This window comes from Rutilus rutilus (genome assembly GCF_951802725.1).
Source record: "Rutilus rutilus genome assembly, chromosome: 23".
NCBI classification, from domain to species: Eukaryota; Metazoa; Chordata; class Actinopteri; order Cypriniformes; family Leuciscidae; genus Rutilus; species Rutilus rutilus.
The window spans coordinates 29,021,077-29,093,165 of record NC_140233.1 but is presented as its reverse complement, the minus strand read 5'-3'; the positions used below and the strand labels follow the sequence as shown (position 1 = coordinate 29,093,165).

The following is a 72,089-nucleotide window of genomic DNA, read 5'->3' as shown; positions in this document are numbered from 1 at the left end:
TGGCCTTTGCCATTAAGATCAAATTTTAAATAAATAAATTGTAAATCTTTTTCTGGGTTGTGCCGTTTTATTTTTTTTCCACAATCAATTCCTACCTTATAGCTGAAAATTAACACAAAAGAAAAACATGAATAATCCTGTCCTAATCCTGTTTCTGACCAGTTCAAGGTACGTGCTGCAATAATAATGCCTTCTGTTGATGGTATGTCAAATTTGTATGTCTCAAAATGTCCATTTCTATCCACAAAACTTGCCAGAAGTCATGGTTTAAGGGGTTATTTAAAAAAAAAAATATCTTCCGGGGGTGCATGCCCCCGCCCCCTGGACCCCCCCCGCAAGCGGCTTTGTAACAACCTCCAGCACGTAACAGCACCGCTGCTGGAAAAATTTATAGGGGAGACACTGATGTCATTAGAGATCGAAAGGAAAATGGAGAGAAAAGCATCTCATTCCATCAATAAGTTAAACATTTAATAATAGCTAGAATATTGTTCTCCTAGTACCATCACATTGTGCATAACACAACATTTAAACATATTAATAAAAACATAAAATTAAAAGTAACATTTGAGCTTCTTAATATGATTTGTGTTTTACTATTTGATTATTGTTGTCTATTGGTATTTATTAGCTGGTCATTTGGGCTTGTTGAGTTTCCATCATGAAATCCACCATCATCGACTGAGGGAGGTCCAACCTTTGAAATTATTAATAATTTTCATCAAATAGAAATGTTCACCCCAAGTTATATCCACTTAATGCTGATTGTCGCAAATTCACATCACACCGCTTCCATTCAGACTGCAGCCGAGATAGCGTATGTTTTCCCCCAATGCCAGTTTGTGCATATTTGATACGTACCTAGGAACCTGTTGTCAATAATTTGCATCATATCTATTCTACATGTTATAGACACATTAATAATCTACACTTAATTTAGCATCAGATTGAAAGCAAAAACAAATATATATTTTTAATTATACCATGGGCTGTTTAAATACTCGATTCTGATTGGCTGGAAGGTGTGCAGTAAAACCGTTTAAAGGGACACTTCACCCATTTGCATTAAGCTTTGTATTGTTAGAAACCCAGTCATATATTATAATAAATGTGGATTTTTCATCCATTTTTCCCTGAGATGGGAGAAATAAGGATTTAAGTGTTTTACTTCCTGCTTATTATGACGTAAAAATCATCATTTTGCGTCATAATAAGCAGGAAGTCACATTTCATTGAAAAGTGTAGAGACTACAGACACTCGTTCCTCATCTTTCCCAGGGGGCGGGAACCGCTCACGCTACAGGCCAATTACAGATCGGTGGGTGGGACTTGACTTTCTTAAACTAAAAGCAATATCCTCCATCTTGTTTGGAAGCTAAGCTAACAGGCGCTGTGGAGACAGATGTAAAGTTATGACAATAGCGGAGGAGAGCACTCAATATGATATAGAGGAAGAGGATTTCGGAAGTCTGATGCTTGAATCAGGTGTTTGTGGCTACCTTTACAAGCCGCATTATAGCGAAGAGCAGCCGAGGCAGAAGACCTGCCTGCCGTGGACGAGGAGCCCGGACTGGCTCGGGTTAGGGCGGACTGGTGGCGCCGGTGATCTCACTATGCAACTACGAACCGCTACGAACACAGAGATAGAGTCCGACTGTGGCAAAGAATTTCAACAATGACAACTTCTCCTGGATGAAATCTCTGAATCAGACGAGGACACGGACGTTTGTGTTGTGAATCAGACGAGGACACGGACGTTTGTGTTGTGAATCAGACGAGGACACGGACGTTTGTGTTGTGAACTATCCTAGTTTCGCACCGCATCTGACTGAACATCCAGGTAACGTTACAATGCAATAATTCACCACTTCGAAAGAAATACAAATGAAGAGTAATTCACTAATGAGTTCGCCAACTAACTAGACATTTTGTGTGAATTTAATTTCAAGCTCTGGTGGTAGCTAGCCTTGTAGACGGAAGAGTTATTTCTCTTAGGCAGATATGCGCTTTCTGGATTAGTGGGAGTGGCTTGCGCAGCTGTGCAATGTGGTGCATTGTGGGAGTTGGTGTCTTTCATACAAATGCGTCCTGAAGTTACTTTCTTTCTTTCCTCGGCCAAGAAGGCACCAAATTCAAAATTAATTTTACATTTCGACTACATATATGACCCACTTTCAATAAAGATCAATGTTCCCATGGGTGAAGTGTCCCTTTAATGCACAGGTAGTTCCAGTCAGTTTGATTACAGTTCGAAATTAATCCGCTACATTGGTAACCATAGTAACACAGATACACTTGCAAGCAGAGTGAGAGACGCATATGAAAACGTTTAGGTAGGCTAAATGGATGATTTTTTGAATATCGTTTAATTTGTATCAGTGTTGCCTGTCATTCATAAATAATTGTAATAAATCCATTAAAGAATCATTAAGTTAGCTATATGCTTAAGCAACGAGGGGACTGTAGCTGCTAGACTTTAAAGAAGAGACGCACACAGGTAACTCGCGCACGCATCTCTCTCTCTCTCTCTCTCTCTGTTCCTTCTCCTTCAGTTCTCTGTCTCTCTCTTTTAATAATGAATTTAAATAAATGTGAATTCATTCAAATAAAAGCAATCCGATGGCTCTACTTTATTTAAAGCGGACGGAGTGCAAGAACTGACGAGCCTTAACTTAAGAAATAACCGTCATTTTTACACGTCTGTTAAAAAATTACACTGTAAACATCAGTTACAGCTTTAACTTATTTTTAATTTGGCAAATAACCAAGGTATAAGCGGTATAATCCACGGCTAGCCATGCATTAAAGAATTTTAAATTCCGCTTCGCGTCGGGTGGTTCTTCGCCTCTACGTCGTGCATTAAAATCCTTTAATGCATGGCTAGCCGTGGATTATCCCTTACATATAACTGTAAATACATTTAGATGTCAATGTTTCTCAGATTAACCATCAGAGAAACATTTCTCTTAAGTCTTTGGAGTAAGAAATTAAGCTACTCTTAAAAGGCTAGGCTAATTTATGTTATAGAAATAATGTTCTTGTAACATTAAAATTCTAAAGATAAATATTTTAAATGGGGGGAGTGTGGGGGGATGGACACTCCGCGCAACATATATTTTTGTGCCGAATACTAGGGGGGTTCGGCGAACACCGGATGACTTTTATGGGAACTATTGATAGACATATATTTCACTGTTTACATCATAATATATTACAATACAGCCTATGAGGTCAAAAGAAAACTAATTTATAATGAAAAAAGTCGTCTAAATCTACACAAGACTAAACCAGATATGGCTGAAATATATAGGCTATCATGATCATTTTGCCAACAATGATGTAGACTTCTTCAGTTTATAACATGTTTTGTTTATAACTTAAACCAACATAAAATAAAAATGTTGACTACATTATTTAGTATAGGCCTACTTGATGATAATATGTAGCCTGCCCCCTAACAGTCCTCTGGGCATATGTGATACGCCTACTGATATTGGTGCTGATTGAAGAGGTTGCAACTTGAAGGTTGTTGATATTTCAGTTCCAGAGAGAATCACATTACATCGCTCCCTCTCCTCCCAAAGTAACCCTGTAGGCTCTACACCTCTCCTCTTAAAATAAATGGTAGGTCCTAACTGTTATAGGCTACTGTGCCAGGATTGTGTAGGCTAGGCTATATCACTAGTTTTACAAGCGCACACACTAAATGGAGAGCTAGGATTAAAATCATAGAAATAAAATAAATAGAAACAGCATTGAACTGTTTGGCTTGGTCATTGGTACACAAGAAAATGGCGACTGTTGTTATTTGTAATGGTGACATCAAGCGTTAGCTGAATGCAGAAGTAGGTCGCTAGCTCTTTGCAATACGGACTACCGGCACATCCGGGAACTTAACTGTAAATTTCGTCACCGCCCCTTTTTTGGGGAAAATAAGTAGACTTCAATACATAATAGCGGCATAAAACAATGTCTGTACACAACCGGCAGGCGTGAATAACTTAAAGGTCACATATTTTCGAAATCGTAATGTCCTGTCTTTTATCATCATGACGAAGGTCTAGGCGCTATGTACTTACCGTCTAAGTGTCAACACTGTGGATCGTCAGACAAACACACACTGCCTGCATTTAGATCAGATGTAGAAGATGTGGCTGAAAACGAGCCATTTTGACTTCCTGCATTTTGTGACGCCACAAACGGCTGAGCTCCTCCTTCAGTCACTGCACACACACTACAGCTTGTTCCCTGTGGCTGCGCTGCTCATGCCTCTTTCCAATCGGCAAATCAGAAGAAAGGTTCCTGAACATTAATTAGACCAAAAGCGACCTGTTTTTAGCAGAGCTGCTGAGAGAGGAGCTGCAAAACGATATTTACCTGGTGTTTCTTTACTTACAACTGCAAATACCCCTAGCATTTGATAGATCTAACTACCCCTCAAAACATTACAAATTATCTTAATTTACACAAAATTCAATGTTTTTATCCACTTCAACACACATTTATTGCCCATGTAAGCTTCTGCTTATCAGTTTACATGGTTTAACTTCTAGGGAAGTAGATCCCTGTCCATTACAGTGGAGATTTTAGCTTTATTTTACTACAACAGTATAACTTAGAAGACAGGAACGCTGACTCTGTGTGTGTTCAGTCGTCATGTCCTCATTTTGCTTTAGGCTGTGAAAGACTGAACTGTGTTTCAGACGATGTCCTGATATTGTATGTTTCAACATTTAGAGTGTGTGTGTTTAACAATGTCCTCATATTGTGGGTAACAGATATTGTACAGTTTTAGATATTTCCATAGAGTCTTGAATGAAAAGCCCAGGTCCTCACATTAGCTATTTTTACTACAATTCGTGTTCCTTAAATGCAAAGTTGACGAAGCCCTTGACTTCAGCAATGAGTCTCAGCCCAAAGGTGATTATGATAGAATGGGGGTGGGATTTCTTTGAACTGAAATAGGTCGGATCATTAGTTTGTTATAGTATATATGTTTCAATATGATCATCATGTTTTAGGCGTAATATATGATCCTGTCAATCAAACTGAACAGACTGCATTCAGTCACTTCTGCTGTCTGGACGTGATGCTTTCCATTTGAGACACAGAAACTTTTACATTCTTGATTTGTTATCATGTTTTTATATGATTTATGATGCCATTTTATTATATAAGTTAATATATAAAAATAATGATCCGTTTGTCTGCGCTGCTTCACTAAAGCAGAAGTGAAAGTGTTCCAGTCCAGATCATGTAACCAATCAGAGAGTGAGACTGAAACCCCATTTGCATTGTCAGGGTGGAGTGATTGTGATCTAGAGGTCTGCACTCCCGCGGGAGTCCCGCGGGACCCGCGGGTTGCAACGCAAAACAGTGCGGCGCGGGACAAATTTTGAAAGGTCATTGCGGGCGCGGGCGGGATGATGGAGGTGCACTTGCGGGTGCGGGCGGGAGGGATGATACGCTGCACTCCCGCAAATTAAATATGAGTGTAAAGTAAAATATATAAATGATTAAAGTAGCGTACATAATTTGTAGTTTTGAGGGAGATTCTGTTTGGCAGCAATAAAAACGTTTTAAGCAGCCTAAACTTGTGGATGTTGTCCTTTGGAGTACGGGCGGGACCTAATCTCACGCACACTTGTTTAGAGACAATTCCTTCCCGCTGCTCCGTGTTCGAACTCGAAAGCTCAAAATAGACAGCAATAACATTCTAACATTATCTAATATATAATTATATATATTAGATAGATAATAATATTAGCCTACCTAATCGAATATTTTTTATTTTTATTTTTTTTTTTGGTTACTGTTAGCCTACTAGTGAATATTATGCTGTTCGTAGGCCTAATATGGGACTGTTTCGTGTTTTGGTGATCACATTTTAAATGTTTAAATGGCCTGTAGTCTAGGATAAAAATGATCCGTTTAACAAATGTTCCTATGTGTGTAGGCCATGCCTAAGGCTGTTTTTATGTTACATGATAATTAAGCCTATTGAAATTTGGGCCGATTAATGTTTATCTTTGTTGGCGTTAGTTACTGTAAGGAATTATGTGCGCACGCATTTTTTTTCCAAGACCTTTCGTGAGACAGAATGTGAACATCCATCCTGCTGCCTGCCGTCTTGCGGGCATTTGCGGGCGGGAGCGGGACATAATATCACAGATGCGGGCGGGAGCGGGACTAAAAATGACAAATCTTTGCGGGAGCGGGCGGGAGCGGGACTGAACACTGCGGGAGCGGGCGGGAGCGGGACTGAACATTGTGTCCCGCGCAGGTCTCTATTGTGATCCTCTCAGAATAGAGCAGCTCTGTCTCCAGAGACCATGTTCAAACCCCAAGAGCTTTATTTGACATTTACTGCTACATCAACCTTCTGAAAAGCACCTGCATCTTCATCTGTTAGTTGAATGATGTTGTCAGACACAACGTGAACTTGTTGAGAAGCTTTATTGAATGTTGCAGCAAACACAGCAGATTGAAAGATCACACACACACACACACACACACACTCAGTTTCAGTATTGAGTTGTAAATCACTACAGCTGCAGCACTAGACTCATGTGAATCCTGCCTGACACAGGACACTCAGATACGGCTCATCTTCAGGAGAGAAACATCAGCACTCAGAGCTCTTGTGGAACGAGACCTCATGAGGAGCTCCATCATGTGTTACTCTGCAGACGTACAGCTCTCCCGCTTCCCAGCGTGCTTTGCTGAGGGTCAGGACGCTACTGCGGCTGTAGCGGCCGTCCTGCTGGCTCTCTGCGCTGGTCAGAACCCCCTCGGTGACCTCTGACCCGTCCAGTGTCCAGCTCACCAGCGCCCCCTGTGGAGAGTAAGAGCTGAGCAGGCAGAGCAGTGCGGCTGAGTCTCCAGAGATCTGCAGAGAAGAGGGCGGCAGCAGAGACACTGAGGGCTTCACTGTGGGACCAGCTGCAGGAGACAAACACAACACATTCACACACACACACACACACACACACACACACACACACACACACACACACACACACACACACACACACACACACACACACACACACACAACACACTTTGTTTAAAGCTTTCATACATATTGCATTATAAAAGTAGTTTAATGCATTAATTATGCACTGCTATATACATTAAAATGCATGTATGATCTCATCAATAAGTGTAACAGCAGTTATAACACATATTATCTATTATCAGGCCGATCTGACTGCTTTAATTCCAGCAATTATTCACTCTGAACATTAATATCTTACATTTTGAGATATTCTCCTGAACTGAAAATGTAACTCAATTTCAAACAGAGTTAAAACACAATTGAATCACACAGAATGAACAAAACACTGAATTATAAGCACAACATGAGCAAAAGAGATTCAGTATCATTGACTGAACTACAGAAAGCAGCAACATTTACATTCTGATGTCAAATCTCTTTTTCCATGTATGATTTCTACAATAAAAGATGAACTAAATATGAACTCAGTGTAGAAATAAATGAAGGAAAAACAAACCTGTAATAAACTGAATAAATATATAATATATTTTTTTGTTGTTGAAAGGAATAATGCTATTCTTATAATAATATCATAGTTTTAGATTCAATAATTATACAAAAATATCAGTAACACTTTATTTAAAGCCTTTATACATATTGCATTATAAAACGTATTTTTAATGCATTAATTATATATTGTTTTACACATTATGATGCAAGTATAATCTCTTCAATAATTGTAACCAAAGTTTTAACACATTATAATATTATCTATTCATTGTTACACCTCCAAAAAATTATAATACACTAAAACTCATGACAAACAACCAATTCTAGATGTAACAAGGAATTTGCAAATATTATAAAACATTTTTACTTTGGTTACAGTTATTTATGAAAACATATATGACATTATAACATACGCTATTGATACCTTTATAATGCATTATATATAAAGGCTTCAAGTAAAGTATCACCACAATATCTAATAATCATTATTATTAATAAATATTGTTCTTTTTTCAACTGTAAAACACTTTCTGAAATCTAAATTGTATTTTTATTTAATATGTAATTAAATAGACTTACATTTGATCACCAGTTTAGTTCCTCCACCGAATGTGTACCACAGTGATACAATCTAATGAAACGCTCGTACAAAAACCTCTATTCCACTCGAGTGAACACACACTCCAGCAGAGAGAGAGAAACAACACTTCAACACACTGATATTAGAAGATCCTCAGCTCTTCTCAACACTCACTCATTCAGATTTGACTAAATGCTTTCTGATATAACACTGTTTAAAGAAATATATTTGATGAGCTGTGACCTCTGAGGTGACCTTTGACCTCTTTGATCATGGATGATGTTGTGGAGTTTCTCATAATGATGCTTCTGTTCTTCATATGCAGATCAATCATCATGATTCACAGAAAAACCTGCAGCTTCAAATAAATGAATCAATAATTCTGAACATTTCAGATGCACATTGTTTAATATATAATGACCTGATTATGAGTCCTGATGAACTTCATGCATGTGGAAAATGTGGGAAAAATAGACATCATGAAAATATTTCCCAGAGAGCAACATGTCAACATTGATTCCAAAGACCATAATGGACTTTTCTTATTATGACTCTAAATATAGTAAAACTGATTTATTTAGTTCTTGATTTCTCATTGTTAACATGCTTGTAAAGGTGTAGCACAGAACTGAACTCAGAGAAACTGCTGCGTATGACATATGTTTAAAATGATCTACATTAATGATTCTCCAGACAAAACCTAGTGTCTTATCAGCCTGACAAACATAAATACTTCACAACTAATAAATATGTGCAATTAATCACTAAATGGTTCAATAACATTATTCTGAAAGTAAAATCTTCTATGTAGAGTTTATGAGTTTGTTCTCAGCACAAGCTGTTGTAAATCCTGCCCACTTCTTTGCATTGTCAGCACATGCTTCAGTGCTCTGAGAGTGTTTATAGTGCTGTGAGTTTAACACTTCATGACTGAGAGCAGAACACAATCTTCATCATCACACAAGACTAAACTACAGCAATGAACACAATCAACATCTTCATCTGGACCATTGCACTGTTTATTCAAGGTAAGATGTAAAAACTGAGTCTGGTTTTGGTGTTTTTGTAAAAGTATATGATGATAATAGTTTTAAACACTAATAGTTTTTCTTTTCTCTTCTTCAGAATCCAGAGGAGTGACTCTGACTCAACCTGAAGCTAAAACTGTCCAACAGAGTCAAACAGCAACAATAGAGTGTAATATAGATGTAGGAATATACAGCAATGGTTTAGCCTGGCATCAGCAGAAACCTGGAGAAGCTCCTAAACTCCTGATTTATGGCATAAACATCCTCCAGTCAGGAACTCCATCTAGATTCAGTGGCAGTGGAACAGCAAGTACTGGACGAGATTTTACTCTGACCATCAGTGGAGTCCAGACTGAAGATACAGGAGATTATTACTGTCAGAGTTATCACAGCAGTGGTCCAGTGTTCACACAGTGATAAAGAGTCGTACAAAAACCTCTGTCAGTCAGACGTCACAGTGACTGCACTGATACAGCTGAGAGAAACTGCAGCTGCTGATGGAGGATCACAAACTACACAATATCAAACCTTTCACAGACTTTAGTTATTTATTATGATGCAAGTAAACATGTAACATATAATCTTATATCCATTACTAAAATGGACCAACATTTTTTAGAAAATGTGAGTGGTGTTTGTCCCTGTAAAATTTTCCACTTCAATGTAATCTAACTGTAGGAAAGTCAATCACTTGAATTGCATTTATGAGATGTTAAGTAATTATTATGAGAAAATGTCTCATTATTATGACTTAAAGAATCATATTTTTTTACTCAACCATGGCGGAAACGTGCTTCAATACTTCACAGTAGATACAACTGTATATTCATGTCACTTTAACATAGCGATCACTCGAATATACAGCTACAAATGATCTCACTAAAAACCTGTCAGTCATGAATGATCACGTCTGATTGCTGATCTCTGATTGGCTAAAAGTGTGTTCTCGTCGGCGATGTCATCACCAACATCAGTCGACTCTGCGGTGGGCCGGTGTGTTTACACACCATGATGACTGATTTTATGGACTACATGCACATTTGAGTTTTGTTTATTAACCAGTTAATCTATAAAATGTAGGTGTTTGAAAACCGCCAAACCAATTTTTACCAGAACAATCAAACTCAAAACTGCCCAAATCTGGCAGCACTGGCTTCATGTCGTTACTGTTTCCAAATGTCACTGGTTCGTCACTAGGGGGCGATGATCTCTGTGAACCCATGAACCACTGTCTATTTCATTTGACCTGATCTCAGATCAGTTTTTTAAATATTAGATGCTTATTGGCACATTTTTATAATAAAAAAGGAGTTGTAGTTAAAAGTGTCTAATTGGTCTGATTACCAAGCTCTCCATAAAACAAACAAAACAAGCCCTACAATTGAATAAACTAACACATATTATAAAGACATTTCATATTTACTGGTATTAGATGATTTGGGAATTACATTGAATAAAAACTGATAAAATAAAAATTTGAACTTTCAATAAAAACTGTTTTCATGCTGAGTTTCCGCTGTTCTGACCAGCGTGTGAGAGCCTCGAAACAGTGAATCATTTTGCAAAGCAATTTGTTCAATGGTTCCTAAAAGCTTTGTTTTAGAAACAGGAAAGTTATCAATGACGCACACAGAGTTCAGTTTGGCTGTAAAGCTGCTCTAAAAAGAAAAGTGTCATTGTTCAGCTGAATTCAGTTCAGTGTTGATTCAGTTCTGTTCAATAACTGTATAAAGTATATCAATTATAAAAATAGTTAATTTTCATTATTAAGCAGCTCTGCAGAAAACCGTGATGTCATCGTCCAGCTCAGTTCAGTTCTCATATAATGGTGTCAATGCAGGAGATCATGAATATTAAGAAGAAGTGTCCTCAACTAAGCAAGCCAGAGGCGACAGTGGCAAGAACCCAAACTCCACCAGAGACAGAATGAAGAAAGAAAAACAGGCTCCGTCTGGGTCAGTTCTCCTCTGGCCAAACAACGAACATGGTGTGTGTTAGGACTCCAGGCCGCTTCACAAGTCAGACTGTGGACTGATATCATTCAGAGTATTTTATTCAGCTCCTGCTTGAAGATTGGAAAAGATTAAATGAAGGTAAAAGAGTAGCAAAACTCGAGAGCATGTAGATGTGAATTTGAGAACTTGTACAATAAATATTTGTTCTTGAAAACCTGTTGAATGTTGAGATTTGCATTCGCAGGCAATAGTCACAAACCTGTATTCTGAATTTGAAGCTGCAGAAAAAGTCACAAATGTTAAAATACTTTCCCCACAGCATTCAAGCAGGCTCGGGTTACTCCACTGCTTAAAAAACCAACGCTAAACACATCCTTTGTAGAGAATTACAGACCTATCTCTCTCCTACCATTCATTGCGAAGCAAGTAACATCCTTTTTGTCTCTAAACAACCAGCTGGATGTCAACCAATCTGGCTTCAAGAAAGGGCATTCAACTGAGACTGCATTACTGTCGGTCACAGAAGCCCTACGGATCGCAAAGGCTGCTTCCAAATCTTCACTCCTCATTCTCCTGGATCTGTCTGCTGCCTTCGACACTGTGAACCATCAGATCCTTATGTCCAGCCTCTCAACACTGGGCATCACAGGAACTTCACTCCATTGGTTTGAGTCCTATCTCACAGGTAGGTCCTTCAAGGTTGCATGGAGAGGCGAGGTATCCAGAGCACATATCTACACCACATCACTGGGTCACATCATACAGGCACACGGCTTCTCCTACCACTGCTATGCTGATGGGAGAAAAGATGGCGTCAGGTGGAGGCTGCAGGTTGGCAGGTCCTGCGAGCTCACCTTCCTTAATACATTCTGAGGAATCGCCATTTAACAACAGTGGACCTGATGCTGAATTACAGTTGCCTTATCTAAGAAAAAGTGGGCAACTAAATATAAATCAGTATGTGGTGATCGCCTTGCATGTGCTTGCTGCGGTGTTACTTTCAACATGGAGTGACTGGCAAGCTCTTTGCTGCCGGTCAGATTACAACGCAACGCGCCACGTACCACCACCTTTCAACACATGGAGTAAACACGCCATTTACGCGTCTGTTTTAAAACAAGGACACGCAGTTGTGCCTTTAACGATCAGCTCCCGTTTTGATAAGCGCTGCCGAGGATCAGCTGTTTTAACCTGGCTGTGCACTTTACTCTTACTGTGCGGGGATATACATCTAAACCCCGGACCTGGCAGCGGGGAAGAACTAACGGGAGCAAATGGCGTTTCACCCATGTGTGGATCTGCAGTCACGAACGCAGTGAGTTACTTCTACAAGCACACAAAAATAAACGGACAAAATCGCTGGTCATCAACACTGTGCACGGCGGAGGATAGATCTGGAATCTCACAGGTTTCTACTGCGATAAAGTTACATGCGCTTTCCCCAGACGGTACTGAGACATTGCGTAAAAAGAACTTGTCGGGTGCTTTGACACAGACACCACGCATAGATACATTTTGTACGGATACTGGGGTAAACAAACAAAAAGGCGCTATGGAGAAAGTTGGAGCGGCATGTGATTCGGTGCATTCGCCTCATCTATCTATGCCGTGTCTCTCAAACGCTGTCACCAAACAACAGAGATACAGATTCTTTCAGACTGTCAATCATGCCAAAGTACTCTGGGACCGAAAGGTTAAACCTAAAGGTGTATTTGGGGGACACCTAAATATAAGAAGCGCTGTATCGAAATCTGAACAACTTGAACAGTTGCTAATACATTCCAACCTTGACTTTTTGTGTCTTTCAGAGACTTGGCTAAAACCCACCACTTCAAATAGTACTGTTTATATTCCAGGCTACAACATCTATAGGCGTGACCGTGGTCATGGCAAAGGGGGCGGAGTAATGATTTATGTCAAGGACACTTTTCAATGTGTACAAATGGAATCAGTGAGAGATGTTTTGGAATGTGTAGGGATAAAAATTAGGCTGTCTCCGGAAATGTCATTTGCTGTTCTTGCTTTGTATAGGCCTCCGACATCAACTAATGTATTTTTTGATCACCTAACTGACATTCTTAAAAAATGTGATGCGAAAGAAATACTTCTTATGGGGGATTTTAATATAAATTGGATCGATAAAAATGGTAGAAAAAAACTAAAGGAGATTACTCAAAAATTTAATTTAACACAAATGATTGAAAAAGCAACTCGAATTACTAAGACATCTCAAACGCTTATTGATTTAGTTTTTACTAACAAAGCTGACCGTATCTGTAAAGTTTATAATTTAATAACAGGTCTTTCTGATCATAATTTAACATTGGTTGCAAGGAAACTGTCAAAAGCGCGCTACCGAAATTTAAATAAGGTTGATATTAATGAATCTGTACTCTATATCCCCAGGAAAGATATTGAGAAGCTTGATAATGAAATAAGAAAGGTAAATTGGTTTGAATTGGTAAATGATAAAGAGAGTAATACAGCTTCTAGTGAGTTTATAAAGATGTTTCAACAGCTTGTTTTTAAATATTCTAAAGGAAAAAAGGTAAAGCCTAAAGGCAAAATCCCTCTACCTTGGTTAAATGATAATCTATGGAAATTGATGAGAACTCGAGATTCAGCATTAAAAAAGTCCCATAAAACGGGACTCACAACTGATCGCCTGATCTATAAGGGACTTCGAAATAAAGTCATTCAACAGCTAAGACAAGCAAAAGCAATGTTTTTTCTGAATATAATTAAACAAGCAAAGGGCAATTCTAAACAACTTTGGCAAACTATAGACAAATTAACTGGAAAGACGCAAACTAAGAGTGGAATAATAGAGCTGAAAATAAATGACGAAAACCATAAGGATGGTCTAACAGTTTCAAACTATTTTAATAACTATTTTATTGATTCAGTGAATGAAATTATCCAACACGCCTCTGGATTGCTTCATCCTTGTTTATCACCTCAGCCCTCCATTTATGATTATGAGGTTCTGTCTTTTAAACACATTGATTATTCTAAAACAGATAAAATAATACAATCATTATCTAACTCAAAAGCTAAAGATTTCTGGGGACTTGATAGCTCTCTCATTAAAAAACATAGGGAGATTTTAATACCAGCTATTACATATATTGTGAATAAATCTATTGATGAGAGTATCTTCCCCAGTGTCTTTAAAACAGCGGTTATAACCCCAATTTATAAATCTGGAAGCAAAAATGAAGCAACTACAGGCCTATTAGTATATTGCCTGTAGCATCTAAAATTCTTGAGAAAGCTATCGTAGAGCAGTTAACTGATCACTTAGATTGTAATAATTTGTTGCACTCCATGCAGTTCGGTTTTAGACGTAACCATTCCACCGATGCAGCCTGCTGTTATCTGATAGAAAACATAAAGGCCAACTTGGACAGAGGGGGCACGGTGGGTGCCGTGTTTCTGGACTTGCGAAAAGCCTTCGACACGGTAAACCACCGTGTCCTCCTGTCTAAGCTTTCTAAGTATAATCTGTCCATGGAGATACTGCATTGGATACAATCATATCTTTCAAATCGGATGCAATGTGTGAGGGTAAAAAATGTATTGTCCTCTCTGATGCCCTGCACAACTGGGGTCCCGCAAGGATCAATTCTGGGACCCTTGTTGTTCAGTATTTATATCAATGATCTCCCGGCTGTGTGCAAGGGTGTAGACATCATCATGTACGCAGATGATGCCGTCATCTACGTACATGGGAGGGATATTGAGCAAGTAGCCACTAAATTGTCCTCAGCCATGGACAAAATAAGTAATTGGCTTAAATCTTCTTGCTTAACACTAAATATTGAAAAAACTGTTGGAATGTATTTCGCTAAGTCCAATAAAGTTAAAGATATGCCTAACATCTATGTTAATGGACAAAAAATTAACATCGTGACAGAGATAAAATATCTAGGTGTCCATTTGGACCAAACTCTAAGTTTTAAAAAACATATTAAAAGAATGTACAATTCTATTAAATATAATATCTCCATCTTTAGACACATTAGGAATAGTTTGACAACTGAAGCATCTTTCATGTATTTTAATGCTATGATCTCTCCACACATCACCTACTGTTTGTCCTGTTGGTCTCAGGCCAACGAGACCACACTCAAACCGCTCAGATCGGTCTATAATCAGGCCTTAAAGGTGCTTGACAGAAAAGCCCCTCGTTATCATCACTGTAATATCCTCAACAAATATAAAATATTAAGTTTTGATTCTCTAATTCGATATACAAATTTAAGAACTATTTTCAAAATTGTTAATAATATTGCTCCACCCTCAATGAAAAAAGTCATAAAACTTTACTCTGAACAAACGAACCGAACATCCCGCTCCACTGCTCACAGAAATTGTGCTATCCCGAAAAGATTCTCCGCCTTTGCACAGACAGCCTTCTCATATAAAACCATTAAACAATGGAATCAACTCCCAGATAGTTTGAAATTATCTGTGGATCTAAATAATTTCTCTCGAAACTTAAAAAATTACATCATCGATAACCAGCTGTGTCAGCATCAGCTCATTTAAAGTCTACAAATGTAATATTGAAGTAAATGTTTTTGACTATGTTGTATATATTTTAGGATGTTATGGTTTTTTGATTCGTTTTTTTTATTTTTAATTTAATGTTTTAATATTGTGCACCTGCCCGGGGACTACAGATGGAAAGCTTTTGCTAATTCTGGTACAAAACATCTTTTCGAAAGATTAATGTATTTTGTACATTGTCCCTGACAAATAAACTAATAAAATAAATAAATAAATAAATGACACACAGCTCTTCCTCTCATTTCAACCAGATGATCCCACGGTAGCTGCACGGATCTCAAGCTGTCTGGCAGACATCTCCACATGGATGAAGGAACATCACCTGCACCTCAACCTGGCAAAGACTGAGCTTCTCGTCCTCCCTGCCAATCCGTCTCTACAGCACGACTTCACCATCCAGCTAGAGTCATCATCAATCACCCCATCAAGGTCGGTCAGAAATCTTGGAGTAACGTTTGATGACCAGCTGACCTTCACAGATCACATTTCAAAGACAGCTCGATCATGCAGGTTTGCACTGCACAACATCAGGAAGATCATCTTTCCTAACTGAGCATGCAACACAACTCCTCGTCCAGGCCCTGGTCATTTCTAGGCTTGACTACTGCAATGCTCTTCTGGCCGGACTTCCAGCATGTGCAACCAAACCCCTACAGATGATCCAGAATGCTGCAGCTCGTCTTGTCTTCAACGAGTCCAAGAGGGCCCACGTCACTCCTCTGTTCATCTCTCTGCACTGGCTACCTCTCGCTGCTCGCATCAAGTTCAAGGCATTGACGCTTGCTTACAGATCTATCACAGGCTCAGCTCCCTCCTACTTTCACTCACTCCTACGAGTCTACATCCCTACCAGACACCTACGATCGGTCAACGAGCGACGTCTCGTGGTTCCATCACAGAGAGCCACAAAATCACTTTCCAGAACATTCTCATTCACAGTTCCATGCTGGTGGAACACTCTCCCCACCCTCATCCGGAATGCAGAATCCCTGACAACATTCAAAAGACAGCTGAAAATCTTTTCTGTGAGCACTTAACCTCATAAAAAAAATAAAAAAAATAATTCCTTTCCCTTTGAAACATCACTTATCAGGCTTACGCTACTCTGAATAATGCCTGAAGCACATTTTGAGCACTTCTTGCGTTGTTGTTGTTTTTGCCTCTTCATGATGACTCGCTTAATTTAGTCCTAATTTGTAAGTCTGGTAAACAATCGAAATTTCGGCAAATTCTGCTGGGGTCATATGACCACTGTTACTCCACATCTAGATCAGTAGTCAAAATCCGAATTGGTATGTTCTGTGATTTTTAAAGAGCATTTTTTGATTTAAAGTTGTAATTATTCAGTGATCATACATTAACAACTCATTTTTACCCCAAATTTATTATTATATGGGTAATTATGATTTTTTGGAACATTAAAATTCATTGTATGACCATTAAAACCTATTAAAAATTAATAAAATGCATATTTTTTGGTTAAACTGAACTGAGTTTGAATACTGTGGGAATGGCAGTTGTTTTTTTTCTTTGTTTACAAACAACGTCTGGTTTAGCAGGGTCACAGACTGCAGCTGCTTTGTTGGTGTGAGGAGACTGAATAGGGAGGTTGTGTGGTGATATTCAGAGAAAATTGGAGAAATTACATTGCATTATGGCCAAGTCTGTGCTTTATGAGGCAGGGAGGGTGAACACAGACAATATTTTGTCTGCTGTTGCAGGTTTTCCTGAGATGGAGGATTTTTTATCGGATGAAAATGTTAAAATCCCCATCCATTGTACAACTGTTGACCGTGACAGTATGTACTTTACATATGATGTTGATGGGGTGGTTGTGCAGGTGAAGGAGTTGTGTGGGGTGGTTGGGCGTGTACACTATCTCTTTCTTCCTGAATTTCATGCACACATGTTGAGTGAGCATTTTGATATTCTGAGGAAGCATGTCAATCTGAACACATTGTCTCAAAACCACATACGTGCTCTGCGTAACTGCTATGGCTGGACACTGGGACATGTTGAAGGGGGTTATTTCCTCAATGTATCAGTTGTTCCCCAAAAAAAATGGCAGAATTGATGACATGTTCATTGATAAGCTTACTGCCAAGGTTAAAACCTCAGACATGTTAAATGCAGTTGTTGCTCATTTCAAGTGTGCGCTGCGTACAATGGCCCCACGTAACATGGATCGGCCATCCATGCTCAAGGCAAACTTTCACGATTTGTCATGATTCAATGTTCTTGACGGTGATCAAGGCTATGTTTTCATGCTACTGCAAAAGAGCATTGCTGAGGTGACCAAAGGGCTGAATATTGATGTCATGCTGACATTGAGTATGTTTGGCCAGAAAAGCGAGGAAATTATTGATTATAGTGGATTTGTGGATACAAACTATATCGTGTCTGTGTCTCTGCATACAGCATGTAACATTCATGCGAAAGACCCGCAGATCCATGTAATGTGGTCACGATATGGGATCCAGGATGTGGTGGGCAACAGGGGCAGTTTGTTTTCTGCTCTCAGTATGAATGAGGTGGCCAACTTCTCCTCAAACCTGGATCACAGAGGTCTTGACATCTCCCGGGCACTGCGGGGGGTGTTCAAGGAGATGGATCTTGGCTACACTCTAACCTTTGTGCAGATGTATGCTACTACACCTCACAATAGGTTAGCCAAGGTCAGTATGCACCCAGTCAGTGGGTGCTTGGTTAATTGTGGGTCGTTTCACCCAAGGCACCTGAAAGCGATGTGGTCGAGGGCAGACACATATCTTACTTATATGTCTGATCTCTGTTTAAAGTTTGGCCCAACGGTTAGGGCTAGAATTGAGCAGGTTGCTCTTTTCGAGGAGGACATCATCCATGCCATGGATAGCGAGTCGACCTTTGATGAGGAGAGGTTGTTGGATTTAATTGTGAACAAGCCTTTGCTTGTTCCTTTCACCGATGTCAGTAGGGATGCTGGGGCCATGTTTGTAGTGCAGAACGTGGCCCAGCACATGGTGGGGAAACTCAGGTCACTCTTTGAAAACCATACAGGAAAGGGTGGCTATGAACAGACATGGGCAGCATACCAGTGTGAGCTAGGCCTAGAAGAACTGTTCTTTGGCCACCCGTTCTCTAATCGGGATTTCAAATATAGTGTGAGTCTGGGCACCAGCTCTGACCAACCCAAAAGCCTGACATGTCAGCGTGGGTTTGCTGGTTTTGCCCCTGCCAGCAGTGCGAGTGCTGGACTTGCTCCACCTCCACTAGAGCACTGGACTTCTAATGAGACCCAGCAGAGCAGAATTATCCGGCTCTTTAGATTTTCAGAATCTGTGAGTGCGGGAATGGGTGTTGCGGGGGCTGAGCTGGTGATGCTCCTTCTTTGTGATTTGTTTGATCGCAATGATCGTATACCAATGTCGTCCCTGCAGAATCGCACCTGCCCGGGTACATTGAAGGGTTTCATGTCGGTCCAGGGTCTCTGTTTAGTGGTAGGGTGTAGGGTTAGTAATTATAATAGGGTTAGGGTATGTTAGGGTTATTAATTAGTATTAATTTGTTAGGTTAGGGTTAGAGGGTGGTGTTGATGATTAGGGTTAGGCTTATGTCATTTTTTTTTATACAAGCCAGTGAGTGTTAGGTGTGTTTTGTGTTCTATTTTTGTAAAAAAAAAAAAAAAATAATAATAATAAAAAAAATAACAGTAACCCAACCTCTGACATTACACAAATCAGTGTACTGTCAGTGCCGGTCCCAAGTCCGGATAAATGGGGAGGGCTGTTATACCATTCTAAAGGGTTAGTTCTCAGCTTTACAATAAGTGTACTCCCATGTCGGTGGTATGTTTGGTTCATTAGATATTGACACTCGAATTTGAAACCGGAAGTGGCCATATCTCCTAACTAGAAAGACAGAATGAAGCATGGGAGGGGTTAAAAGAAGGGGTTAAAGTCTGCTAAATGACTAAATGTAAATGTAAATGTAACAAAGGACACACAGGAGCGTGGTTCTCGAAAGGAGGGCCTGAGATGTGGATACTAAAGATACAAAAGCTTTATTTCAATCAAGCAATAATCTTAAAAACATTAAAAGACTGTAGGACCAGGTTAACATATACAAACATTGAAGACGCTAATAAAAAAGGCAGAGGCTTACCAATGGCAGGGAAACTAGTTTGAAAATGATAAATTGATCATTAAAAAATTATGAAAATACAATTGTTAAACACATTATAGATACAGTATGCTTATAAATCAAGAATAAAGTATTTATAGCCGTATTTATAAACTGCTTATTAATGTCTATAAATGCTTTATAAATTATGAATTAACTGTTTACTAATTCTAATGATCCATGTTGTGTATTGTGTTAATTTATACTTTACTCTTCCGGCTGTTAAGTTTTGGTCCAGCAGAACAAAATAGTAATAAAAATATATTTTGAGATTTAAATAGTTGATTTCTTGGAGTGATTAGTTTGTTTTACAGGAAAATGGTAAGCAGTTTATTACAGTTATATTGTTAAGATATACAAATGCAAGTATATACACTACACAGTTATTCAATTGAATATTCAATATTATCAATATTCTTTAAAATCTTATTTAGGTCTATGGTCTGTGTGTCTGCAGTTTCATGACACGACAACCATTAACAGAGTAACTGGGTTCTCTTACGAGAGATTCTCTCGTACTGCGTAGAATACGCTAGGGGAAAATCCTTTTCCACGAGAATACTGAAGCCAAAAAATTAGGCAGGCAGCGCGCCTATTGGCTGGTCTGCTGGCAACTGCTTAAGCCTATCGAGCGAGACCTAGAGTGACGTCAGACCCAATGAGGGCGCTTCGCGCCCTCTGCGTCACGTCCCGCCGAAACGGGCGTGGCTTAGGTCTATAAATACCGCTCGCAGGCTTCATATCTCAGATTTTTCATCCTTCAGCGAAGCAACTCACATCGCTGGATCCGAGAAGAAGCCGCGCTGTTGAAGAAGCACCTCAGCGGGACGAGTCGACGAAGCTGCTGGCCGCGCCGCCATCATCGCCTTCCTGCTGCGCTATCCAGCGCCCATATCCTTTCTCTGCACTGTGTGTGTGTGTTCGCCGGCGCGACCCACACTATCTAAAAGAGCTGCGTCTTTTTCAAGATGCCTTCTTGCGGCTCGTGCAAAGCCACACTCAGCGACGGGGAACGCCATGTCATATGCGCTTCCTGCCTGGGTCAAGAGCACGCAGTTCTCGCGCTCGCTGACGGCGGCTGCCCTCACTGCGAGCTGTTGCCATTAGCGACTCTGAGGACTCGCTTGGCACTATTCAGCGAGACTGCGCCCACACCTGCTGTTGTGCCGCGCCGTAAAAAGCGCCGCGCTCAGCGAATCCCGGAGCCCTCTCCCAGCCGTCAAAGCTCGCCGGTGCGCCCGCCTGCTTCTCCGGTTTCATCAGCTTCACTTCCGGACGGACAGCGGCCGCGGTCTGCCGCCGCTTCTGTCGATGACGCTGATGAGATCGACGCGCTGCTGCGAGAGGGGGATTCCTGCTCTCTCCTAGCATCAGGCAGTGAGGATTGGGCGAGCTCTGAGGATCCCGCCCCCCCTGCCCGTGCTTCTACGGGGAAGAGAGCGAGCATTGAGGCGGAGCTCATGCGCGTACTCACTCAGGCCACGGCGAGCCTCGGCCTCGAGTGGATTACGCCTGAGCAGCCTGCTCACAACCGGCTGGACGGCTACTTCCTGCCTGGGGAGCGCGTTTCGCCTGCATCCAAGCCAGCGCCTTTTCTTCCTGAGCTTCATGAAGAAGTCGCTAAGTCTTGGAGCTCCCCTTTTTCGGCCAGGACACGATCCTCTGTCTCTTTGGCGTTCTCCGCTGTCGACGACGCAAAGAACAGAGGCTACCACTCCCTGCCGCCGGTCGAAAAGGCTATTGCAGCTCACTTATGCCCGCCCTCTGCTGGACGGCGTGCTAAGATGGCGCTGCCCTCAAAAGCCTGCCGCACGACGTCAGCCCTGCTCCGCCGCGCTTTCTCCGCCGCCGGGCAGGCTGCGTCAGCATTGCACACCATGGCCACGCTCCAGATATACCAGGCCGATCTCCTCCGTAAGCTGGATGAGAGAGGACCTGACGCAATCTGCGTGCCGGACTTGAGGAGCGCTACAGACCTCGCTCTTCGCGCCACCAAGTCGGCAGCACAGGCCATTGGACGGAGCATGGCCTCGCTCACCGTGTCTGAGAGACATCTGTGGCTGACGCTCTCGGACATGACTGAGTCAGAACGCACCGCGTTCCTCGACGCGCCGCTTTCCCCTGCCGGCCTCTTCGGAACCTCGGTCAAAGACTTCGCCGATAGGTTCGCTGAGGTATAGAAAGCGACCCAGGCCATGAGGCACTTCCTCCCGAAGCGCTCCAGTTCTGCAGCAGGCCGTGCGAAACCGTCTGCTCAGAGCTCACAGCCTAAGCCTCCGCCCACCGCCTCCTCTTCACAACGCCGCCAAACCCAGAGCTCGAGACCGCGCTCTCGCTCATCTGGCCGCCGCCCCGCCCCGCGTGGCCCGCGGCAAAAGGTTGCGTTGAAGCCAGAGGCCCCGAAAACGTCCTAGCACGCCTAGGAAAGCGACGGTGTCCAAGTCCCGCTGCGGCCGGACTTCCACCAAAGCTTGCCGCTCGTCCAGTTCCAGGAAATGTGACTGGTCCAGCGTATTTAGCAGCCAACAAGCCGGTTCCATTGCCCGCTTGCCTGCACAAAAAAGCCGTTTTTACGGCTACCCAGATAAATCCCTTAAAGAGTGTATTTTCTGGTGTCCCGGCCACGGCCGACGGTGTTTCATGTGTAGAAAAAATGCCCACTACTCAGTGCCCATTCCTACACACAAGCACAGCCCTTCACACAGGGCTCGCGCACATAAAATCGACTCAGATCGATTGCGCTTTAAACGTAGCAAACGTGCCCACTACTCAGTGCCCACAAACGCTACTTCCCACATGTCTCACGGTCCCTGTAAATACAGGACCAGTATGCATACGCTCTGCTCACGCGAGCAATGCTGTAAAAGTGGTGTATGTGCCCGCTGCTCTGCGCCCACTCCCACATACAGACATGAGACTAGCCCAGCCCTCCCCCTCTCAGTTAGACACTGCAGAGGAGTAGAGAGTCGATTCTGCCCGCTGTTATCAGCGCGCCCCCTGCCTCAGATGTCATGAGCGCGACGCTTATGTCACAGCACACAAAAGCCGCTGTATCGCGAGCCGATCAGAGCGTGCTTCGCATCCAGCCCCTAGCTACTCGCGCACTTGCGTGGGAAAAGCTTCCCAGGGTTTCGAGATGGGTGCTGAACATCATAAAAGAAGGCTATTCGCTGCAGTTTCGCCGGCGCCCTCGCCGCTTCATGGCGCGCGTCGAGACCACGGTAGAATCGAAAGTAGCTCAGTAGCGAGATTCTGAAACTGCTGAGCAAAGGGGCTTTAGAACCCCTATCTCAAGCTCAAAGCGAAGGGGGGCTTTACAGCAGATACTTCCTGGTGCCCAAGAAAGACGGGGGTCTCAGACCCATACTAGATCTGCGGCAGCTGAACAGAGCGCTTCTGAAGCGCCAGTTCAGGATGCTCACGACCAGAAAAATCCTCGCGCATGTCCGCCGAGGGGACTGGTTTGTGTCAATAGATCTAAAGGACGCGTATTTTCAAATACAGATAGCGTCACGTCACAGGCGATTTTTGAGATTAGCCTTCGAGGGCCAGGCATATCAGTACACAGTCCTGCCTTTCGGCTTGTCCCTGGCACCCCGTACATTTACGAAGTGCATGGACGCAGCGCTCGCACCCCTCAGACTACGGGGTATACGAGTGCTGAACTATCTGGACGACTGGCTGATTCTAGCCCAATCTCACTCAGAGCTCGTGGAGCACAGGACCATTTTACTCGATCACCTCGAGAATCTCGGTCTCGCAGTGAACTGGGAAAAGAGCTCGCTATTCCCCAGACAGATTATATCTTTTCTGGGAATAGAGCTAAACTCGCTGCTAATGACAGCACGCCTGTCATCTCAGCGCACACTGGACATTCGGCGCGCAGCCGGCTCGTTCCGCTGCGGCGCGATAGTCCTTCTCAAAACATTTCAAAGGATGCTAGGTCTGATGGCCTCAGCATCTTCAGTTCTCCAGTTGGGCCTTCTGCACATGCGCCCACTGCAGTTCTGGCTCAGAAAGAGAGTACCACGCACAGCGTGGGCCTCCGGTCGGCTTCGCTTCAAGGTCAATCAAGCGTGCATTGCAGCCTTGAAACCTTGGGAGGCAAAAGACTGGTACACCAATCAGGTGTAAGCCTGGGGACTTCCTCGAGAGTGATGGTGGTGTCCACGGACGCATCCACCTCGGGATGGGGAGCGCTGCTCGAGGGCAGACCGCTTTTTGGCCAATGGTCAAAGCAGGAGAAGCTCTTACATATCAACTGCCTCGAAATATTGGCAGTGAGCAAGGCGCTCACGCGCTTTTGTCCCCTCATAAAGGGACACCACGTGCTAATACGTTCAGACAACGTCTCAGTGGTGTCCTACATAAATCGCCAGGGTGGCCTCAGGTCCCTGACTCTGTACAGGCTAACCAGGCGCCTCCTGATATGGGCCCGCAGCAACCTGCTCTCGCTGAGAGCAGCGCACGTGCCAGGGCTCCTAAATATAGGACCAGACAGACTGTCCAGGAACCAGGTTCCGACAGGGGAATGGTCTTTGCACCCACAGACAGTCCAGCTGCTGTGGAAGAAATTCGGCAGAGCGGAAGTAGACCTGTTCGCGTCTCAAGAAAACGCTCACTGTCCAGAATTTTTCTCGAAGAGCAAGGACGCGCTGACCCACGAGTGGCCTCGCCGTCCTCTCTACGCTTTTCCCCCCGTCTCCCTCCTGACTCAGGTGGTAGAACGGGTCAGGGAAGAGGGATGCTCAGTGCTGCTTGTAGCCCCACTTTGGATAAGCCAACCTTGGTTCCCAATTGTGATGCAGTTAGCAAGCACCGCCCCGTGGCCAGTGCCTCTGAGGAGGGATCTCCTCTCTCAAGCCAACGGCTCGATCTGGCATCCTCACCCAGAGCTGTGGTCCCTCCATGTGTGGGCCATCAACGGGTACCCGCTGACCTCCCACAGGGAGTGTTAAACACTATCACACAGGCCAGAGCTCCGTCTACACGACGTCTCTATGCCTCAAAATGGTCAGTGTTCTCTAGCTGGTGCACAGCTCGTGGTGTGTCACCCCTGCATTGCGGTGTGACGGAGGTTCTCTCCTTCCTACAGGAGCTGTTGGATAAGGGCAGGTCCCCTTCCACGCTCAAAGTCTATGTAGCGGCCATAGCAGTGTTCTCTTCGACCACGCTTGGCCAGTCTATTGGAAGGAACGATTTAGTCATTCGCTTCCTTAGAGGAGCTAAGAGACTGAATCCTCCCAGACCTCCCACAGTCCCTATATGGGACCTTTCTACGGTACTGGAAGCCATGAAAGGTCATCCATTCGAGCCCTTGCAGAAGATTGATCTTAAACACCTGTCTTTCAAGACGGCGTTTCTTCTGGCTCTCGCTTCAGTGAAGCACATAGGGGACTTACACGCGCTCTCAGTAAGCGCGACGTGCATGGAATTTGGGCCGAATGACTCTAGAGTTATACCCAAACCTAAGCACGGTTATGTTCCTAAATCCCTCAATACACCGTTCAGAGCACAGGTCATCTCCCTGTCTGCTCTGCCGGTCACTGAAGGAAATATGGACGAAAGCTCCCTTTGACCAGTCAGGGCGTTAAGAGCTTATGTGTCTCGCTCGTCTGTTTTTAGACAGACGGAGCAGCTCTTTGTTTCGTTCAGCGGGCGTTCTAAGGGACTAGCCGCTTCGAAACAGACCCTATCCAGATGGGTAGTGGACGCAATAGCGCTAGCTTACACAACCAAGGGCATGCAGTGCCCGCTGGGTGTCAAAGCGCATTCCACGAGAAGCATGGCTTCATCGTGGGCCTGGTCAAGTGGGATTGCCTTGCAAGATATTTGTATGGCGGCAGGCTGGGCCTCTCCGTCTACATTTATAAGGTTTTACAACCTAGAGGTTCCCGCACTACAGGCCAGACTACTGTCGGTCTAGTATGGCCAAAATCTTATAAACTGGCGCTGTCAGTTATGCAGCTATTTGAGTATTGCAATCCTTGCTCTATGCTGCCATAGGGAAGACGGTGGCTAACCCCCCCTCTCTTCCAGGATTCCCTGTGAGTCCCCTGGGTGATTATGTACTGTATGAACTCCGGGCTGTCGCCCTTGAGTCTATAGTATCAGATCCCAGCACGCACAACGTTTTACAGTAGGTTCCCCTAGCGTATTCTACGCAGTACGAGAGAATCTCTCGTAAGAGAACGTACTCGGTTACTAACGAAGCGCCCTCATTGGGTCTGACGTCACTCTAGGTCTCGCTCGATAGGCTTAAGCAGTTGCCAGCAGGCCAGCAGACCAGCCAATAGGCGCGCCAGCTGCCTCGCCTATGTCTGTATGCTGCCGCAACGCGTTTTACATTAATACAAAATTAAGGATAATTTTTTGGCTTCAGTATTCTCGTGGAAAAGGATTTTCCCCTAGCGTATTCTACGCAGTACTCGTTCCTCTCTCTAGAGAGAACCGAGGTTACGTTAGTAACCGAGTAGGTTTTTCTCAGTGAGAACTAGCTCAGTCACAGCCACTGTTTTGTAAATATTTGTAAGTAAATATTTTTTAAAGTTGGATCCTTGTAAAATGCACATATAGGATTTCCATGTCAGTATGGGTCTTTAACAGTCTTTGACATTTCTACTACAGAATACACGTCTAATACAACTTTTATTCTGGCTGCCTTTAGATGTCTAACAATTACGTCTGTAGCACGTCTTTACTTGACATCTATACAATGTCCAGAAAAGACGTAAAAAAACGACTTTTTGCTCGCTGGGTAGGTGTCGTTTGTGTTTTAACAACGTTTAGCTCAAGAATAGGGAAGTTCGAATAGCCTATGTGAATATATTGCCAACTGAACTCCTTGAGTTAAGCACTGACCGCATTTCTTTATATTTGAGTCCAAGTTCAAGGGAATTTGAGTCCAAGGGAAAATGATCAATAAATCAATAAAATGTTCCCAAATGAGCCAAGAAATGATGTGGAATAATTTTTATCATGTGCCATCAAAATGTTTTGCAGTAGAGGGTTAATATATATGAATGTCTTCAAATCAATAGTTTCCTCATCAGTTGTTAAATAAGTGCAATGTAAATATTAATAATGACTGAATCAATAATATGTATGATTCTGTCAATAGACTTTCAGAAATGTGTGTATAATAGCTTAGCATTTCTCAACATGAGGAAGTTGTTTGATAATGTGTTTGTGACTGATCTACAGTCTTCAGGATAATGATTTAAATAGAGAGAGTCACTTTGCATTGTCAGCACATGCTTCAGTGCTCTGAGAGTGTTTATAGTGCTGTGAGTTTAACACTTCATGACTGAGAGCAGAACACAATCTTCATCATCACACAAGACTAAACTACAGCAATGAACACAATCAACATCTTCATCTGGACCATTGCACTGTTTATTCAAGGTTTGTGTAATACAGTTTTTACAATAATCATTAATTATCTTAAAATGTCAAATATTCTTAATTTTCATTTTTGTTTGTGTTTTCTTTCAGAGTGTAGAGGACAGTATACTGTAACTCAGAGTCCATTAATACCAGTTCAACCAGGAGAAGAAGTCAGAATAAACTGTAAAACCAGCAGTGGAGTGTCTAGTGGTAATAGGTTAGCCTGGTACTCACAGAAACCTGGAGAAGCTCATAAACTCCTCATATATTATGCAACAAACCTTTATACTGGAACTCCATCTAGATTCAGTGGCAGTGGATCTGGCAGTGATTTTACTCTGACCATCAGTGGAGTCCAGACTGAAGATACAGGAGATTATTACTGTCAGAGTGAACACTATATCAACAGTAAAGCTGTGTTCACACAGTGATAAAGAGTCGTACAAAAACCTCTGTCAGTCAGACGTCACAGTGACTGCACTGATACAGCTGAGAGAAACTGCAGCTGCTGATGGAGGATCACAAAGTCAAGTCACCTTTATTTATATAGCGCTTTTTACACTAAAGATAGTTTCAAAGCAGCTTTACATTGATAACAGGAAAATAATGCAACAAAGTTTGTTTCTGCTGTTCAGCAGATCTAGAAGAAAATATCATCCTAGTCCATCTGAAGTAAGTTCAGTGGTGGTTAACTTTTGTTGTAAAACCATTATTAAAGGGATAAAGTTAAAAGTTAAGTTAAAGTATCATTTGTGTAATGCTCCTGTTGTTAGTGTGAGTGTTTTAGTTCAGTGTTATGAATGACATGTATGTTTTCTGAATGTGAATTGTTGCCAGTGTTATGGAGGAATGAGCTTATTTTGAGACATATATGAAGTGTTTTGTTGGTCTAAGTGAGATTAACTCTTTGGCCAAGATTCATGTTGGTAATGCAGACTGAATGAAGAGTTTTGAAAATGTGGCTTCAGTATTAAACAATGCTTGTTAACAATAATAATAATAAAAAAAAAACTCTAATCAAATAAACACTACCATGTTTTTATTAGGGTTACATGTCCTTGCTGAAGTTGTCTTTAAATGTTTGAAGGTGTTGTGCTGTTGTTTTTTTTTTTCTTCATCTTTCTTAGTTTCCATAAGATCATCTCTCAATGCAAATCAACCCAGTTATTAGGCTAACTGAAATAAAGCCATGCCAATCTCTAGGTATGGTGAAGTCTATGTGATGATGTGGGGCTATTTTAATGCCAAAGGCCAAGGGAACTTTATCAGGATGCATAGTATCCTGGATCCATGAAGTAACTGGCCTTTAAAAATAAAAATCTGCCTGCCTCTATGGGAATTTAACATAGGGGTGTCCAGACTTATGCACCCTGTATTTTAAGGAAGAACATTTATTTATTTACGATACATTATTCATTCACAAAGAAAATTGGTGTCCTTAAAGGAACCGTATGTAAGATTGTGGCCAAAACTGGTACTGCATTCACTTTCAAATTACTGTAGAGTGGTATATCCCCTCCCCCTCCCCCTTTTTTCACATTAATATTCATTATATGATAAGAATAGGATCTTTTCATTTTACTGACTTTATTACAGTATAAAGAATGAATGAGAAATGCAGCAATTAGTTTTTTTTCTATATCTTTACATTTAGTAATTTACATGCAAAAAATAAAAAGTTGAAACAACAACAACAAAGTTGTGAAGCAATAATAATTACAACAAAATATATAATTAAAAAATAATAATAAATCCACCAAACATGTTTAGTATATGGAAGCCCATTCCTGCAACATGAGAAAAAAAGTCATTATTATGAGATATATATATATATAAAAAAAATCTCATACAGAAAATTCAGAAAAATCTAAATTATGACTTGCTGCTCATTGATCTGACGCGACCAGACACAGGATGAATTGTGAACACAGTGAGTATTTTAAACGTGGTTTTAGCTATTAATGATGAGATTCTTGCCTTATAAGATGAACGGCATGGAGTAGCTCTGAGCAAACGCACTCATGAAAGGATTTTAACACTGTTGGTCAAGCTGGAAAATGTAGTGAGCTAAGCTAGCAGTTACTGTACAGTTAAATAAAGCTTCACCCTGGGAAATGTAGCAAGCTAAGATACAGCAATATGGCAAAAGTAGTTTACTACATCTAAGCTATTATTTTTAAACGTAATTTTTATATTGAACCAACTTCACTCCAAGTCACTGCTATCTCAGTGATCAATAAAACTGTCAGTCAAACAGATAGGCAGGCATAATTCGTCAGTTCAATTGTTTATTCAACAACTGTTCCAAACCAATTTGGCACAAAAAAAAAAAAAAAAAAAAAACACACCTAACTGTATAAAATCATATAACTAAATAAAACCATAGCCAGTGGTGGACAGTAACGAAGTAAATGTAATTCGTTACTGTACTTAAGTAGTTTTTTTGTGTATCTGTACTTTACTTGAGTATTTAAATTTGGGAAGACTTTTACTTTAACTCCACTACATTTCAAAGTCAAATATCTTACTTTTTACTCTACTACATTTTCAAAATCAGTCGTTCCTTTTTATTTATGAGTGGATAAAAACTTAACTGGTCAAACGAGCCACCAATCACTAGCCTAAAACTTGCGTGCTTTGTTTTGAACTTGCCTTGGCGCTATCTGCGTGAACCAGAGCCGTTATGAGAGTTGCGACTATAGACAGTATAAGGTTGCGACACACTATAGGCTTGTTCGACTTGAACCGGAGCTGCACAGACCGATCCGTTTATGACATCGCGAGAGTGATTGAAAAGCATACAGAGCCGTCTACACTCGTACACTAATCGATCTATCTCGAGTCGCAGTATTTTAATATCATTCGAATGGCCTGTGCAGTGTGCAGCCGCTGTAATCTCGCCGCCGCGCGGTCACGTGATTCGTGTAGCTATCAATAGTTCCAAACAAATCGCGTTGCCAATGATTTTAAGCGGGGCAGAGAGCAGCAGCTATTATTGCAGCAATTATCGGTAAATATTGACGCATAATGAGCATTGCTTATTACGTTGACACTAAAATTACTTGCATATAATAGCATTTTTTTTCTGGGGAGTAGCAGCATTAATACGTTTTGGTGTTTAATTTTGGAGGGAAATAGGCTGCTCCCATAACGTAGAAAAATAAATAAATAAATAAATTATATATATATATATATATATATTATATATGTATAAATGTGTGTGTGTGTGTGTGTGTGTGTGTGTGTGTGTGTGTGTGTGTGTGTGTGTTTGTGTGTTTAATGGCATTGTGCAGGTTTATGTGAATGTATCATAACATTAGGATGTTTATAATAGGCCTATTATAACTAGACGCTCGTGAAAAATATATACAGTAAATACTGTAAATGTATTATACCTTATGGGAACAGTCCCCTTCCGTCCAAAATTAAACACACAAAAAATGTATTCAATTCAAATGTATATATAATATAAATATATATATAGACTAATTAATGTCATTTTATTAATAGATTGATGTGCCAAGAGTGACATTGGAGTCTTCACGTAGACTGAGTTAAGCAAGAGTCTTGTGACAAAAATAATAATAGGACAATTATAGCCATAAAAAAATCATAGTACTTGGATACTTAAGTACATTTGAAGGCAAATACTTTTGTACTTTTACTCAAGTGAATGTTTAAAGGCAGCACTTCTACTTTTACTTGAGTAATATTTTACCTTGAGTATCTTTACTTTTACTCAAGTACATGGTATGTGTACTTCGTCCACCACTGACCATAGCTATAATAACTACAACACAACCAGGTGTCGGGAGTGTGTGCATCTTTCCATCAAGTAAATTTCTCCCGTGTCAGCCCAAGGATACGTGATGTCACCATCTGGAGCAGAAAGTGGAACTAATGCAACAAAAAGCTGCTATGAAATCTGCTTTATCTTTGCCCACAATCCAAATTATTATTATTATTTTTTCGTTTAGATTTTTCTGTATTCTGTTTTTGTTTTTTTACATTTTTTTGGACTCATATTTGAATGGTTAAATTAAATTAAAATCAGAATTTTAGTATTAAAGCATGTCTAATTAATTGAAATCATGAAACTTATACAATTTAACAATAATGTATTAAAATGTTTAAATAAATTACATGTTTAGGGCACTATGAAATATGTTTTCTTGATTCCATTTTAATGGTATAATTACATTTTAATAACCAATGATTTAAAATGTAATGATTTAAGCAAAACTTTCTATAAAGGTTAAAGCAACCTTTTATTTGGACTGTTCCTGTCCTTCGTTTGCTGCTGAAAGCTCCTCTTGCCCTGAGCTCACCAAACTTCCTCAATATATTGAGAACGGCTGCAACATCTAAAACCCTGTCTGCTGATGTGCTTCCTTACTTCCCAGTAAGACATGAACTATCTATCCATGACTCGTATGTGCTAAGAGGAGCCCACAGACTTATTGAGCCTCTTAGCACACGTTCACGTTTGGTCACTCTAGCACACGAAGGCCATCAGGGAATTGTGAGGACCAAACAACGACTCTATATTGGTGGCCTAAGATGGATTTGCATGTACAGTTCACAATTGCAACCTGTCAACGTCCAACTTAACGATAAGATAGCTAGAAGCATGACCCCAGTTCAGTATCCAGCCGGTCTGTGGCAGAAACTGGGCATTGATGTGGTAGGGCCTTTTAAGATAGGCCCTGTTAGCTGTAGATATGCCATTACATTAATTGACTATCACTCAAAATGGACCTCAGTTCCTGTCATCAGTTCAAACATTTCTTGCAGTTTCGAGCTGAGCGATGGACGAACCTGGGACGTGTCTCATTTGGCACCACTACATACAGATTTCACTCCGTCTGAACAATCAGCTTCTGCTCCACCACTGGAAAGTGTCGACACCCAAGCCGAGAGACATCGTGTAGAAGGAAGCCAATGTGGTTCAAAGACTGTAACTTAGAGTCTCACAGTAAGCAAGAAGAAAGTAAAGGTCAACTAAAAGTGGGAAGAAAAAAAAAACATTTATTGGTTAAATCTGTATGGATGCACATATAAATGTTAATGTTAAACATTAGAGCATTGTTCTGCATTTGGTGAAACGTAATTGAAAAAAAAAAAAAATCAATTCAGGAAACCTTTGAATTATCTGAGAATACTGTTTTGTATCTTTGGTAATGTTCAGTGAAGCTGCAGCACAGATGTAATCAATTAAAGCCGGTGCACACTGTGAGATTCTGGCCGCGATTTGGCCGTCTGAGACAAATTTAGCAAATCCTAAAATAATCCTCTGATCCTAGGATAAAATCTGAAGTCTTTGATCGTTAGCTTGACATGTTCACCGACAGCGACGGTAATGACCGTTACAATCTAATTTGAGCTCAGCTGAAATTCTGCCAGTGTCAGAAGATTTGACTCAGTCCTGCAGTGTGACTTCTCCTACGACAGTCACATTCTCTTCGTTTTTCAAGACAAGCCATGAGCAAAATTAACCTTAGAGATTTCTTGTAGCCATCATTTCAATCCTGCGTGTAACAGGGACGTGCAGAGAGTTCCTCAGGGGCAGGGGCTCAAATGTAAAAAAGGGGCATATATATATATGTGTGTTAGGGGTGCAAGAATATCGACTCAATATCATTATCACGATATCACGTTGCCCGATATTATATCGAAAGTCTTGCGATAATTATGCGATATTTTTTTTATGATGTGTCCCGTCCGACATGCACCTCTCGAAAAATACACGTCGCTTGGTAGCGTTGCATTTCCCCCGACTCATTTCCTGGTTCTCCTTCTACAAAAACAACATGAAATCAAGGAGAGGGTTAACTCTTCATGCTACAGATTTCCCACAGTGGTCAGAAAGAACAGGGGAGACACTTCGTTTCTCTCTCTAGAGTCGCTACTCGCTCCAAAGCTAATCGCCGTCACTCTCTCACTTCTCCCTCACTCTACACACACAGTCCCCACACACACACACACTTGCCGGCTCGATGCACACGCCAGTGTACAAGTATAAACATCAGGCCACTTACATACGGCGAAAGCTCTGCGTGGAGCCTCCGCAGGAACATAAAGCAGTGAAGAAATAGACAGAGACAACCAAACGAAGCGAAAGAAAAGAAAGGACCTAAAGAAAGAGCGAAGGGAGCCAGTGGAGCAAAAGAAAGAACACAAAAGTAAGAAAATGAGTGTTGCTCAGGGAGAAGACGAAATAACAGAGATTGAAGAGGAAACTTTAGTGGTCAAAAGTAATGCCTCCTCGGTAGCTTGGACATACTTTGGCTTTAAGCTAACAGATGTTGCACAGGCTAATGCACATTGCAAAACGTGTCGAATGGTGGTAATCCGCACAAAAGGCAATACAACAAACCTATATTCACATCTTAAGAACCACCACAAGCCACTTTACGATGAGTGCTATACTACCCCAGAAAAACCTGTTGCCGTTAATACGCCAGAGCTAGCCAAACAAGAACTCAAAGAGACATACCGAAATCACCCATTCTATAACGTACTATTTGGCCAAAGATATGATGCCATCCACACAGTGGAAAAGAAAGGCTTCAAGAAGCTTCTGAATGTACTAGAATAGGAATGTACACCTGTTTCTCACAGGTAGCTATCCCACAACTGTATGAACAGTGCAGAAAGGCGGTGCAGGCAAAGTTTGGAGTCGGAAAGATTGAATATGTTTCATCCACGACCGATCTGTGGTCCAGCCGCACTACAGAACCGTACATAAGTCTCACTGTGCACTATATCACGCCGAGTACGAGCTCGCCAGCAAACGCCTTCAGACTTCCTACTTCCCCGAGGACCACACAGGACAAAACATCTCCGTTGGCCTAAGTCAAGTCAAGTCAAGTTTATTTATATAGTGCTTTTCACAATACAGATTGTATCAAAGCAGCTTCACAGTATTAAATTAAAAGTTTGTTTCTAGTGGAAAACGTCCACATTTGGTAATGCTGATCAATAGTATTGTTGATTGATTAATTAAATTAAATATCCCCAACTGAGCCAAAGGCAACAGTGGCAAAGGAACCGAAAAGACTCCATCAGTTGGCCTAAGGGATGCCCTGGATTCATGGGGTTGTGTCCAGAGCATCAGGTGACTATAACGACTGACATCGGGAGCAATATAAAGACGGCTGTGAAACTCAACTAATGGCAGAGGCTACAATGCTCTGGGCTCCTGCTGCACAATGCTGTTGGTTATTATCATATTATTTGTAACTTTCATTACATGTATAAGGGATAGGATTTTTATTAGTGTATACTGACATGATATTGTGTAGATCTCGAAGCTGACACAATCATATATTTATTTTATACAATACATTTCAATAAACCTGTAAAGATAGACCCATTTAAATAAACCTTTATTTCTGTTTCACTATTTGTTGCTATAACTTGTTTTAATAGATACAAAGTGCTAATACATGTATTATGTCTTGTGTGATGACCAGTGGTGGAATGTAACTAAGTACACTTACTCAATGTGAGGAAATCAGAACGGATACAATTGCAAGTAAAAGGCGTTTATTGAGGTGGTCAGAAACGCACAACACAGATCGGGGAAAACAAACACTCAGATGATGATTGTGGCGCAGGGACTTTGATGGCATCCGGTGGTGGTGAAGTGATCGGCGTGTTCGGGAAACCAGGAACCAGTGAAACATCCAGACGAGGTGACGAATAACAACGAATCCACACGACAATAATGCACAGCAGGGAAACAGAGAGCCACACGGGAACAGGACATGACACCGGGGAAACCACAACGATCTGACAACATGAGATGGGAATTACTGCACATATAAAGGGAACGGGGATTGATCACAGCTGGCGACACTAATCAATACAATGAGTAACCACACACAGACACACACACATCAGAAATGAGACAGCCGATTCATGAACTGTGACACTCAAGTACTGTAGGCTACTTACAAATGTTGAGGTACTTGTACTTTATTTGAGTCTTTTCTTTTCATGCCACTTTCTACTTCGCTACATTTCAGAGAGAAATATTGTACTTTTTACTCCAAAACATTCATCTGACAGCTTTAGTTACTTTTCAAATTAAGATTTTTGCACACAAAATATGATCATCATGTTTTAGGTGTAATATATGATCCTGTCAATCAAACTGAACAGACTGCATTCAGTCACTTCTGCTGTCTGGACGTGATGCTTTCCATTTGAGCCTCAGAAACTTTTACATTCTTACACAATTACTGTCACAACGGCTGATTCTTGATTTATGATCTTGTATTATATTTTTCTTAACATTTTCATATACAGTATATTTACACCATCGCCTATAAATGTAATGATTATGTAACAATTAGTGTCAGAACGGCTGATTATTGATCTTGATTTATGATATTTTTATATTCTAAACTTTTTAATCTCCTATAAATGATCAGTTTGTCTGCGCTGCTTCACTAAAGCAGAAGTGAAAGTGTTCCAGTCCAGATCATGTAACCAATCAGAGAGTGAGACTGAAACCCCATTTGCATTGTCAGGGTGGAGTGATTGTGATCCTCTCAGAATAGAGCAGCTCTGTCTCCAGAGACCATGTTCAAACCCCAAGAGCTTTATTTGACATTTACTGCTACATCAACCTTCTGAAAAGCACCTGCATCTTCATCTGTTAGTTGAATGATGTTGTCAGACACAAAGTGAACTTGTTGAGAAGCTTTATTGAATGTTGCAGCAAACACAGCAGATTGAAAGATCACACACACACACACACACACACACACACACACACACACACACACACACACACTCACTCTTTCAGTATTGAGTTGTAAATCACTACAGCTGCAGCACTAGACTCATGTGAATCCTGCCTGACACAGGACACTCAGATACGGCTCATCTTCAGGAGAGAAACATCAGCACTCAGAGCTCTTGTGGAACGAGACCTCATGAGGAGCTCCATCATGTGTTACTCTGCAGACGTACAGCTCTCCCGCTTCCCAGCGTGCTTTGCTGAGGGTCAGGACGCTACTGCGGCTGTAGCGGCCGTCCTGCTGGCTCTCTGCGCTGGTCAGAACCCCCTCGGTGACCTCTGACCCGTCCAGTGTCCAGCTCACCAGCGCCCCCTGTGGAGAGTAAGAGCTGAGCAGGCAGAGCAGTGCGGCTGAGTCTCCAGAGATCTGCAGAGAAGAGGGCGGCAGCAGAGACACTGAGGGCTTCACTGTGGGACCAGCTGCAGGAGACAAACACAACACATTCACACACACACAACACACTGCACTGCACATTCACAGCATAGGAATAATGCTGATCTAGTTTTAGATTAAATCATTATAAAACAATATCAGTAACAGTTTATTTAAAGCTTTCATACATATTAAATTATAAAAGTATTTTAATGCATTAATTATGCACTGCTATATACATTAAAATGCATGTATGATCTAATCAATAAGTGTAACAGCAGTTATAACACATATTATCTATTATCAGGCCGATCTGACTGCTTTAATTCCAGCAATTATTCACTCTGAACATTAATATCTTACATTTTGAGATATTCTCCTGAACTGAAAATGTAACTCAATTTCAAACAGAGTTAAAACACAATTGAATCATACAGAATGAACAAAACACTGAATTATAAGCACAACATGAGCAAAAGAGATTCAGTATCATTGACTGAACTACAGAAAGAAGCAACATTTACATTCTGATGTCAAATCTCTTTTTCCATGTATGATTTCTACAATAAAAGATGAACTAAATATGAACTCAGTGTAGAAATAAATGAAGGAAAAACAAACCTGTAATAAACTATATAAACTCATAGTGAGACAGAAATGCTTTCTTATGAATCAATAACTTAATCACTTTACTTAAAGCCTTTATATGTATTGCAATATAAAGAATTTTGAATATTGTTTTACACATTATAAAGATGTATGATCTCATGAATAACTGTAACCGCAGTTATAACACATTATAATATTATCTATTCATTGTTACACCTTCCAAACATTATAATACACTAAAACTAAAAAACTTTAAGATGTAAAAAGGAATTTGCAAATATTTTAATGCATTTTAACTTTGGTTACAAATATTTATGAAAAGATATAAGGCATTATAATGTACATTGTTGATACCTTTATAATGCATTAAACATAAAGGCTTCAAGTAAAGTTTCGCCACAATATCTAATAATCATTATTATTAATAAATGTTGTTCTTGTTTCCACTGTAAAACACTTTCTGAAATCTAAATTGTATTTTTTTATTAGGTGATTAAATAGACAGACTTACCGATCACCAGTTTAGTTCCTCCACCGAATGTGTACCACAGTGATACAATCTAATGAAACGCTCGTACAAAAACCTCTATTCCACTCGAGTGAACACACACTCCAGCAGAGAGAGAGAAACAACACTTCAACACACTGATATTAGAAGATCCTCAGCTCTTCTCAACACTCACTCATTCAGATTTGACTAAATGCTTTCTGATATAACACTGTTTAAAGAAATATATTTGATGAGCTGTGACCTCTGAGGTGACCTTTGACCTCTTTGATCATGGATGATGATGTGGAGTTTCTCATAATGATGCTTCTGTTCTTCATATGCAGATCAATCATCATGATTCACAGAAAAACCTGCAGCTTCAGACTTCAATCTTCAGTGAAAATCTCTTCAAATAATGAGTTTATTGAATATTAGAGCCAAAGTCAATAGAAAGTGTCAACAATGAAAATATAAAAGGTATTTTGCATGTTCTACACAGTCAAGCATGTTTTCATATTCAAGGTCTGTTCTAAAAGTATCTGGACTAGTTATGAATCTCCACACAAGATCATGAAACGTGAACAAGCTCTAATATGTCTCCATCTTTAACAGCCTGTTTCTTCTCCATTTGATGATTTCAGACACACATGAGGCTTCATGATAGATGGAGTGACACCATGAACTCTGATTAGAGATTCACAATCAGTCCTGATACTTTCTGAACAGACTCATGATTCATGATCTTACTTTAGTGATGGCGGTTCATCTAGTGGAAGTGTAGCAGTGATGATGGTCACATGACTGAATATGGACACAGAGATGGACGTTCATCTGCACATCCTCAGTGTCTCAGGAGTCACAATAAAAATACAAAATAAAGTCATGATTCTGTAACTCTAGTGTATATTAGTTTGTTATCAGCACAAGCTGTTGTAAATCCTGCCCACTTCTTTGCATTGTCAGCACATGCTTCAGTACTCTGAGAGTGTTTATAGTGCTGTGAGTTTAACACTTCATGACTGAGAGCAGAACACAATCTTCATCATCACACAAGACTAAACTACAGCAATGAACACAATCAACATCTTCATCTGGACCATTGCACTGTTTATTCAAGGTAAGATGTAAAAACTGACTCTGGTTTTGGTGTTTTTGTAAAAGTATATGATGATAGTATTTTTAAACACAAATAGTTTTTATTTTCTCTTCTTCAGAATCCAGAGGAGTGACTCTGACTCAACCTGAAGTTAAAACTGTCCAACAGAGTCAAACAGCAACAATAGAGTGTAATATAGATGTAGGAATAAACAGTGACAACTTAGCCTGGTATCAGCAGAAACCTGGAGAAGCTCCTAAACTCCTGATTAAATATATAAGCAGCCGTTATACTGGAACTCCATCTAGATTCAGTGGCAGTGGAACAGCAAATACTGGACGAGATTTTACTCTGACCATCAGTGGAGTCCAGACTGAAGATACAGGAGATTATTACTGTCAGAGTTATCACTGGATCAACAGTAAACGTGTGTTCACACAGTGATAAAGAGTCGTACAAAAACCTCTGTCAGTCAGACGTCACAGTGACTGCACTGATACAGCTGAGAGAAACTGCAGCTGCTGATGGAGGATCACAAAGTCAAGTCACCTTTATTTATATAGCGCTTTTTACACTAAAGATTGTTTTAAAGCTTTACAGTGATAACAGGAAAATAATGCAACAAAGTTTGTTTCTGCTGTACAGCAGATCTAGAAGAAAATATCATCCTAGTGTCACGGATACATCAGCGTCAGCGCCAGCTCTCTACACTCCGCCCACCCGATCAGCATCCCCGGAATACTAATCACCTGCACCTGTCTTCACCACCTGTCATCAATCTCCTGCCACTTCCCGCACTCCTTATATTCACCTCCAGTTCCCTCAGTCCCTTGTCAGGTCTCGTTGATACCTACTCAACATTCTGACTCTCTCATGCAAACTCGATTACGCTACTTACCTTCTTCAGCTACTTACCTGCCGTCAGCCTGTTCTCCGGATCCACCGTCTGCTTCAGCTTTCCCGCTCCCGGTCGTCAAACCTCATTCAGTCATCTGCAACCTGAAACAGATAAGAGACTTTGTCAGATCCACCACATCCATAAACTCTGCTAGTATATTTCACTACTCATCAAACTCACCTGCCGTGACTGTGCTTTGCGTTAATAAACATCCTTGCAACTTACCTGTCTGTTCTGTGCTGATTTGTGACAGAAGACCTGATCAACATGCACGAACCAACAGATCACGGCGAAGAGGAAATCCCCATTCAGAACGCCGGTGTTTCTCAGGCCATTCCATTTCCATCCGTCATTCATTCTTCTTCATCTGCCTCTGTCAGTCCCATGGCCCGGCCAGCGCCCTTCTCAGGCGAGGAGGGGGAGTGCAGCAGATTTTTGCTTCAATTCGAGCTGTACATGGAAATGAATGCTTCTCAATTTCCCACCGAGAGAGCGAAGGTCGCTTTTCTCATCTCTCTCCTCACAGGACGCGCTCTGCTTTGGGCACGGGCACTTTGGGATGCAAAAGGTAGTGTAACTCAAACTCTCGATAATTTCATCAGCCATTTCCGGGAAGTGTTTTCTCCAGTTTCCAATGCTCTAACCATCCATGATCAGTTATTCCGTTTAAGACAAGGCCAATCCTCTGTTTCCTCGTATGCACTGCAATTTCGCACACTGGCAGCTTCCAGTGGATGGAATGAACCGGCTCTCATTACCGCTTACCGTCAAGGATTAGAGCCCGAGATTCGTTTACAGCTGACCATTCATGATGACATCATTGGGTTAGAAAATCTCATTCAGCGTTCCATCCGGGTGGATCAACGACGCACCGCATGTCAGCTCGATTTCCCTGCACTGCCTCCTCATCGACCTGCTACCACTGCCAGCCCTTCAGCACCAGAATCCATGGATATCAGCTCTACACATCTATCCTCTGTTGAACGTAAGCGTCGTATGGACAAAAACCTATGCCTCTACTGTGGATCCGCTGGTCATCTGCTCTCCACCTGTCCAGTACGTCCCCCACGACCGGCGGTGAGTACAGTACGAATACATTCGCCCATTTCTCAAATGAAATATACTACTGTCCAGATCTCTTACCTCAAACGATCTCTTTCAGCGCAAGCTTTAATTGACTCTGGGTCCGCTGGAAATTTTATCTCTCTCTCCACTCTTCAAAAACTTCAAACCCGCAGACGATCCATTCCACAAACTCTTCAGGTCCAATCCATCCTCGGGAAACCGCTCGGTCGTGGGAAGATCAGCCACAGCAGTCCAACCATCACTATGAAAATCGGTTGTCTTCATCAAGAGGATTTGTCATTTTTGGTGCTGGAGGGCTCTACGGCAGAAATCATCCTGGGACGCCCGTGGCTGGAATTACATTCCCCGAACATCTGCTGGACTACGGGAGAGGTCTGCCAATGGGGAATCCGCTGCTTTTCCCACTGTCTGACTCAAGTCAAGAAACCTCGTCACTCATCTTCTTCTTCCGTTCGGGAAATTCCCATGTGTTCGACCTCCATCGAAAGTCCAGCCACTGATCAACACCATGAAATCCCTGCCGTCTACCGGGCGTTCCAGGATGTCTTCGACAAGCAACATGCCACCAAGCTTCCACCACACCGGCCATGGGACTGCGCGATCGACCTGCTGCCTGGGGCGGTTCTGCCGCGTGGTAAGATCTATCCACTGTCCATCCCGGAACAGAAGGCCATGGAGGAGTATATTGAGGAGGCTCTACGTCAAGATTACATCCGGCCATCCACGTCCCCTGCCGCTTCCAGTTTCTTTTTTGTAGGCAAGAAGGACGGAGGCTTGCGCCCCTGAATTGACTACCGGACCCTCAATAACTCCACAGTCAAGTATCGGTATCCCCTTCCTCTGGTTCCAGCAGCTCTGGAACAACTCCGTGGTGCTCAGATCTTCACGAAACTGGACCTTCGCAGTGCCTACAATTTGATTAGGATCAGAAAGGGAGACGAGTGGAAGACTGGGTTCATCACCCCTGCAGGCCACTATGAATACAGGGTCATGCCCTTCGGGTTGTCCAACGCTCCCGCAGTATTCCAGGGGTTTATGAACGAGATCTTCAGAGACTTCCTGCATCAATTCGTCATCATCTATATAGACGATATTCTCATCTACTCTGCCAACCTGTCTGAACATCACCGCCATGTCCAGTCTGTCCTTCATCGTCTGCGCAAACACCACTTGTATCTGAAATTGGAGAAATGTGAGTTTCATCAAAGTTCTATCCATTTCCTGGGGTATGTGATTACTCCTCATGGGATCACCATGGACCAGAGGAAGGTGGATGCCATCACCAACTGGCCACAACCCTCCAACTTGAAAGAACTTCAGCGTTTCCTGGGGTTTGCGAACTTCTACCGCAGATTCATAAAAGGTTACAGTCAAATCAGTGCACCCATCACCTCTCTTCTGAAAAAAGGGGCCAAGTCTCTGTCCTGGACCACCGAAGCCCTACTAGCCTTTGAGAAGCTGAAACACTCCTTCAGTTCCGCTCCCACTCTCGTCCATCCCAACCCAGATCTACCATTTCTCGTCGAGGTGGATGCCTCAAGCACCGGGGTGGGAGCGGTTCTGTCGCAGCGGCAGGGGGAGCCTCCTCGACTCCATCCATGTGCCGCCTTCTCCAAGAAGATGTCCCCGGCGGAGCAGAATTATGACATCGGCAACCGGGAACTGCTGGCAATCAAGCTAGCACTTGAAGAGTGGAGACACTGGCTGGAGGGAGCACAACACCCCTTTGAAGTCATCACAGATCACCGCAACCTGGAATACCTCCGTGAAGCCAAAAGACTCAACACTCATCAAGCCCGCTGGTCATTGTTCTTCACCCGTTTCAACTTCAAAGTAACCTATCGCCCAGGGGACAAGAATGTCAAGGCTGATTCTCTTTCTCGTCTGCATCAACCTGATATCGTCAGTTCTACTCCAGAATCCATACTCCCTCCAGCCATGATTGTCAGTCCCATCCAGTGGAGCTTAGACGATCACATTACTGATGCTACCCGTACTGAACCTGCTTCGCCGGGAGGTCCTGAGGGACGGACTTACGTACCCACTCGCCTGCGTCTGTCCCTCATGGACTCCATCCATACATCTCCGGGCTCTGGACACCCAGGCAGCCAACAGACCCTCTCGCTTGTACAACAACGGTACTGGTGGCCCAATATGACCCAGGATATCTCCCGATTCGTGAAGAGCTGCTCAGTCTGTGCCATGGCCAAGGTCCCTCGACGTCTTCCAGAAGGTAAACTGGTGCCCCTTCCAGTACCCACCAGGCCTTGGTCACATCTAGGGGTAGATTTCATCACGGACCTTCCTTCTTCTGACTCTCACACCTGTGTCCTTGTTGTCGTCGATCGATTTTCGAAAGCCTGCAAACTGATTCCTCTGCCCGGTCTGCCTACTGCCTTTGAAACGGCTGAGGCTCTCTTCACTCAGATATTTCGACATTTCGGAATACCAGAAGACATCGTATCTGACCGGGGTCCACAATTCATCTCCAGAGTATGGAAAGCCTTCTTCAATCTTCTGGGAGTCTCAGTCAGCCTAACGTCTGGATATCACCCCCAGTCCAACGGCCAGACTGAGCGAAAGATACAAGAAATCGGGAGATACCTGCGGTCATATTGCCATGATCATCAAGACTGCTGGAGCAGGTATCTACCCTGGGCCGAGTATGCACAAAACTCCCTTCAACAGTCCACCACTGGTCTCACGCCTTTCCAGTGCATACTCGGCTTCCAGCCGCCTCTGTTTCCCTGGTCAGGTGAGCCTTCCGATGTTCCAGCAGTCCATCATTGGTTCCAGGAAAGCGAGAGGGTCTGGGACTCAGCACACGTCCATCTGCAAAGGGCTGTTCGGAGACACAAGAGCCAGGCCGATGCAAGAAGATCAGCTACCCCATTATACCAACCTGGGCAAAAGGTCTGGCTCTCAACCAGGGATATCCGTCTCCGACAGCCCTGTCGCAAGCTGAGTCCCAAGTACATAGGTCCGTTCGCGATACAGAGGCAGATCAATGATGTCACCTACCGGTTATCACTACCTCCTCACTACCGCATCTCACCTTCATTCCATGTCTCCCTGTTAAAGCCATACACTGATCCTCTTCTTCCTCCTTCCACAGAGTCTGGCGCTGATGTGGTACCTCCTCCTCCAGTAGATCCCGAAGTCAACAACATCTACCGGGTCCAGGACATTCTCGACTCCCGACGACGGGGCGGTCAACTGGAGTATCTCGTGGACTGGGAAGGTTTTGGTCCTGTTGAGAGATGCTGGGTTCACCGTGATGACATCCTCGATCCCACACTCTTACAGGACTTTCACTCTGCTAATCCCAATCGTCCGGCGCCGAGAGGTCGTGGTCGTCCCCGTCGTCGGTCTTCTCTGCCCTCAGGAGCTGGCCGTGGAGGAGGGTGTACTGTCACGTCAGCCTGTTCTCCGGATCCACCGTCTGCTTCAGCTATCCCGCTCCCGGTCGTCAAACCTCATTCAGTCATCTGCAACCTGAAACAGATAAGAGACTTTGTCAGATCCACCACATCCATAAACTCTGCTAGTATATTTCACTACTCATCAAACTCACCTGCCGTGACTGTGCTTTGCGTTAATAAACATCCTTGCAACTTACCTGTCTGTTCTGTGCTGATTTGTGACACCGGGCCTACTTAAGTGACCGTAAGATTTCTGTTCGTATTGGACAACATACATCCTCAACTGCTCCTTTGACTTGTGGTGTCCCTCAGGGTTCCATTCTTGCTCCGATTTTATTTATGATATATTTGCTGCCCTTGGGTTCAATCTTTCACAAATATGGGATTTCTTTATAATGCATTATACATAAAGGCTTCAAGTAAAGTTTCGCCACAATATCTAATACATTTTTATTAATAAATGTTGTTCTTGTTTCCACTGTAAAACACTTTCTGAAATCTAAATTGTATTTTTATATTAGGTGATTAAATAGACAGACTTACCGATCACCAGTTTAGTTCCTCCACCGAATGTGTACCACAGTGATACAATTTAATGAAACACTCGTACAAAAACCTCTATTCCACTCGAGTGAACACACACTGCACTTTTCCCTTCCAATTTAGTGATTGTATAAGGGCCTAGAAAGTTTGCCTCCAGTTTTCCACCCTTTCTCTGTTGGCTCCTTATATTTTTCCTCCACACTTTGTCCCCCACTTTGAATTCCTTCTGGGCTTTCTTCTGTTTGGATTGTTGCCTAATCCTTTCTTGGGAAGCTCTAGTGTTAGTATGAGCCTCATTTAAGACCTCACTCATAGCAATCGCCGATTCTGTCAGCTGTTCAACAGACATTGTATCCTCCACACTCTTGTCAATCTGACAAAAAGGGCAGGACAATTCTGTTAAAAAAGTGCTACCTATTTATCATTAATTATATTTATATGAAAATTGTAACAATCTGCAGTTACCTGATAGTGCTCAGGAATTTCTGAAGGGTACCGGGCCACCCTCCCAAACATTAAAAAGTACGGTGAGTACTTAGTTGTAACCTGACGCTTTGTCCTAAGCCCAAACATTACTGCATCTAGATGTCTATCCCATTCATTGGGCTTGTCTCTTACAAGCTTGCAAAGGGATCTGGTAATATAATAACATTATTTTAAGCTTCAAAGCAGTCAGGAAGGAACATTTACAATCATATATCTAGCACACATTTTTATCAAATTTTAATAATAGTGTATTGAGTGTACATATTCATTAAGTGCATTTGCTAGGAAATGAAACAATGAATTTAGCATTTCTATTATTATGCTCTACTTAAATACATAAATGGCTAGTTATTTGCAAAATTGTTATCAGGGTAAAAATAATAAAATTCAAATATTGTTACCTCTGTATTGTTGCATTCATTCGCTCCACAAGGCCGTTCGTCTGTGGATGGTAGGGTGCGCACAAGGACCTTTTAATATTTAAAACCTTGCAGATATTACTGTTCAGCTGCAATTTATAAAAGAAAACAGACTCTTAAATTTATCATGGAAAAGATGATAGGTGTGTATATTGAAAAAAGTTTACATTTAATCATTGTTTATCAATGATTTAACAGTGAACATGTTTGACTCACTTTGTTTTACGAACTCTTTCCCCTGGTCGGTGAGGACTCTCTTCGGTGCCTCAAACTGATGCACAAATTTCAATAGGCAATCAGCAACCTCCCTGGCAGCCTTTGTCTTGAGGGGATAAGCCTGGGGCCACTTGGTCATGTAATCAATGATGACACAGATATATTGATTTACATTTTCTGTTGGTGTTAATTTTCCAATTAGATCCATCCCCACAAGTTCGAAAGGCTGTTTAACCTAGAGTTCATTAAATAGAAACAAGATAATTAATTATATAACTTAACTGTAATTTCTAAATTAATTAAAAAATATATATGATATAAGTGTGTGATGGAAAGGAATACCACAATTGGAATAATTTCACTTTGTTCCTTAACTGATGACCTGCTGGCCTGACATGGTACACACTGTGCCACCTGTGATCAAAACAGAATAATGTTGGAAATCATTTGCATTTACAATATTGCAAAATTATTAACTCTGTACATGTTATTACCCAGGTGTCAATGTCCTGTGACATGCCAGGCCAGTAAAATCGTATAGATATTGCATTGCGGGGTTTTTTTTTTGTCCTGTGTGAGCTCCGATGCTACTTGCATGGAACTCCTCAAATATTTTGTTTGCCTCTTCTGTCCCACACACAACTTTTGGTTTGATCTGTTGTTTTTTGCCTTTGTTTCGAAGGTAATACAATTCACCATCTATGAAAAGAAAAAATAGACAGTGCGGCTGAGTCTCCAGAGATCTGCAGAGAAGAGGGCGGCAGCAGAGACACTGAGGGCTTCACTGTGGGACCAGCTGCAGGAGACAAACAACACATTCACACACACACACACACACACACACACACACACACACACACACACACACACACACACACACACACACACACACACACACACACAACACAACACACAACACACTGCACTGCACATTTACAGCAGAGGAGTAATGCTGCTCTAGTTTTAGATTAAATCATTATAAAACAATATCAGTAACACTTTATTTAAAGCTTTCATACATATTGCATTATAAAAGTATTATTTTAATACATTAATTATGCACTGCTATTTACATTAAAATGCATGTATGATCTAATCAATAAGTGTAACAGCAGTTATAACACATATTATCTATTATCAGGCCGATCTGACTGCTTTAATTCCAGCAATTATTCACTCTGAACATTAATATCTTACATTTTGAGATATTCACCTGAACTGAAAATGTAACTCAATTTCAAACAGAGTTAAAACACAATTGAATCATACAGAATGAACAAAACACTGAATTATAAGCACAACATGAGCAAAAGAGATTCAGTATCATTGACTGAACTACAGAAAGCAGCAACATTTACATTCTGATGTCAAATCTCTTTTTCCATGTATGATTTCTACAATAAAAGATGAACTAAATATGAACTCAGTGTAGAAATAAATGAAGGAAAAACAAACCTGTAATAAACTGATTAAACTCATAGTGAGACACAGTGTGGAAATATGTTTAGAATTTTATTTATATATATATATATATATATATATATATTTTTTTTTTTTTTTTTTTTCAGTGTGGAAATATGTTTGTTTTTGTTGTTGTTGAAAGGAATAATGCTATTCTTATAATAATATCATTGTTTTAGATTAAATCATTATAAAACAGTATCAGTAACACTTTATTAATAGCCTTCATACATATTGCATTATAAAAGTATTGCATGTATGATCTAATGAATACATTGTAATATTATCTATTCATTGTTACACCTTTAGAAATTATAGTACATTAAAACTCATGACAAACAACCAATTTCAGATGTAACAAGGATTTGTAAATATTATAATACATTTTAACTTTGGTTACAATAATTTATGAAAAATATATAAAGCGTTATTATCTACATTATTGAAACCTTTATAATGCATTATACATAAAGGCTTCAAGTAAAGTGTCGCCACAATATCTAATAATCATTATTATTAATAAATGTTGCTCTTGTTTCAACTGTAAAACACTTTCTGAAATCTAAATTGTATTTTTTTTATTAGGTGATTAAATAGACAGACTTACCGATCACCAGTTTAGTTCCTCCACCGAAAGTGTACCACAGTGATACAATTTAATGAAACGCTCGTACAAAAACCTCTATTCCACTCGAGTGAACACACACTCCAGCAGAGAGAGAGAAACAACACTTCAACACACTGATATTAGAAGATCCTCAGCTCTTCTCAACACTCACTCATTCAGATTTGACTAAATGCTTTCTGATATAACACTGTTTAAAGAAATATATTTGATGAGCTGTGACCTCTGAGGTGACCTTTGACCTCTTTGATCATGGATGATGTTGTGGAGTTTCTCATAATGATGCTTCTGTTCTTCATATGCAGATCAATCATCATGATTCACAGAAAAACCTGCAGCTTCAAATAAATGAATCAATAATTCTGAACATTTCAGATGCACATTGTTTAATATATAATGACCTGATTATGAGTCCTGATGAACTTCATGCATGTGGAAAATGTGGGAAAAATAGACATCATGATAATATTTCCCAGAGAGCAACATGTCAACATTGATTCCAAAGACCATAATGGACTTTTTTATTATGACTCTAGATATAGTAAAACTGATTTATTTAGTTCTTGATTTCTCATTGTTAACATGCTTGTAAAGGTGTAGCACAGAACTGAACTCAGAGAAACTGCTGCGTATGACATATGTTTAAAATGATCTACATTCATGATTCTCCAGACAAAACCTAGTGTCTTATCAGCCTGACAAACATAAACAAAAATATTTCACTATTAATAAATATGTGCAATTAATCACTAAATGGTTCAATAACATTATTCTGAAAGTAAAATCTTCTATGTAGAGTTTATGAGTTTGTTATCAGCACAAGCTGTTGTAAATCCTGCCCACTTCTTTGCATTGTCAGCACATGCTTCAGTGCTCTGAGAGTGTTTATAGTGCTGTGAGTTTAACACTTCATGACTGAGAGCAGAACACAATCTTCATCATCACACAAGACTAAACTACAGCAATGAACACAATCAACATCTTCATCTGGACCATTGCACTGTTTATTCAAGGTTTGTGTAATACAGTTTTTATAATGATTATTTGTTCTTTTAAAATTTTACATATTTTAATATTTTTTTTCCTTTTTTCTTCCAGAGTGTAGAGGACAGATCACTGTAACTCAGAGTCCATCAATACCAGCAGTTCAACCAGGAGAAGAAGTCAGAATAAACTGTAAAACCAGCAGTGATGTGTATTATCATAGTTCATATGGTCATTTCTTAGCCTGGTACTCACAGAAACCTGGAGAAGCTCCTAAACTCCTCATATATTTTGCAACAACCCGTTATACTGGAACTCCATCTAGATTCAGTGGCAGTGGATCTGGCAGTGATTTTACTCTGACCATCAGTGGAGTCCAGACTGAAGATACAGGGGATTATTACTGTCAGAGTTACCATGAAATAAGCAGTAAAGCTGTGTTCACACAGTGATAAAGAGTCGTACAAAAACCTCTGTCAGTCAGACGTCACAGTGACTGCACTGATACAGCTGAGAGAAACTGCAGCTGCTGATGGAGGATCACAAACTACACAATATCAAACCTTTCACAGACTTTATTCATTATTATGATGTGAGTAAACATGTAATATAATAATATAATCTTATATCTCTTACTAAACTGGACTAAAATGTGGAGAAAATGTGAGTGTTGCTTGTCCCTGTAAAACTTGCCACTACAATATAATCTATACAACAATGGAGTTTATTGAAAATAACTGAGTTTAGTTGGATTAACGGTGTTGTTCATCATTATGCACACTGTATATAATGAATCACTATATAAAGTCAGATGTCAGTGAGTATAAAACACTGAGAGTCCACAGTCTGAGCACAAGCGCTACTCTTCAGCACAAACACAACATTCAATAACAGAAACAACTCGAAATGTCCAACAGAACTGAACATTAGACATTAACATAAACTGCCAACATCTTTCCCCGTGTGCTCTACGATCTACTTCAGGCTTATGATGCTAAACGCAGCCCTGGGCCGTGGACCTGGAGTTCCCAGCATGCTTTGCAAGGGCTGCATTAGGAGAGTCAATTTAGGTATTAAGTGTTAATTTATGTGTTTTACACTGTATCACTGAAGGGCCTGTTTCTTTTTTCACACAATTTCTCTGCGTCGGTCCTAAAAAAATTATTTAAAAAAAATCCTATGCTGACTTTTTTGACAAATGGATCAAACCGACTGTATAATATGAGCCAGTTCAGAGTGTACATCTGACACAGGTGCACTGATGATATGAACAATATATGGAAACAACCTGAGAGGAGAGGAAGAGTACGTGTAAGAGGAGGAAGAGGATGAGGAAGAGCAAGGGGACAGTGTTGTCAAGGCTGGATGTGTCTGACTAGAAGGTTTTTCCCTTCGTCCGGCAGGAGACAACATTGTCTGTGATGTGGACAAAGTCCTCAGGCCAGAGCCAGCAGGAACACATGATGCTGAAGCAGAATCAGCTCTCATTGTCCTCGATGTTGCAGCTGCACAACTTACAGTATTTGAGTCTACCGTAATATGCCTTTCATTAAGAGTTTTATTTGACCTTTTTGGCTTTTGCAGTTGGACTGCAGTATTTTTACAGTATGCAAATATAATAATAATAAACTTTATTTTCTCTAGTGCCTTTAATGCCTCGTTTCCACTGAGCAGTACGGTACGGTACGGGACAGTACGGTACGGTTCGGGTCTGTTAACCATGATCTGGCTAGCGTTTCCACTGCCAACAGTACCCTTACTTGATAGGCGTGGTGTTTCGTTCGACGTCATTTTCGCGCGAAGAAGAACATAGTAAACTACAATGGATATACAGCAGATCTTGTTCTTGCTTCTCGACATGTTTGTCACAAGAAGACAAGCGCCGACATTAGGCTTTTCTCAATATCAAGTACGCAAAGTTTGTACTTGCCATGTGCGACTCTTACATGGTACAGCGGCAGCGCGTTCTTAAAAGCGTCACTCAGCTCTTGATCGCTCTGCTACTCCGGTTATGTTAACTTACTCTGTATGTACATTTTAAGCAACAATAAAACGAAATATGTTATAAAACACCACTCTGCCTCTTTTCGTTTTCATTTAAATAAATTAAACATTATAGGGACACAAATGTGGTTCATGCGCAACGCATATTGATTATTCACTGCACGTTATACGTTATTCTATTTATAACAAAACGAAATTTAAAACACAACCCTAACGTTAGCTCTTTCCATTTAAAAAAATAAATAAAATAAACATATTCCAGGCAATATATGCATTTGTACAAATGTTGCAATAAACATCAGTGATAATCTTGTAATAAAAATGACAAGAAACCATATTTATTTTTGTAAAATTTCAGTTTTATCAATAATAGCCTATATACAAGTTTAAGTAAAGTACAAGAAGCTATACAATAAGAAATAAAGCAAACAATTCAGTCAAATATCCAAATGCAGCGGTCTATAACGTTAGTCTAACATTACAAGTAAAGTTAAACACAAATAACGTTAACTAAACTTAGCCCTCAGCCAAAACGATTGACAGGGAACTCATTATATATTCACGGGACCAAAGATCGCCCGTTAGGTCTACACAAAACGAATTATATCTTATGTTTAACGACTACCGTCGGAGTCAGCGACGAACGCCGAGGACTAGCCGAGGAAAGGCTCATCCAGCCGGGAAACATGAGCGCCGAGCGCCCGCTGAACGCATGGATCTCACAACCGGGGAAAAAAATAATCATCTTTATAAATAAACCACAGATTTGAGCTTTAAACAACTACATTCTCGCCAGAAAAACTCTTAAAATTACATTTCGTGATACAGAAACAGTAGTATTATATTAAACTTCATATTAAAAAATGGCGCTTCTTATGTTGTCATTCCTCTTGTAGCACGCGCAAGTGACGATTCTCTGTCAAACAATCAACGTCCTGCAGTGAGTCTAGCTCCACCTTTTAGTACCGTACCACTGTGCTAGGTACCCCAATGGAAGGGTACCTAAAAAGTGGTACGGTACGGTTCGGCATTTTGGTACCATTCACAACTTTTGATAGTGGAAACAGAAATAAATGCGTACCGTTCCGTACCGTACCTTACCGTACCGCTCAGTGGAAACGAGCCATAACTGTACTTCTCAAAGCGCTTTACAGAAACAAATAAAACAAAAATACACCATATAAAATAATCCACAATATAAAATTAAAATTAAAGCAACAAAATACACCATATAAAATAATGCACAATGAAAAATGTATGCAAAAATTCAATTAAAAGCTACCCTAAAAAAAAGGTAAGATTAAAAAATGCTAAGAGATTTGTGACAAGTGCTGAACATACAGAGATTCAATACGCCTACTATTCAATATTCAGTAAAATACTATAGCCTACTTGTAGGTTCACATTACTCAGTTGCAATTACTAGACTTTTTATGTAATTGCAAAAATTGTTTACTGTATACAATATTATTATTTTCTGTAACGTTCTGGATGCTGTTTTCTCCATGTTTTGATGTAGTGTCTGATGGATGATCTGTAGTGCTTATTTTATTGACTCAAGTGTGATTTTGAGGACAGCAATTGTTTGACTTTTTGAGAAGAGTCAATGGTTTTGTGAGTTTAGTTTGAAAATTTGGATTTGTAGAGTTGGGGAACTTGGACTCGAACTCGGACTCGAGTCCAATTTTGAATGAACTCGGACTTATCACACACTTGGCTGAATTTGTACTTGGACTTGACACGGACTCGGACACTTTAGACTCAGAAAATGTTCCGAGTACAGTCGAGTCCAGGCACTGGAGGACACAATATTATTCAAAAACGAAAGGAAACTCCTTGTGTTGTTTCAACGTTGAGCATTGTAGCCAATCACAGACATGTAAATTAAGCGCATGAACGCAGTGGCCAATCAGAGGCGTTTAGAGTATTCGTACACCATGCGGAGTATTCGCTCAAAATGTATGTTCAGAATCAGTGCAAGCTTTATCCTTTCGCAAATCCCCTCATATACAACAAAGTCTAGACGCGATGTAAATAAGAGATTCACAGTGCAGATGCGGACAACTTCAGTGTTTATGACGAGAGTTTCAGTGAGAGTGCAGAACACGGTAAGTAAGTGATGGCTTAAAGGGAGCGCTATTGGCAATCTTAATCATAGTTTTGTTTTTCATACTTCTAGAGGACCAGTGGTTACGTTCACATTGTAAATTATAAAGAGTGATAACTGAATTTAAATGTGGGAGTTAATCCGCTAAATTTGAGTCCTGTGAGTCATGAAATTGCGATGATCGACATAGTAACCATAGCAACATGAGAACGTGATAACCATAGCAACATATTGCCGTCTAATAATGTTATGATTTTTGTTACATTTACACTTTAGTCATAAGTTTATAATACCCTTGCAGTATTGTACTGCATGTTAAAATGTTATTATTATTTATTTATTTATTTATTTATTAATAAGAAGGATCATAAAAACATTGTTTCTATTTAGTACTGCCCTGAAAAAGCTTTTTCACATAACAGATGTTTAAAGACTGGCTGGGCCCTTTGCAGCAGAAAGTGGACGCTAACGCCGACACTGTCAGAGAACTGGAACGTTCAGCATCTGATCACAGTGATCGCATAACTGAAATGCAATCCGTTATATCCACGCTTCAAAAACAGGTGGTACGACTGGATGCCAAATGTGAAGATCTGGAGGGAAGATCCAGAAGGAACAATATTCGCCTAGTTGGATTACCCCAGGGAGTTGAGGGTTCGCATCCAGCTGACTTCGTCTCTCAGCTTTTGCAGAGCTTGCTGCATCTCCAGGAGAAACCTCTACTAGACAGGGACTTTCAAGCCTGTGATGAGATTCTACGACGTGCCGCGCAGCTATCTCCTCTGATGCATGATGGGAATAAGATATCTGTCTTTACGGACTACACAACGGCTGTTGTGAAGAAACGAGCTGCTTTCAAGGATTCAAAACGTCTCCTTCACTCATGCCCTGGGGTTAAGTTTGGCCTTCTGTTTCCTGCTGTGTTGCGGATCACTCTCTCCAATGGTGCTGTACACAAGTTTGAGGACCCGGCCGCCGCATCGGACTTTATAAAAAAAACTGTCTTACCTGCAAATACCCGAGGTAAATATCATGTAGTCAGTTCGTCTTTAAACATTTGCAGGGTTGCCAACTTTGGGACTTTGGCTGGAGTGAGACTATAGAGGGGGGGGGGAATCATAAAAAAGCCTTCATTTTTTTAATTAATGAAGGCCAGTATCACTGTAGCTATACTGATGTCTCCATGAAAATGTTTTTTTACTTTTGAAAATTATAACAACTTTTAATATAAGTGAACTTAAAACTATCCTCACATAAACCCAAAAATAAATGTAATATTTACATGTGCCTTTCTTGTCTAACAGGTATGAAATATACAGAAATTGAATTAGGTTATCAAACAGTCCGCACTGCATAAATTATTAATTAAATTTGATTAATCCTTATTAAAGCTGCAAGCGTTCTTTAGTCAAGAGCAGTGAGTGATTTTCTCTGTTCCCTTTGTTCTTTGGTTAACTTTACTGACAGACAAATTTGGTGGCTGCTATCCCTTTAAAATCTGCGCTGCTGACAGGCTCTCGCGCATCTCATTTTCTAATTTACTCTTGTTCATTTAAGACTTTATGTAACTAATTTAAGACTGCTTTTGTGTTATGAGGATACTCGACAAAACGGACATTATTGTTACACGTTATTGTTCGTTCAAGCGCGAAAGAGAACTGCCCAGCAAAACAGATTCTGACGCGCTGTGGGGGGGAAACGAACGGGATTTCGAACGGGGGGGACATCACATGTCTTCAAACTTTCAAACGCGCATCAGTAGCTCCGACTCCGAACCTGTTCTCTGAACTCTTTCTGAACTATTCACACGCAACTGACGTATCAGGTACAAGGTTTTCAGCGAATCAACGATCAGAGAACACTGCAGTGAGAACGTTGCAGGCAGATGTTACAGCTGTGGGCCTTAAACTCCTCTCCTGTCATTAATACGCTGTGGTCTAGTCATCAACAGAAAATTAACGGATTGAGAGGGGAGAAACATGGATTTTGGCGTGACATTTCTTGCGTGTGCGTGAGAGCGTGAGATTGATGCTGAAAGCGTGAGTGTCACGCCAGATGCGTGAGAGTTGGCAACCCTGCATTTGGTCAGTGTGCACTGACAGAACATGACTATTGTCATTCTGCTCGATAACTTGCCTGCGATTGTTGTTTCTATCGAAATAATTATGTTAGTTTAACATAAGTCCACACATGTGTTATTGGTGTTATGGACTAAGTTTAATCCTCTGTTTATATTTCTTTGTGTTTAATTTTTGTAATTATCTTTGCACTTTCTCCCAGGCGGCATAGAGTTAACTGTAGCTGTCCGAGTGTTAAAAAGGTAAAGTGCATGTGTCTCGTTTGGGGAGATGCTTCTGCCGGGGTGGGTGGGGGGCGGGATAAAAGGGGTCTTGTTGCTGTTCTCATGTGTGGTTTTTTTTTTCTTTTTTTTTCTTTTTCTCTCTCTTCTCTTCCGTTTTCCTTGGTCTCCACTCAATTTTTGTCAGTTTCACAGTAAAAAATTATTTCACATTCAAAATTTGATCCATATCGTGTATGACACAACCTAAAATAACGCAACATCTAAGTGGGAGGAGTTTCACATTTGTTAGTTGGAACTGTAATGGAGTGAACAATCCCGTTAAGTGTAGCAAGATATTACATCACCTTCAACATTTAGGAGCCCACATTGTCTATCTTCAAGAAACACATCTTAAAATTCACGACCACCTATTGTTAAGGAGAAGATGGGTTGAGCAGGTATTTCACTCCAGATTTCAGGGTAAAGCCAGGGGCGCTGCAATTCTTATACACAGGTCAGTTCCTTTTGTGTGCTCTGATGTCATAGCAGATCCCAATGGGAGATTTGTCATTGTCACAGGTAAAATCAGTAATTTTCCAGTTATTCTCGCCAATGTCAACGCGCCTAACTGGGATAACGATATTTTTTTAGACATTTATTTTCTGTACTGCCTGATACCTCTTCTCAACATCTTATTTTGGGAGGTGATTTTAATTGCTGGATTAATCCCAAACTCGACCGCTCCTCTGTTAGACATAATACACCATCAAAGTCTGCAAAGGTGATTCAGTCTTTTATGGAGGAGTTTAAGGTCTCGGATCCTTGGCGTTTTTTTTAACCCGTCTGGGAAAGAATACTCTTTCTTTTCTCAGGTTCATCATAATTTTACTCGGATTTACTTTTTTTTTGATAGATAACAGTTTAATTTCTTCAGTGGAGTTATGCTCATACAACGCTATTGTTATTTCAGACCATGCCCCGGTTAGTATGAAGATTTGTGTTAAGGAACTTGAGGGCACACGGCCACCGTGGCGTTTAAATACCCGTTTGATGTCAGATGAGCATTTTGTGGACTTTGTGTCTAATCAGATAGATTTGTTTATATTAACAAACAAGTGTTCAGATGTTTCAGCATCCCTCCTTTGGGAAACTATGAAGGCGTACTTAAGAGGGGAAATCATCTCATACACTGCATATAGGGAAAAAATGAGGAATATATCAGATATTGTTCAGAAAATAGCCCTTTTAGATAATATCTATGCAGTTTCTGCATCCCCAGATACATACAGGGAGCGTCTTGCTCTACAGGCAGAATTTGACATTTTTTCATCATGCTATGCAGAGAATTTAATGCTTAGATCTAGATACAAGTACTATGAAGAGGGTAATAAGGCATAAGCTGCTGGCCCATCAATTAAGACAGGAGTCATCCTCGCATCTCATACCTCAGATTCAAACCTCATCAGGGGTAACAACTAATCCCCAGCTAATTAATGACCATTTTAAAGAATATTTTATTTCCCTATATACATCTGAACAAACGGATAACCCCCTTGCTTTTGATGTCTTTTTTAGTAAACTTAACACACTCACTGTCGATTCTGCTGCCCATTTGGAAGAACCTATCACTATAGAAGAACTCACTCGAGCTGTTACCTCTATGCAAAATGGTAAATGTCCAGGGCCGGATGGGTATCCGTAGAGTTTTATAAAAAAATTGTAGACAAATTGGCCCCCACGATGATTGACATGTATTTTGAATCATTTGATTCACTCAAGCTCCCTCAAACACTTAATCAGGCTTCTATCTCTTTGATATTAAAGAAGAATAAAGATCCCTCGCATTGCACTTCTTACCGCCCAATCAGTCTTCTTAATGTTGACTTTAAACTCTTATCAAAGTTGTTGGCAGTACGTTTAGAGTCTATCTTACCATCCATTATCTCTCCGGATCAGACTGGGTTTATTAAAAATAGACACTCATTTTTTAATATTAGGAGACTGTTTAATATTGTATATAATCCCTCTTCTTCTGCTGTTCCAGAGGCTGTAATTTCATTAGATGCAGAGAAAGCATTTGACCGGGTGGAGTGGAAGTATCTTTTTTACACTTTAGAAAAATTTGGTTTTGGTCACAAATTTATTTCTTGGGTGAGGTTATTGTATTCTGGCCCACAAGCTTCTGTCAGGACCAATAACACTCGTTCAGGATATTTTCCCCTCCACCGGTCAACTCGCCAGGGATGCCCTCTGAGTCCTCTTCTCTTTGCCATTGCTATTGAGCCCCTCTCTATTGCACTGCGATCTGATTCTTCTATAGTGGGCATAAAAAGAATGGGTACAGAACAAAAGGTGTCTTTGTACGTGGATGATCTTCTTCTCTACATTTCAGATTTGGAAAGGTCAATACCTACAGCGCTTGATGTCTTAAAATCCTTTGGTTCAATTTCTGGTTATAAATTAAATCAAAGCAAGAGTGAGATTTTCCCATTGAACTCTGCAGCTAGGAACTACCCTTTACATAATTTTCCATTTAAGATCTCCCATCATAGATTTACCTACCTTGGAGTTTACATTACAGATACATTTAAAGACCTCTTTAAATTGAACTTTGCTAATTTGCTTCTCCAGATGGAGAAAGATTTTGAGCGCTGGTCACTGCTCCCCCTGTCCTTGGCTAGAAGAATCAACTCGGTTAAAATGAATATCCTTCCAAAATTCTCTTATTATTTTCAGTGCATACCCATTTTCCTTCCTCAACACTTTTTTCGTCAAATTGATTCCCTAATTTTGGGTTTTATTTGGAATAAAAAGATCCCCAGAATTCGTAAGGCTTTTCTTCAGAGACCTAAAATACTAGGGGGAATGGCTCTACCTAACTTTCAGTTTTATTACTGGGCTACAAATCTTAGGGTCATGCAATACTGGTTAAATTCACATTTTTCTCATGATTCATTTGTATGGCTTACCATGGAAGCTACCTCATGTATGCCTACTTCGCTAGCAGCCTTAGTACATGCTCCCATTAAATGCTCATCTTCTCCCTACACCAAAAATATTATCGTTAAAACTACACTGAAAATCTGGAGACAATTCAGACACCATTTTGGTTTACAAACCTCTTCTATTTCTGCACCTATAGCAGCAAATTTTGCTTTCTTACCATCATTAATGGATAGGGCTTTCTCTCAGTGGTCGGTATTGGGTATTTTAACATTTAAGGATTTTTATATAGATAATATATTTGCGTCTTTCCAGCAATTACAGGAAAAATTTGCATTGCCCAAACACAATTTTTTTAGATGTTTGCAGGTTCGTAGCTTTGTTCGGGACACGCATCCTCAGTTTCCTAATCTCCCTAGTGTCACTCCCATTGACTCCTTACTCAAATCTATTCATGTTATGAAGGGTATGATTTCACATTTTTATGAAGCAATCCTTACGTGAAAGCTCACTTGCATTTATTAAATCTCAGTGGGAGGAGGACATAGGAGAAAATATTTCAGAAGAACAATGGGAAAAGATTCTACGTTGTGTGCACTCCTCATCCTTCTGTGCCAGACAGGGTCTGATGCAGTGTAAAATCCTTCATCGCACCCACTGGACCAAAGTTAGACTTTCTAAAATATATTCTGAGGTAGATCCCCTGTGTGATCGCTGTCATCAAGCCCCCGCATCTACTGCGCATATGTTTTGGTCTTTTCCATCTCTACAAAAATATTGGTCTCTGATCTTTAAAACATTATCTGAAGTTCTTGGAATTTATGTTAAACCTTTGCCTGTCACAGCTCTATTTGGTACTCTCTCTCTTTCACTTGACATCCCTAAATACAAGACTGATTTTGTAGCTTTTGTCACTCTTCTGGCAAGACGCCTAATTCTAATAAATTGGAAATCACCTACACCTCCTACTCATTCTTCATGGATTAATGATATCTTTCATTTCATCAAACTAGAAAAAATCAGGCATACAATGAAGGGATCTTCTGACAACTTCTATAAAATTTGGGGTCCTTTCCTAGATTGTGTAGGAAGGTGAAATGGTTTTAAACGCTTGTCTATATCTCCTCTGGCAGTAAAGAATCTTCTTCCACGGGATATCAACCTGAATATGTTTTTGGATGACCAAGCTTGATATGGTTCCTTATTTATTTATTTATTTATTTATTTAATATATTTTTTATTATTATTATTATTTAATTATCATTATTATTACTATTATTATTATTATTATTTTGGTTTATGTTGCTGTTCTTGTTTACTTTTTTTTTTCTCTTGTATGCTTTTTGGAAGTAATTTGCATCATATGACAGATCCATAACTGTATATTTCCTTTTTATTATTGCTTAACTTAGAATTAACCTTATTATGTCCCCGTTTGATGTATGGTCCTTTTGTTGAACAAGAGGGACGGAATTAATTACATATATGTGATATTCCAATGGTATCTGTAATTGTGTGATGTATTCTGTTTATGTGGAAAAATTCAAAATAAAGTTTTGGAAAAAAAAAAAAACAATTAATAAATATGTACAATTAATCACTAAATGGTTCAATAACATTATTCTGAAAGTAAAATCTTCTATGTAGAGTTTATGAGTTTGTTCTCAGCACAAGCTGTTGTAAATCCTGCCCACTTCTTTGCATTGTCAGCACATGCTTCAGTGCTCTGAGAGTGTTTATAGTGCTGTGAGTTTAACACTTCATGACTGAGAGCAGAACACAATCTTCATCATCACACAAGACTAAACTACAGCAATGAACACAATCAACATCTTCATCTGGACCATTGCACTGTTTGCTCAAGGTTTGTGTAATACAGTTTTTATAATGATTATTAGTTCTCTTAAAATGTGAATATATATATATTTATCATATACTGTATATCATCATATATATCATTTTTATTTTTGTTTGGGTTGGTTTGTGTTTTCTTTCAGAGTGTAGAGGACAGTATACTGTAACTCAGAGTCCATCAATACCAGCAGTTCAACCAGGAGAAGAAGTCAGAATAAACTGTAAAACCAGCAGTGGAGTGCATGGTGGCAGTTACTTACACTGGTACTCACAGAAACCTGGAGAAGCTCCTAAACTCCTCATATATTATGCAACAACCCGTTATACTGGAACTCCATCTAGATTCAGTGGCAGTGGATCTGGCAGTGATTTTACTCTGACCATCAGTGGAGTCCAGACTGAAGATACAGGAGATTATTACTGTCAGAGTGTACACTGTCCTAGTAGCTGTGTGTTCACACAGTGATAAAGAGTCGTACAAAAACCTCTGTCAGTCAGACGTCACAGTGACTGCACTGATACAGCTGAGAGAAACTGCAGCTGCTGATGGAGGATCACAAACTACACAATATCAATGTTTAGTTCAAAGTTTCTAAAGACTTTAAAAATATACATTTATCTGTAGTAATGTATTTGATATGAAATAAGAGTTAGTGCTGATATTGATTATGGCACTGGGATGTTTTATTGTTAGTGTTTCAGATCACAGTATGAGAGCGATGCGGAGTGAAGCAGAAACACCAGCTGTTTTTAATGTGTAAGTGTTTAATAAAGTCAGTGGTCTTCACTATTGTTTTCATGACAGCCACACTGATGGGAGATATTCAATAGGAGAGACACTTTATCAAAGTATCAAAAGTTTCATCCAGTCATAAATACCATGTTTGCTTAATCTGTCATCTCTGAACATACAATATGTGGGTCATCATTCTTTATCATTTACCAGTTAAATTTGTAACTGAGACAAGATGATTTCCCTTAATGACAACAAAAAAAACAGGATTAGAATATACTCATCCCAGAATATATTTTTAATGACCTTAAGTCATTTATTTTCTACATTTGCCTATCATGTGTCTAACCATCCAAGAGCACATTCAGCGTTAAGAGCTGGACAGAAACTCTGCAGATACGCTTACATGAACAACTTGTGTTTCAATCAGACTGAATTCATTACGACTGATGAATATGAATGAGTTTACATGAATGCTAAACGAGTGATCGGGTTAATGTGTGCGTTTATATGTCACAAGAATCAGGGTATCTTCCGTCCATTCCAAATCCGTTTTCAATTAAAAAACAGAAAACGAAAAATTTAATCGTTTTTCAATTTATTATATCTGTCATAAAATGAAGAAAAAAGAAGACAGATTTTAAAAAGAAGGAATTAATACATTTTCCTATATTTCGTTTCTCAATCTTACTTCTTAAAACTAAATTGTGAAAAATGAAATAAACAAAATCTTAAAAAGCTACATGTTCCACGACGGAGCTACCTTTTTTCATCAGCATTTGCAAAGGTCAACGGCAGGGGGAGCAAAGATTATTATTACAAGGCAAAATTATTACAATGGCATCTTTAGCAAGGCACGCAGATGTGATCGTCAACATGATTGATGATCATAATGAAAATATTTATGCGCATCTATCCCAAATGGGTGTACAAAAATGCTCTGCAAGGAGTGTTCGCAGATTTTGCAAAGAACACAACGTGAAAAGACGCAGCCACGTTGATGATAGTCATCTAGAGCAGCGGTCCCCAACCTTTTTTGCGCCACGGACCGGTTTAATATCAGACAATAATTTCACGGACCGGCCTTTAAGGTGCGGCGGATAAATACAACAAAATATAAAAAAAATATAAAAAATAATTAAATATAATAATAAACGTGAATCCAATGTGTAGGCTTACTTGCAATTTTATTAGCAGGGTACTCGTAATATCGCGCCTAAAGACAACTGAGAAAGCCTGAACACAAACAAAAAGCCCCCCAAAAGAAAAAAATCTCCATGTTTACGGTGCTGATGCGATGTAAGGGTGGCGCTGCCAATAAAGCACCTAAAAGCTGTCACAAAGAACCGATTTTAAGAACCAAAATTAATGATTATGAATATGTAAAATATAGCAGGAGACATTTTAATTGTTTAATAATAAACAAGTGTTTTCTGTGCAAAGATGAAGTTGACAATGCTGACTCGATCTTCGCAGTATGCCTAGTGAACGCGCCAGAGAGAAATGCACATTTCATACGAATTACATAAGCAGAGAACAGTCAGTTTTCTTTTGTTTTGAATTGTTCTGTTTAAAATTAGACATTTCAAGCTTTCTATGTCTCAGGTCTGTGAGGCAAGTAGGCTACCTTATACGCTGAATTTCGGTTAATTTATGAGATCAGCTCCAGTTCACGCGCCCGCGCCTCCGTGTCCTGATTAAATATTTTCTATTATATTTACTTCTTATTAAATCCAGGCAATTGGGTGATGAAACATTTATTAAAATGAAGATACAATTAATACAAAACGAAATACAATTTAAAGACAGGCTTTTTGCTTTCTGTCTTAGGTCTCTGTGAAAGTTTTAAAGCAGTCTTTTTGTGCCGCTTTCAGAGCGCTCACGTCCGTAAGGGTGAACTGTCCCATCCGAACAATTTTTTTTTTTTTTTTTTTTGTGAAATAGGCTACATTTCTAAATTAATGCGAATTATAGTCCAGTGCGACTTAGGCTATATTATGTTTTTTCTTCTTCATGACGCATTTTTTTACTGATGCGACATATACTCCGGAGCGATTTATAGTCCGGAAAATACGTTAAGTTATATATTCTTTCTGTGAGGCCCGGCACCAAATGTCCCACGGACCGGTACCGGTCCGCGGCCCGGGGGTTGGGGACCTCTGATCTAGAGCTGACAGTGGCCAGCGCTATAAATGAGGTAAGTTTATTATTCATGTTTATTCATGTTATGTAAGGGGACATTTGTTATGAATGCAGCACAAAAATATTCAGCCTGCAAAAGCAAATATATTTGTTATTACTGATAATGATTGTGTCTTCCTTTCGCATTTGCATTTATTGTACATCTTTGCCAGGATTAATGAGAAGATCTGGCATGACATGCAATCTCAGATGTATATGTAACACTCTTTGTAAACACACACACACACACACACACACACACACACACACACACACACACACACACACACACACACACACACACACACACACACACACACACACACACACACCTATCATTAAGGGGACTGTCCATGCGTAATTGTTTTAGTATAATGCATACTAATGAGTTATATCACAAAAACAAGATTTTCTTCTTTGTTCAACATTCGGGCGCACATTTATGACAGGTTATCTGTCATCAAAAGGCACACGTGCAGGTGAAGTTGGGGTCGGTAAAGCACTACGACTGGTTCATCACCATATCATGAACTGCGACATACGGTTGGTTTTACCCTGTCTTTAAGGCCTTTAACTGAGTTATTTAATGCAGTTGTCTAATCATTTAAAGTTAAAGCTTATTAATTAAATAGTATTATTGTTGATTATTCCTGAGTGAGTCTGAAATGCAGTGGCCATTCTGTCACAACATGCGTCACTCCAAACATCACCAGCTTCTCATTTTGGTCCATGTGTAGTTTATGTCCCATGTATTCTGCATGGTAGGGGACTGGATTCAGATTGCGTACACCCTAATAGTTCACAAAACAAGCTGTTATAACAGAACTGCCACTGCATTTCAGACTCACTAAAGAATAAATGTTAACGGGGCATGTATTAACCTGTAAACTTTCTGATAGATTGTTAAGTTGACAGGTTAATACATGCCCCATTAACATTTATTCTTTGTGTGTCAGTCTTAAATCAATGGTTCTCAATTCCTGACCTGAGTGAACACATCACTGCACTTTTCAACGTTTTTGACTCCCTGACAAGATATTTCTATGGGCCCCCTACCCATTAAACACACTATATCACAATACTTTGGCCCTTATGAACAATTTGAAATTGGTGTTAAATGTGACACCAGGTCAACTGGTCTAACTAGAATTGAGAATCATTGTGAACTAATTCAGCAGGTTTTGAACACTTAAACTGCACTGCCAGTTTTGAAGCCTGGATTTTCTTTCAGAGAAGCTGTGACAAAAAAACGGCATGTGGGATCAAATCCGGGTTGACCATGGAAAAGAGTTTTATATGTGCCTGTATATCCAAGAGCTGCTGTCCAGACACAGATACAATATAAACAGGCAACCATATGTCCAGACAAAATCATCAAGGGTAAGTTTTTCCTGCCACATTAAGAACGTCACCTGAAGTCCATCATTTCTTTACACAATAAAATATATAGTATGATACTGTATCCACAGAACCTCAAAGTTGAGCGAATATGGCCAGAAATAAATAACAGAGTCAACTATCCCCTGAAAGAAGCCCTGCTGCAACTTCAAGACCAAGAGGTGATCAACACGGAGGACAACACAACTAGATTTTGTGTATCCAATCTCACTTGTCAGGTTTCCTCAATTGGGCTTGAACGAACTGCTTAGAGTTCTCAACGGGCCTGAAAATTACAACCCGACCCGACCCAGCCCGTGGCTTTTAAAGCCCGGACCCGATGTAACCCGACACATAAACATGAATTATCTGCCCGAACCCGGCCCGTGGCCCGATGGATTTTTTTTTTTTCTCTCATGCACGTATTATCATGACCAGCAGATGGGAATTCAAATCAACCTTTAATGTTCACGCCTTTTAACAATACAAACAATACAAACAACTGAAACAATAAACTTTAAATATATAAATAGGCTGTAGTAGCGACGGTGAATTCACCTGAGGCAAGTTTACTTCTCACCAACTCCATCATCTTCTCCAGGCTAAAGGCGTGCACACAGCGGCGTCAGGTCTGCCCCCGCCCCTCTCCATGATGCACGTTACACGCAGCAGCCAGACTTTCTTTACGGTGACCAGCAGCGATGATTAATAAATGTTTTTTTTTTTGTTTTTTTTACTGAGCGGAAAAGATTAAGCCCGAGGTCCGGTCCGACCCGAGTCATTTGATTATATTTTCGACCCGAACCCGGCCCGAACCCGCGGTTCCCGTCGGGTTTGTCGGGCCGACCCGACCCGTTGAGAACTCTAGAACTGCTATCATGGAATGCACATAGGATTGCAGGTATTTCTAAACATGCCTTTTCTTTTTTTGGTTGTAACAATGTAAACATACAAAATTATACACAAATCATTATTTTGTATATAATTGCACCATTGTCAAGCTACATGTAGATTTTGTGTCCTCTCTATGATCGAGATCCCAGCCATTTCATGCCAGAGTTGGCTTTACTTACAACCTTTTTAAACCTTTCTTCTTGTTTATATATTAATTATGGTACTGCTGTTGTAGGAAAAGGAATACCAAACATCTTGCTGAAGGTGGGTGTCCAGCAAAGATTTCCGAGGAACTCCTTCCACAGGCCTCTGTGTTTGCTGACATGTACCAGCAAGATGTGGGGTCCGTCCTGTCTGACAAGAACATCCACATTCGGGACAGATCCCTTTTCTTGTGAGGAAGACAGAGCCCATGCGGAGGAAGAGTTTGCTGATCATTATCCAGACATTACACTGGGCTTTGATCAGGCTGTAAATTATGACTTCACAGCCTTTAAAGAAGCCATATTTCATCTCATAAATGTAACAAGAAGATAACACCAGGAACAAGACATTCATCATAAAACTAACATTTATTACATATTTCTGTGAACAATAATTTTACAAAGTACAAAAATAAACAGCAAGTCTTTTGAACATAGGCATTATCAATTGTATTAAAACAATGCTGTAATTTGAGGTATAAAACTGTCACATTAAAGCTTTAATAAAGTGCTGCATTTTACTTCAAAAGTTGAACTTGAAACTTAAACAGTGATATTTGGTATATAACTTACACTGTATATAATGTATATAATTACTCTGATTAAAGCAGAAAAAGTGCTGCCTGTAGTGCTTCTCACTTTTAAGTCAATAACTGAACAGTAATAACTTTTTTTTATACTGTATATTCAAGAGTATATTTACTCTTACCGTGTAACTAATAAAGAGCTGCCGTAGTAGTGCCATATTATGAAACTTCTTAACGTGTGACACTTGTAACAGGTATACAGCTTTTCTTCCCACTGTATTTCATCTTTGTTAAGATCACCAAAAGCAGACAATGCACCATCAGTTCCTGTGACTCTGCAGGTGTTTTCCCTTGAGTTGTCTCCTCTGCATTTCACACAGGTGTTGGCATTTCGCTGCCACTGGTCAAAGCACACTTTGCATGCAATGAGACTCTGACAGCAAACTGCAAAAACAGGATCATTCATGGGCCCTAGAAATTTAAAATAAAGAAAATGACTTGTTAGTTTTTTCATAATATTTCTGGGATCTTAATCCAGATAGAAGAGAGGAAAGTATTACAGTTTAATTCACAAAATACTAGCCTGGCTATCAACAAATCTTATAGAGACTAAATTATCTTGTTAACAAACCTTTGCAAATTATGCAAGTAAATGCATTTTTAATAGCTGCACGTTCTTCGTCCGTGAATGTAATGAAACGTCTGCGTGCCAACGTGAGCTCAGATAAGCCTCTGATGGCCTGTGCAACCTCTGGCAGTTCTCGGGATGCCAACACCACCTCTTCAGTTCTTTAAGACCTCTGGTAGCTGGCTGTCATCATCCCGATGGCTGAGGAAAGAAGTTACAATAAGCACACCATGTTTTTCATATATTTAAGTTGGTTAACTGTTAGTAACTAACATGCTCCAAATATCTGCTATTTTACCTTAATCTTCTCCTTTTGGATCTCATATCCAAGAACTGTTGTTCAGGCACAGCAAAAACCTTCCTAGAATTTTGTTTCCAGTAAGCTGACCCTGGGGAAATCATTCGTATTTTAAAAGATGAATTATGTCAAGATTGAACGAGTGAAAATGTTACCAAAACAAGCTGCTTTCAATGTGCTTTTTGCCCTCTATCGAGGCTTCATCAATCAGAACCTGATCATTTTTCTTTAACTTTTTGAGGGTCAGAAAAATTCAGGTCATTTTATTGTGTATCATATTTTTATGTGAATTAAACCCTTAATTTCACAAATTTTTAAAATGATATTTATATTGTTTATCTATATAGAACTTTTTTTTTATCAACTGGTATTACATTTCTCTGACCTTACTGGTGTTTTCATTGTGTTTTTCTTAGATTTTTAAAAACAGCTTGTAGTCAATCTCATCTTTTGCAGTTACCTTTTGTTCCATCAGTCAGTATCATACCATCTTCTGATCCAATAGCATCTTGGACTTTTGCCAAGATACCAGGAACTGATGCCTCATGTTCATGAAAACGGATTGCCACAGTCTTCTGGGGTGTCCATTTTCCACCAACCAGGGGTGCGTTTCCCGAAAGCATCGTTAGCCAACTATGGTCGCAAGTTCCGTCGTTATCAGCATAGTTCAACGATTTGGTGTTTCCCGAAACCATCGTTCCAACGAACGTTCGCAAACAACATCGCAAACTTGTGTGGTTGGAACGACAGCTCTCGAGCTGTGCTTAGAAGCAGAGTTTCTAGTTTACATGAGATGTAGACTGAATAAATCCTTATCTTTAGCAAAATAAGCAAGCTGACATTCAGTACAACCCGTGTTATTTATTTAGAATACATACAAATGTAATTTACGTCTTTTAGTTTGTCAAGAGATTTAAAGCACCGTCTTTGAAGACTGCGCATGTGCGAACGTGCTCTACTATGTAAGAACGAGCCAAATATTGAGTCTGGTAATAAAGCAAAATAACTGAAAAAAATTAGAAATGGTCTTCAGATGTCATGTCTGTAACTTATATGACAAAATCTAGTGTTAATTCGATCTCAAACAGATTCATTAAAATAAGTTATTAGTCCACCACGTGCGAGACGTCATAAACCAACGTGGTTGAACGATACTTTGAGACAGACGGTTTCGGGAAACAGTCGTGACTAGCTAGATGATTTCTCCAACAATGCATTGTAATATGGTAGTTAAGCAGCGAGCTATATAGTTGTACGGGAAACGCACCCCAGATCAGCAAGAAAAACATTCCTTGAAATGAAAATATGTTTAGTTAAATATCCGAAGACCACCCCATCTTCCTATAGCCTAGACCGAGGGGGAATGCAATGCCAACATACAGTGTAGTCACAGTATATTTCTGGCTTCAATAATTCAGGCAGACATTCAAGTTGTTAAAAAATAACCTTCCTATTATTAGAGAACTGACAGTGAACTGATAACATATGCCATTTGCTAAGGTCTTCAATTTTTCGTTACAACTCAAAAGCATCAACCAAACCTGTCATATAATAATATTGTTCCCATGTAAAAGTAGTTTAATGCATTAATTATGCACTGCTATATACATTAAAATGCATGTATGATCTCATCAATAAGTGTAACAGCAGTTATAACACATATTATCTATTATCAGGCCGATCTGACTGCTTTAATTCCAGCAATTATTCACTCTGAACATAAATATCTTACATTTTGAGATATTCACCTGAACTTAAAATGTAACTCAACTTCAAACAGAGTTAAAACACAATTGAATCATACAGAATGAACAAAACACTGAATTATAAGCACAACATGAGCAAAAGAGATTCAGTATCATTGACTGAACTACAGAAAGCAGCAACATTTACATTCTGATGTCAAATCTCTTTTTCCATGTATGATTTCTACAATAAAAGATGAACTAAATATGAACTCAGTGTAGAAATAAATGAAGGAAAAACAAACCTGTAATAAACTGAATAAACTCATAGTGAGACACAGTGTGGAAATATGTTTAGAGTTTTATTTCATTTATATATATATATATATATATATATATTTATTTTTATGTACAATCTAATCAATAATTGTAACCGCAGTTTTAACACATTATCATATTATCTATTCATTGTTACACCTCCAAAAAATTATAATACACTAAAACTCATGACAAACAACCAATTATAGATGTAACAAGGAATTAGCAAATATTATAAAACATTTTAACTTTGGTTACAGTTATTTATGAAAACATATATGACATTATAACATACGCTATGGATACCTTTATAATGCATTATACATAAAGGCTTCAAGTAAAGTATCACCACAATATCTAATAATCATTATTATTAATAAAAGTTGTTATTTTTTCAACTGTAAAACACTTTCTGAAATCTAAATTGTATTTTTTATTAGGTGATTAAATAGACAGACTTACCGATCACCAGTTTAGTTCCTCCACCGAAAGTCCACCACAGTGATACAATCTAATGAAACGCTCGTACAAAAACCTCTATTCCACTCGAGTGAACACACACTCCAGCAGAGAGAGAGAAACAACACTTCAACACACTGATATTAGAAGATCCTCAGCTCTTCTCAACACTCACTCATTCAGATTTGACTAAATGCTTTCTGATATAACACTGTTTAAAGAAATATATTTGATGAGCTGTGACCTCTGAGGTGACCTTTGACCTCTTTGATCATGGATGATGTTGTGGAGTTTCTCATAATGATGCTTCTGTTCTTCATATGCAGATCAATCATCATGATTCACAGAAAAACCTGCAGCTTCAAATAAATGAATCAATAATTCTGAACATTTCAGATGCACATTGTTTAATATATAATGACCTGATTATGAGTCCTGATGAACTTCATGCATGTGGAAAATGTGGGAAAAATAGACATCATGAAAATATTTCCCAGAGAGCAACATGTCAACATTGATTCCAAAGACCATAATGGATTTTTTTTTTTTTATTATTCCTCTAAATATAGTAAAACTGATTTATTTAGTTCTTGATTTCTCATTGTTAACATGCTTTTAAAGGTGTAGCACAGAACTGAACTCAGAGAAACTGCTGCGTATGACATATGTTTAAAATGATCTACATTCATGATTCTCCAGACAAAACCTAGTGTCTTATCAGCCTGACAAACATAAACAAAAATATTTCACAATTAATAAATATGTGCAATTAATCACTAAATGGTTGAATAACATTATTCTGAAAGTAAAATCTTCTATGTAGAGTTTATGAGTTTGTTATCAGCACAAGCTGTTGTAAATCCTGCCCACTTCTTTGCATTGTCAGCACATGCTTCAGTGCTCTGAGAGTGTTTATAGTGCTGTGAGTTTAACACTTCATGACTGAGAGCAGAACACAATCTTCATCATCACACAAGACTAAACTACAGCAATGAACACAATCAACATCTTCATCTGGACCATTGCACTGTTTATTCAAGGTTTGTGTAATACAGTTTTTACAATGATTATTAATTCTATTAAAATGTGAAATGTATATATTTTTCATTTTTGTTTGTTACTGTATATCATCATATATATAATTTTGTTTGACAATGTTTGTGTTTTCTTTCAGAGTGTAGAGGACAGTATACTGTAACTCAGAGTCCATCAATACCAGCAGTTCAACCAGGAGAAGAAGTCAGAATAAACTGTAAAACCAGCAGTAATGTGTATGTCTATTATGGTAGTCAGTGTTTAGCCTGGTACTCACAGAAACCTGGAGAAGCTCCTAAACTCCTCATATATTATGCAACAAGCAGTTATACTGGAACTCCATCTAGATTCAGTGGCAGTGGATCTGGCAGTGATTTTACTCTGACCATCAGTGGAGTCCAGACTGAAGATACAGGAGATTATTACTGTCAGAGTGCACACTATCCAAACAGTAAATGGGTGTTCACACAGTGATAAAGAGTCGTACAAAAACCTCTGTCAGTCAGACGTCACAGTGACTGCACTGATACAGCTGAGAGAAACTGCAGCTGCTGATGGAGGATCACAAACTACACAATATCAAACCTTTCACACACTTTATTATGATGCAAGTAAACATGTAACATATAATCTTATATCCCTTACTGAAATGGACTAAAATGTGTAGAAAATGTGAGTGGTGATTGTTCTTGTAAAATTTTCCACTGCAATGTAATCTAACTGTAGGAAAGTCAATCACTTTAATTGCATTTATGAGATGTTAAGAAAATGTCTCATTATTATGACTTAAAGAATCATATTTTTTTACTCAACCATGGCGGAAACGTGCTTCAATACTTCACAGTAGATACAACTGTATATTCATGTCACTTTAACATAGCGATCACATGAATATACAGCTACAAATGATCTTCCTAAAAACCTGTCAGTCATGAATGATCACGTCTGATTGCTGATCTCTGATTGGCTAAAAGTGTGTTCTCGTCGGCGATGTCATCACCAACACCAGTCGACTCTGCGGTGGGCCGGTGTGTTTACACATCATGATGACTGATTTTATGGACTACATGCACATTTGAGTTTTGTTTATTAACCAATTAGTCTATAAAATGAAGGTGTTTGAAAACCGCCAAACCAATTATTACCAAATCTGGCAGCACTGGCTTCATGTCATTACGTCACTAGGGGGCGATGATTTCTGTGAACCCATGACCAGCTGTTCTGACCAGCGTGTGAGAGCCTCGAAACAGTGAATCATATTGCAAAGCAATTTGTTCAATGGTTTCTAAAAGCTTTGTTTTAGAAACAGGAAAGTTATCAATGACGCAAACAGAGTTCAGTTTGGCTGTAAAGCTGCTCTAAAAAGAAAAGTGTCATTGTTCAGCTGAATTCAGTTCAGTGTTGATTCAGTTCTGTTCAATAACTGTATAAAGTATATCAATTATAAAAATAGTTCATTTTCATTATTAAGCAGCTCTGCAGAAAACAGTGATGTCATCGTCCAGCTCAGTTCAGTTCTCATATAATGGTGTCAATGCAGGAGATCATGAATATTAAGAAGAAGTGTCCTCAACTAAGCAAGCCAGAGGCGACAGTGGCAAGAACCCAAACTCCACCAGAGACAGAATGAAGAAAGAAAAACAGGCTCCGTCGGGGTCAGTTCTCCTCTGGCCAAACAACGAACATGTGGCGCTTTTCCACTGCATGGTACGGCACGGTTCGGCTCGGTACGGTTCGACTCGGCGCGGAACGGTTCGGCTCGCTTCGCTTTTCCACTGCGTGGTACGACTCGACTCGGTACGGCACGGTTCGGTTCGCTTTAGCTCGGTTGCTTTTCCATTGCAGTTAGTACCGCTTCA

General features: G+C 40.1%; 1 long non-coding RNA gene and 1 gene segment (V, D, J or C); both read right to left on the bottom strand.

The window, feature by feature from the left end:
• Positions 1–35,880: 35,880 nt before the first annotated feature.
• LOC311283344 (immunoglobulin lambda constant 7-like) lies at positions 35,881–71,488 on the bottom strand. The segment is given in 3 exons: positions 71,408–71,488; positions 69,199–69,247; positions 35,881–36,415 (listed from the first exon to the last, which is right to left on the bottom strand).
• On the bottom strand, positions 44,342–46,335 carry LOC311283114. The gene is made up of 6 exons (XR_014626015.1): positions 46,128–46,335; positions 45,976–46,047; positions 45,634–45,868; positions 45,400–45,506; positions 44,978–45,146; positions 44,342–44,885 (listed from the first exon to the last, which is right to left on the bottom strand). It is a non-coding gene; the product is annotated as an uncharacterized lncRNA (long non-coding RNA).
• Positions 71,489–72,089: the final 601 nt, after the last annotated feature.